The sequence below is a fragment of the Poecilia formosa genome, unplaced genomic scaffold (assembly GCF_000485575.1).
Source record: "Poecilia formosa unplaced genomic scaffold, Poecilia_formosa-5.1.2 Scaffold10, whole genome shotgun sequence".
Classification (NCBI taxonomy): domain Eukaryota; kingdom Metazoa; phylum Chordata; class Actinopteri; order Cyprinodontiformes; family Poeciliidae; genus Poecilia; species Poecilia formosa.
In genome coordinates, this window is record NW_006799949.1 from 3528917 (window position 1) to 3601005 (window position 72089).

The window sequence follows — 72089 nt, forward strand, 5'->3', positions numbered from 1 at the left end:
TACACTGAGACATTGAGTTCTTTGATCTGATGTTAAATGTTGAAATGTAAAAAAAAAAAAATATATATATATATATATATATATATATATATATATATATATATATATATATATATATATATATATATATATATATATATATATAAATATGCTCACATTTTTACCATAAGATGTTATATCTGTGTGTGCCAGACCAACCATCGAAAAGATGAGACTCATTACGCTTGAGGAACTGTGATACAGAGAATTGGTTGGCTGGCGCAGGAAGAACCCTGATGGATCACACTAAGTACTAATTATTTCACACACTAGTAGTTCAGGGTCAGGCTAGAGCCTCCAATCGGATCCTCTGTCCTTTGCTGTGAGATGCAGATAAACTCTGTGAGGATGAGAAGCTCAGTAAAGTAGAGAGTGCCTGGAGAGAAGGTCTCTTCTTCTAGGAGTTTAGACTGAAGTGTGACTAGTTTATGAAAACTTCAAAACCACAGATCTTAGTTCTCCTATCTCTGCTTTTTCTTTTTTTTCTTTTTTTTTTTTCTAGTTTTGCAGCTTTGAAGTGGCTGCTTAAAGTTTATGGAACAAATTACTTTCCCATTTCAGAACTGATCAGAGCTGAGAGACTTTAATGAAGCCTTTGAAAATAATTTATATCCCTTGAACTTTTTTACATCTTGTGAAAACCACAACGTTCAATTTCTTTTACATGGTTTACCAGAAAGAAGTAGCACAAAGTTATGAATTGGGAGGAAAATTAGACATGGATTTAAAAATGCGTAACAAACACAAATCAGAAAACTGTAACATGTTCTTTACAGCCTGCTTTTCTCTGACTGACACTTAGAAAAAATCCATCCCTGTAAGCATCACCAGGCATCTTTTTCATCTAATTAGTTAACCACCTTTGTGTTTTTTTTTTGTTTTTTTTTTTGTTATCTGTATTAATAAAGCCATTCTGTAAAGACTTAAAAGTTTTTATAGAGAAAATTAAGCTGCCTATCAATTGTCAAGTTTCACTCTGACAGGTTAAGGTCCGGTTCAATACTACCCCAGTTGTGAGCTTCTGCATTACAGTTTGTTCCTCACTACTAAAAGAGTAAATAAGAGCATTAAAGTGAATTAAAGTGAAATCAATTATGTAACTTGTATCAACCTGTAACAATCTGAACAACACAAATTAGATTTCCACAGATGTGATCCAGGCCACTTGAATATGAGAACCTAGATCCGATATAAGTGTCTGAACTTTTCAGATGTGACCTGTGTGTGTGTGTGTGTGTGTGTGGGGGTGTGTGTGTGTGGGTGTGTGTGTGTGTGTGTGTGTGTGCGCTTGTTTTCCTTCTCAAAACGAGTGTGTGTGAAAAGCGTCAGCTGCAACAGAGAACAACACACATGATATCCTGGTCTGACCTCACTGATAAAGACTTCCCGAACAAAAATGTGGCGTCATCTGGGCCCCACTGCAGTCAACATCAATGACAACATGGCACACTCGTTGAAAATTTCACACTGTCCAACTTTCCAGAACTTTCTTTAGACGTGAACCATGTATCCACAGCAGACTTGCACTGTAGTTACAGTTGCTACTGTCAGAAAACTGTTTGCGTTGTTGGAGAAAATAAACACCAGAAAACACAATAAATATTCTGATGGCTGCATAAGAGGAGCTTCTGACATATTTTTATTGTTGCACTTCATTATCTGTTCAGCTACCCATCCAGCATCACCAGCTGGGATAATAAGCTCAACTGATTCTGAAGTTCTTTGAATCATTGAACTTTTTTTTAACCCCATTCACCTGAAAGTGTGTTTCAATCATGATTTATGTAGGTTAACAACAGATACTTGTGAGAGTTTAAAACAGTAAAGGCCCTAGTTACTAACTTGGGAAGAGAGGAGGTATAAATATCCCAGTATGCATGATTTTGTTAAAGAACTGTAACAGACAGGGTAAGGGAAACATTTTTTAATCAATTTTTTAGTATTATTTGTGAATTAAATTTCACTCATCACTGAACTAATATTATGTCTGCTTTAGACTGTGCAGACATATTTTTGAGAAGGCTTCTAACATCATCCTAAATTGACCTAAAGCAAGAAATAAAAAAATTATATATATGAATATATGAATTATCCTAAGTTCCTATGATAAATATTGTGGAAATGTTTTGGAAGAAGATCCATTTGACCCAAGTCACACAGTTTTAAAGGCAGTTTTACCAATTAGTGAAGAAATGCTTGTAAACCTTTGAATTCAAACAAAGGTTTTAAAAAGAAATCCCATGTCTTCTCTGTCTTTATTATGGTTTAGCATAAAGAAGTCAGATTTAATTAACTCAATATAAGACAGTGAGGAACTTTAACTGCATATTACAATTCTCAACAATCAAAAAGCCTTTTCTATCCAGGTCTCCTGGATATGATTTTTTTTTTTTTTTGGTTCAAGTGTTTCAGTGTAAATAACATTAAATTATTTTAATCCTGGTAAACACTACAGTTGCCTATGCAGATGATCCCACAGCAGGTATTAATCTCAAGGCTCTCTAAACTTTAAATAAGATTACAAAACACCAGAAATGGCATGTTGAACCGAACCACCTGACTGTGGAGGCTTGTGTTAGGTTTGCATCAAAGCACAAACCTTTTAATTCAGCTAAAATCTGCAGCGTCAACAAACCAAAGGACCTTTGGAGAAAAATGTCACGGTCGGACAAGATGAAGATTAAAACGTAAGGGCACATTGATAACTTATCACATTGGAAGGCTTCAGACCTAAAAGCTGTCCAGCGTTATATATATATAAAAACTAGATGGAATATTAAACATGGAGAAATACCTCCAAATCCTTCAACTTCATATTCAATCAACTGCTAGATGGTAGAATGGGTCAATGTGGAAAAATCCTGACCTCAACCCTTTCCAGTGCTGCTTTTATTCCCCTTTAAACAAATGGTTGGGCTAAGCACCATCACCACTGAATGGAGCAGATTCATCACGCCTAGCTGGAGGTTACCCTTCCCTGCCAACTGCTTATTTTAGTCTAAACTTTATTTCCCCTCTGTTTATTACTGTGAGAGCCATTTAATTTAGTCCTGTGTTCATTCAGACTCATTAGATTTCCAACAATAGGCTGCTGAGACAATAATTAGAAATGGAAGCTGCCCTGTGTTAATCAGGTCCCCATAGAAATCTTACTAAATTATGCCGGGTCCAATGAATTACTGAGCAGCGGTAACCCACCGCCCCTTCCCCAATGTCTTTGAACAATAGAGACGAAACCCACTTCCTCCTACAGCTCCTCTCTGACTTACAAAGGACTCTGCTGGAGCGTCACAGAGGGCCGGCTTTCTAACAAACCTCACTCAATCACTTTAAATCTCCCTATAGACACAGACAATAGCAGGAATCTGCTAAATCTGGCACATAACTCTGCAGACATATTTCTGGCCCACATGCATAATATATACAGAAGACCCCTAGTCACTCATATGCATTTGTCCTCTAGGACTTTTTTTCAGGTAAGAATTTTGCTTCCTATGTTTAAAGTTTCTGCAGATTTAGCATGTCTGTTATGGATAAAACGATCAGTGTTAGCATCTTGCCCTCATCTACTCAGATTACTTTTAGGGTTGCGATGACTCAGGGCAACATCCTGAAAGAGCTCAAGAGGGTGAGAGCCAAAAATAGAACACAAGTAGCGACTACTTTCTCTTACATAAGTTTCAGGTCGATTTTGTTTTCAGAAAATAACCTTGTTCTACCTGAGTGGTTTCAGCTAGTGGTTCTTGGAAGATCCGTAACTTCTACAGAATGAAAAAATGTTTGGCTATTCCTAGAAGTTATAGAAACACTTAAGCATGAAAATCAAAAGGTGACCTTTTCTGTTCAGGGCAAGGAAAGCAGTTCATGATGCTTGATGAATAAAGTCTGCAAGGTCAGATACCAACAATTCAGCTTACTGTTAAAGAGCCTTTAAATTCAAGTGCCTTTGAATTTTTGACTGATATGGTATTTTGACACTGATTAATCATACCATAATGAGGACTTGTTTGTTTTTTTTAATTCAATTCAATGTATGCACATAATGGCAATTCACAAAAAATGACGTTCTGAAGAACTGCAAAGGAAAGCAATTAGTTGATTAGAGTCTGATTAATTTCTTTATTCAGATTAGGAAATATGTAGAATGGCATCAAAGAAATTAAATAATAGAAAGCACTTGTAATGTACTGTATATTCTGACATTTATTAACCTTTCTGGCAATATGAGTCACAGTAAATTAAAGGCTCAGTTTTCTTCTTTGGGCATTTGCTTCCTAATGCATCTCTTCCAGGAATGGCAATAAAGACAATAATGGTATTTACTTCACCTGTTGGTTGTCATAATGCGATGCTTAACTGATGCAAATTGTGTTGGAGAATCATGAATTTCCTAAGAAGCAGCTAAGTTTTTAAAGTGATTTGTCATGGGTGAACGTTGGTTAATTGTTTAGGTTTCAATGGAAGATATTTCTTTCACTAGGCACAGAGAGCCCACTCATTTTCTGATTTAACACAGGAGAAATATGTTGTTTCATTTGGGTTTTCTTAATCCTTCTGCCCCCTTCTGCCCAATGAAGACATCCGTCTCATACTCTGATGTAAAGTTTGACCAACAGCTTTCAGTAATTACATTAGTTAAGTGCCGATAAAAGCAACCCATGTGCAAGCTTTAACATGTGCATATACGTATAAACATATGTTCATCAGCACTCTGTCAAAAGTGTGTTAATGTAGGCTTTCCTCAGAGCTGAGGGGCTTTGCATATTAGATGGCAGATGTTGTGTTGATTGATTTAAGTACCTATTGGTGTATATTCCTCAGGATAAGCGATGGACCGTCAGAGTGTTAAATCCCTCTCAATGGGTTCCTTGTATTATGATGTAACTAACACCAGGGGCGAACATTCCTGAGAATCAGTCCTGTGCACAGAAAGACTTTTTTGAACAGGTTTTTTCAGTGAACAGAGCTAACACTTAGAGGAGTGATGGAATTATGCATAAATTTGTTCAGTGATGCATAAAACAGGACGAATGCAGGGCAAGTCATGTTCAACAAAATGGGTCAATTAAGTTTTGCCTATGCTATATGTAGGACCTCCATAATGCTTTACTTTCTTTGGTGCGACACAAAACTCAAAGTAAAGAATGTTATTTGCAGGATTGAGCAAATCCAACATGACGAAAAGATGGGCAGCAAGATTTACCCATGTGCAAACCAGTCCATGCCTCTCCTACTTACAGGAAATGTGACAATTTACAATTAGAAGAGCCTGAAAGTGTCATATGGCCAAGAGACAGAAAATATCTTTTCCTAAGTTTGTGACTTTTTTTAATTAAAAAAAGTAATGAAAATGTTACAACAGGTGTTTTTTAATTAATAGCCAACAGGGCTGCAGGGGACGAGCAACAGGTTCTCTGGCTGTATTAGTTAAGACTTCTGCTCAAGTGATTATCAAACCAGTCAGAAAAAAATTCAATGTGTGCAGCTCAGGAAATGTTACTAATCACCACATGAAGACACCAACAAAAAACACACAAGATGCCAGCTGGAGCAGAATGTCAGCTATATTTTTGAAAACTATACTAATGCATTTGTGATGATTCATGGGTTTATTAGTTTTGTTCCTGACTAAAATTTTGTATTTTGACTATTTTGTGTGGTCATAATTTTTGTTTACCTCAGTTCTATTATAGTTTTTTTATATATTACCTGATGAAGTAAACTGATTTAAGTATTTTCCATGTATTAGATTCTAAGTAATGTTGAAAATTTTGTTTTGTTTTACTTTGCTAGTGTTATATAAAACAGCAATCCTCTAGAAAGCTATTTATACAATGATAAAGAAGAACATCATTACAGTGCTGAGTGGAGTGGTTAATGATTTGACATATCAGTTTTTGACCAGTAAAAGATCAGCAAACGTTAAGAAAACAAATACACTCCTTTAAGAAACATAACACTCTGCAGAGACAGAGAAGAATGTCAAAGTTCTTAGAAAAGAAAAGAAGCATAATCTTAGTAGAAAAAAAGCACTTTTGATTTCTCCCCTTTAGTCCTCAGATGGGATAAAGCAGACAAGGGTACCGGGGCTGAACGCTGACCCTGGACCTGCTGCTCCTGACTGATACGAGCTCTCCAAGGATTACGTCTGCCCAGAACCTCCAGTTCCCCAGAGATCAGGCCAGCTGTGAATTAGCTCTGATAACGTTACAGTTGGACCTCACGAACTCTCTCAAGAGGCCACCAGAAAAGATATCAACAAGGTTTTGCAGCCACTTATCTGTTACATCACATCAAAAACCAAAACAACTCGAGGGCACGGCCCTGGCTGATTTTGGGAGTTGCGTAACTCCAATTGGATTTGGCTGGCTGATGTTTTTGATGCGTGCCCAACCTTTCTGCTCTGTGAAAGCCTGGCACAGCCAAGCTCCCTTCATTATTAATGACCCTATTAGGAATGAGGTCCACATAATGCAGTTTGCTGGATGGGTGCTGGATTCTTGTGTCTGTGTGCTTGCTTGACTGTCCTTGAAAATAAGCTGGAGACTCAAAAGCCTTCAGTACATCTTATAGAGAGATTTGCCTTTGAATAGTTTACTGTTTTTTTTTCGTCCCTTATTTAAATGATTTTTTTATTTTTTTAAGGATTTCAATGTAAGCAAGCATGCAGCAAGATTTTAATGTTACATTTTCTATCAATGGATATAAAATCAAGCAAACATTTACACAACTTTATATTCTTACAGAACAGCTTCCTCCCTTTCAATAATCTTAACCCTTGTGTGTCCGAGGACTTAGGCAAATAATGCAAGTTGTATGTGTGTGGGGTCGGTTGGACCTCATTTGTAAACAGGTTGGCTCTTAAGATAATGGTAAAAGATATTCCTGCAGTGTGCTTAGAGTGATCTTGTCAGATCATAAGGATGTCAGAGCCACTTGAACCTCGAATCAGAAATATTCATCATGTTGTATTGTCTGGGCTCGATATCGCAGCATGTGTCTTGTTCCGACAAGGACGAACGGCAACGCAGCCTGCTGAATGTGATGTGTAGCCAATCAGAAAGAGAAGAGACGGAAACACAGCGGGGAATTCTAAATAAGGAAGACAAAACAACTTCCTGGCGCACCAAAAAGTCCAGTGGACATCAAAGACGACTTTTTCTATTGTTTTGGGGGGAGGGGTTTGTTAAACACACTCCACAAACTATCACAAACTTCTCCCCAGTCGGACATGTTTGTTTACTCTTAACTCACTTTTGGTCTCAAGAGTTTTTGCAAGTTCCATTCATGAACCTCTGGATGATCATGAGTGGAATCTGTGGTGCTTTGTATTTGCTGTGTTTCTGTACACCACACAAAGTAATGGTCCAACCATTACTTTTATCTTTTTTTTTTTTATCATCATCATTATCATGTGTAGGGTTTGTTCAGTTTTGGAAATTGTCCATTAATTACAATTGCGGTAGTCTGAAGAGAGCAAAATTTATCTTTGTCCAACATGCAAAGTTTTATGTGGAGAAAAACTAGCACATAAATATGAACAATTGTAAATAAACCTATGATGTAGATGTGACAAGGCCAGCGGAAAAATTAGAAAGTTGGACATAAAATCACTGAGAAATACATTTGTTACATTTGTTCCTGAACTTTACTAATATAACTTTAAATTAGCAATTTTCTCAGATTACCTAGATTAAAATTAAACCAGCCTTAACCTGTTAGCTGGTGGTGGAAAGACCTCTTGTTGAGCAATGAGCATCTATTTCACTGTGTGACATAATATAAGAGAGTATCAGTTCTTGTATCCGGTGGCACTGAGCAGACAACAGATTGTCTGCCACTTGCAGCAGAGCAAGAAACTGAAAGTTAAGAGGCAAAGGATGCTGTCAAACATTCATGAACAACTAAATATAGCCATGCACAGCTACCCTTGTTCATTTGTATATATATGTATATATAAGTGTGGACTGCAGGCGCAGTGAAAACGACAGCCTGTTTTCTGGGGCTTATATTGAACACTTTAATGAGTTCCTTCATGAGTTCAAGAGCTGATGTGTTTCACACTTTTGAGGTCGGGCTTTACAGACGTGCACACAGAGTTTTGCTAAAGGTGACTGTTCGTTTGGAAGACCTGCTTGTGTCCAAGCATTGCCTTCCTGGCTGATGTTTTGACATGTTCTTTCCTTGTCATGCCGATTTTATTTTCTTTCAGTGTACCAGTCCCGAAATACGTACACAACATGATGACACCTCTGTCTTTGCTTTTGGGATGGTGTTTGTCGTGATGTGTGGTGGTGAGGTAGATGTGGTGGACCCAGGTATGGAGAGTAGATGATGATTTAATGAAGAAATACACATAATAACCCAGGCAGCGCAGGAGCGCAACGGCAAAGACTCACTCTGGCTGCAACTAACAGGAAACCCAATTAATGAGGACCCGACAAGGAAACAAGCAACACAGGTGGATTTAAATACACAGGGGAGTAATCAAGGAAACAAGACACAGCTGGGATCAATCAAGAGGTAGCCGATGGGACAACAAGGAGACTCAACTGACACAGAAACCTAAATAAACACACAGAAAAACCAAATCCTCACAGTGTTCTCAGGTTTGCAATCTTTCCATTTTCTTGTCTGAAAGTAAGAAAGGTCATAGTGGTTTTCACAGACAACAGGACATGTAGTCTCCAAAATTAAGGCTTTTGTCCTTAAATGGATTAGCAATCTGTAATCTGACTTTTTATAATATTTTAGTATTCTTCGCTGAGCAGACTTTCAGCCCATGTTTGTTAACTTTTGTGGCTCTGATCTGATTCAGGCAGTATCTTCCCAAGGTGTCTTGCTGTTGTTCTGGTCTTTATTTTGACATTGTGCCACATGTTCATCTCTTGCACTCAGAACCAGTCAGTTTCCTTCCTGACCAGCATGACGGACAGACATCTCCTGATATATAAATTTACATTTAATTATTTGGGGAGACAAACATGCCTCCTTCAGACATTTGGAAACTGTGGCTAACATCTAACTCTGAAGAAAGAAAGAAATAAAAAAAAACCCTACTATAACATTTTCTCTCTCATTCTGGCATTTATTAAATAAAAATTAATAGAAGTAGTTTTGACTGGTTTTGTCAGATTTATAGTCGGTGAGAGCAAGCTGTTTTCTTTTTACAGAGTATGAAAATATTTTTACAGATCAATTTAAAAAGGCTATTTCAAATGCTTTTTCATGGGTGACATTGCATTTGTTTTTATTTGAGAGTTCTTGTCACCCATTCAATGTTAGAAGCCATTTCAGGGAATTTACTTTTCTTTTTCCGGTAGCATCATCAGACCAATAGAGGTTTGATCAAATGGGACAAGATTTTCCTTCCTGTTACGCACCCTCCTCTTGTTTTTGTTTGTTTGTGTGGGGGATTATTTTTAGATACAGTTAAATTTAGCTCTGCACCTTCTAATCTCATTTCTTAAAAACAGGCCAAAGGGTGCAAGCACCTCTGCTTCCCTTTGGGTCCACTCAGCACAAAGAGCTCAATAAAACCAAGATAATTAATGTTCACTGACCATGAGCTATTTTTAGCAGCCCGAAGGCTCGGCTTGTTATTTTAAAGTTTGTGTAAACCTCCCTTCTGCTGCATTCATGCAGTATTTTAACCATTTGGTCTGTCTTTTTGGAGGGATTCATTTACCCAAAAATCGACTCCCAGAAAAAAAAGGCAACAGAGGCAGAGTTTAGTTGCACAGGGAAACATTGTGGATTCATACTTCACAAAAAGAGGCCAAATGGTTTGAATGATGAGTTAATTTGTGCTGCGTAATCTGTGTGTTTTATATTTGCATTGTGATGTGTTGGTTTTTTATGTGATACTAAAATTTTACTCTTTTAATGTAATTCTCAACTCAGTAATGCAATTCTGTTTCTTTATCTCCAAGTGAAGACCTTTGAATTGCCTATAGTTTCATGCAAATAAACTTAACTTAATAAACACAGTTGCACAAATGTGATTTTTTTAGGAGCTAGATAACCATGACAGGAATAATTCTACCTCATTAAAAGTTTCTCATAATCTTGATAAAGATAAAACATTCATTCTGTAAAGACACAGAAGCGTTAGCTTGCTTTTATATATGAGATCTGTCTGATCTGTTACAGTTTTAAATAACGTTGGCACAAAGCTTGCTGTGTGTGAGGGTCTGTTCTTGTAATATCCCAGATCAAAGTTCACCAGATCGCTGTGAAACATGAAGATGCTGTGAGACACCATTGCTGCCAGGTAAATAGTGGCCTCATTGAGGATATTGCTGACGTGAACAAGCCAAGGCGCATACAGGTTAGAGTTTCTCCAGCCTCATAAAGCAGGGAAAAGAGAAAAAAAAGATATCGTTTAACAGCAACAATTACTGTCTCTTTCCTCCTTTTTAATAACTTCACCTAGCGTAAATCTAAACGAGGCATTAAAATAAATTATTTGCTCAAACAGGAAATGTAAATTACATATAGACAGCTAAAAGTGTAGACAACTTGAACGACAATTTAAAAAGAACAGCAGAAAACCAAGTTAATTCACCCCTTCTAGGCCTCAACATAGCGTCTATTTAAAATATTAATTAAAAAATTTGATGGAGGTGGATACAAAGAGCATTTAAAACGATTCAATGAAATTTTTAGTGTTTATTCTAAGGGAAGGGTTCATATTCCACATGAAGGATGTGGGACGTGTCCAGCAGTGCCATGCATGCCTAAGTTCAAACGAAGTTCATAGATGGACATCTTCATATCTTTAATCTTTACCAAACACTAGAACTTAAAGTTGGACTGTGTGAAAAGATTGCTGAACCGCGGCGTCACTCCATACCTGGTAACACTCTCCATCACTGCCTGGCAAAATAAAAACACGAAGTTCTGACTGACACCAAACACCCTCAGTCTGACGTCGCTCCTTCCATCAGTTATCAGATGATGACCTTTTCGCTTAATTAGAGTGAACACAATTGTTATTAAAATAAGAAACCCAGTGAGGACATCGCCAAACCTATGCACTGCAGCTGTAATTGTGCCACATATATATAAAATACTCACTCAGTTGGTGATTATTTCTTTACAGACTAAATCTGTCCTCTTCTCTGCCTAAGAAGTCAAATAAAGTGCAGAGAAGAAACAACACTTTCAGAAAAAGTGATATCACAACCATTTTATAACACTACACAGACCAATCTACCTTCTTCAGAACTCAATAGAGCATAATTCATGTGTTCATGTAAACTTACCTTACATAACAAGGACTTTCAGGGTTACTGTCCTAAAGCATCCGGCAGCTTTTCTCTGTTCTTGGAATCCAGCTAGAAGCTACTTTATGACTCAAAGACATCAAAGGGGCAAACAGGGTCAATGGGCATAATTTTATTAAAGCAGCTCTGGATCACATAATATCAAGTTAAGCATCTTAAAATAAGAGAGCTGGAAGGAACGGGTAATTTAACCCGTGGCGCCTCATTCAGCACTTGGGAGGAAAAGGAGTCGAGGCTCAATAAAGCAGCAGAAGAGATCAGTGATCTTTTATAGTGCTTCGATTTAATGAGAAAGCTGATTTAAAATGAACTTCTCTTCACTCAGATTGAGGTCCCCCAAAGTCTGACCTCATAAAAATGATGAGTACTGGCATAACTTGTGCACAACTGCTCATAATTTTCAGTTTGGGTAGTAAAGACTATTGATCTTGTGTTGTAAATGCAGTAAAGTTGTTCGTGTTCTGGTTATTGATGATGTGGGTTTACACTAACGGACTCGCTCACTCATTCGTTTTGGACCGAAGGTCCCTGGAGGTCTGTGAGACAGTGAGAGGCAGGACACTGGGTCAGTGGAAGACACAAATGTTGCACACCCAAATTAAAACCTCCGAATGTTTTAGGAGTGCTGAAGAAAACTACCCACTGTGATGGCAGAGAAAGGCCTGGAGTTAAACACCACAATGCAGTTCGAAAAGTGAATTGCTCAGTGTTTAATGCAAAGCCTGATCATCTACATACTAAATTGCGGTTTTTTTTTTTAGATAAGACTTCACATCAGTCATGGCTGGGGTCATAATTTTAATCATACAAACATAGCTCTGCAGGTGCCTGTCCCTGATTGGCTCCCGTAAGACGGCAGAGACGTCCAATTGGTGACCTGCCGGAAATATAAGCTGCTGATGCGGATTCCTGGCCCCCCCCTCGATGGGTCATAACAACATCTTTCTACTTTCATTCATGATCTTTAAAAGAGCAGAAAAAAGAGTGGCATTGATTGCATCTAATATTGCTAAGCTGATATAAATTAATAAAATAGTCAAAGTTTTAAAATAGAGGTACAGTGGCTTAGCAGCGTGATGTCACGAGCACCTGCGATATGTTTAGTTTCTCTCTGGTTTGTGCAAGCAGACTGTTAGTAGAAGTAGAGAATCTGAGACGTAAATGTAAACAGTTGAAATGCTAATATCTGTGTTGTAGTCAGGATCACCTAACCCATCATTAAGGCACGACCAAGACCAAGTCCAATGTGATTAAACATGTTTTTGATCTATCGGGCAACATGAAGTAGGGTTACATCATGGTGGGACTGAAAGAAACTCAAGGTCAGGAAACAATTTCATAGACGTCAGTCTAGACGGGGGTTGTGAAGCCATTTCAGAGGCTGTTGGAGAACAGCAAATAGCAAAACAAAAAATGAGAGTCATTATCCACAAATGGATGAAACACTCAGCAGTTGTGGTATTTCCTGGTCCACCCAAATTACTTTTAAAATATTAAAATATGAGTTTTACTCAATGGATCTTTTCTCTTTAATTTGCTCTTGGTTGAAGTAACTGTAAACAGTATATACAGTATATAACTAGTAGTAAGTTACACCTCTTGATAGCAGACTTCCAGAACAGGAGTTTATTTTTTGTTTTGTTTTTTTTCCACACGTGCAGAAGCATCAATCAATTAGCATAGACACGAGATAAAAGTCACATGTAATGGTCCATTTTAACACTTCAATTTCCTGTGTGTTGCTTCTCTTAATTTGGTTCTTTGCCTTGGAAAACAAACTGCAGCAAGCATAACTAACTGACTTCTTTATATAGCCTGAGAAGCATGTTTTAGCTTCGTGCTAATTTCCCTCCTTCCTCCGTTTCCCTCCTTTGTTTTTATTCCAGCAGTCACGTTTTCAAAGAGGAGATGCAGAGCTAAATAGGAAACTTAATATAGCATTTTTTTTTGCCTACTGCAAAAAGCTTGATACAGTAATCAGATAAGCTTGAATTCAGCCTTACAGTTCTCAATTGATTTCTCATTAAGCTTTTACCAACAGTGTGTGTGTGTGTGTGTGTGTGTGTGCGTGGATGTGTGTTTGAATGTATATGTTGGTGTTTATCTACACAATATCAGGATCTTCGCATTCAGCAATATGCATTCAGATATCAACATTTAAGGTGTAATTTTTAATAGCTTCTCTATAGACTCTCTCCCTGAGTCACCTTACAGTCTCACTTTATTCTGCCATCCCCAATTTCAGATATTTCCCCATAAAATATCTGAAAAAAATCTATGACTCACAAATAGCATAGCCAGCCTTGAGTAAGTGTAATACTCAGAAAGGCTCCAACAGAATTGATCGATACGAAGCAAGTAGTGGAAAGAAAGAGATCATCATAGGATCCAGACAGGGTCTCTGTCACTGTCCAAATGACAAGAGGTAGAGAAACTAGACGTGTAACTTTACCCCACCAGCAAAAATGAAGACGTCATGCAGCCAGTTATTAAAGTATCAATAACAGCACAATCAGATGGGTAGGAATGTGCACATAAAAATTATATTTATTTATATATAAATGTTTTTGTTTTGCATTTCTTATTTTTAGGAAGAAAATAATTTCTATGAGTATCTTAAGAGTCTTTGCTTAGGCTGATTATATCCATGCATGAAAAAGCACAACTTCCTTCCTCAATGAGTGTGAGATTTAAAGCAGGGTTTGGCCCTGCAGCTTCACCCAGCTATCATCTTCTGCAATATCATCAAACATGAAGCTGTTGTGGGCCTGCAGATCACACTCACAATCCATAATACATCATGGGAGATTATTTTTAACACAAAGGCCATTAGTCACACAAATTTTAAGAATTCCTCTTGTGTTAGATTTTCAAAGAAAATCTTGCCATGGTCACACTTTTGTAAAGCTTATTTGCCTTAGGAAAATTATTTCCTAAGGCAAATTATATATATATATATATACACACACACACACACATATAAAGTTACACAAATCCATCAGAGACATTTCAGTATAGCTGATAATGTGGATTTACTTTGCATTTTATATTTTCTGCCTGTGGCACTTTTCAATACCGTTGCTGAAAGCTCAGCTGAATAGGAGTGTGGACAAAATACCAGGGCTGTTATAAAAAATAAATAAATAAAAAAAGCTGTTACACAACTGGTAAACCCATATAACATCAGGAAATCCTTCAGGAATGCAGGAGACTGTTGTCGCTGAGCCCCTGAGCTGTCCATCCAGCTTTTGTTGGAGAAAGCACAGGGAGAAAGAAATGGAAAGACAGAAGGCTAATGCTGAGATATAATGAGAGAGCTGAGTGGGATTTAAAGTAACAGAATGCCCACTAATTGCTGCAGCGCACTGCACTGCTAAGGTCTTTAGTCGACACATGTTTGTGCATGTGTTGGTTTACACAGCAGCGCAGTTAAATGAATTCACATAAACCTGCAGCAATGAGACTAATGAGCCGACTCTCTCTCTCCGGTGCGCCGCTCAGAGTCTCCAGTTTGAGATATTATTGTCTGCAAGAAAACCCGTCGTGGGAATTTGACTAACAAATTCTGAAGAGAAAAAGATATGAGAATAAAATGACACATTCAGGTCAGATCTTGTGTCTCTGGTTCATTTGAAGCCCCTGCAGTAGTTGCTCTTTAAGCGTAGAAAACAGCCTTAAATTGGATGAAAAAGCAATTGTCTCCCAGGCTGAGAAACTTAGCTGAACAGTTTCCCAAATAGCAGAATATAAAGTAGTAATAATAATATTTTTCGATTATGATTGTTTGATTACTTAAATCTTCTGCTAGTGCCTTTGCTAACAAGAGATGATTCTGAAGCCCTATAAAACACTGACAAATTTTTAGAGATTGACTGAAATTTATTTCCTAGAAATTCCTTTTAATTTCCATGGCAAATTACCATTTTTTTTAAATGATCTTTGGCTTTGGCAACCCTTCTCATAATGGTAAGATGAATTTAAGAACGTTGTTTATGTGCACTTTCACTTTTTAAAATTTACTTTTGATAATATTTTAACTCCATTCCTTCCTGGAAACAATCAGGGGGGTTGCAGTGGGAAGGGCATCCAGTGAAAAACATGTGCCAAGTCTGTGTGCATGCAGCTGTACAGCGTTGAGGCTGGACTGCTGTGGTGCTGAAAGGACAACAACAGCTTTCAGTAATTACTATTTTCAGACACTCAGACGTAGCAGAATTATTTAGGAAAATGTTTATTTTACTCCATACTTTGCTCAGTACTTTAAGACGAATGTACTTATCTTGCTATTATTTTCATGGATATAAACTGAGTAAATTTCCTCCACATTTCCTCCCACGGAAATGTGTAAGTAAGTTATCCCAGAGATAATCTAAAATACAGATAGATTTGTTTTTTTGAAATACCAGTTTCTATCTTAAATCCAGTACATTGTAATTTGACACACGTTACAACCAACACTATGTCGTTCGCTGTCCGTTTTTTTTGTTGTTTGCTGCACGTAACTGAAAAATGAGAACATGGTGTTTCTTTGTCCCTGTCAGATGAATCTGCGAGATGAGGGCAGACATGCTCTTTCTTTTTTTCTTTTTCTTGCATTCTCTCTCTATCTTGCCTAACATCCCCAACTCTCACTCTATTCATCCCATTTAAGGACTGAAATGAGATCTTTGCAGTAATCCTGGATTCCTAGATGCTCACATTTAGACCAAGATCACTCAGATTACTGTCTTCTTCCAGCCCGTCTCTCTGTACTTCCATCAGATTCCCTCTGCTTAGTGTTTCTTTGTGAGTCAAACTGACAGTAAGTGCACTTTCTCATTGCGGTTCATGTAATATTTGTGTCATTAATGGGAATATAGGTTATATAATTTGACTTATATTTAAATATGCAAAAATAAAAGTTTAGCAACTTACTGTAATTTCAGTCATTAAATGTTTTTTTTGTTTCGTTTTGTTTTGTTTTTTTTAATGATTAATAACAGGGCAGCAAGATAAAGTATCTTAATAAATTTTTTTTACATAGATTAACTGACTTTATTAGTTCATAAAGTCAGTCCACAGTTTACTTTCTATACATATGTTTCAAGGTTTAGCCATTAAGAGAGTTGTTACTGTGGCAGAGAGGTTTTGAAATATACATTTCTATCTGATGTGATTCTTCTACATATTTTAAGTCATGCAAATTCGTCTCCAGACTCATTTTAGGAGTGGAAAATCTTCCATTGCACACATGAAAAAGGACTGGAATCTCATTGCGTGTGTGTGCATGTGTTTTCAGACCTCAAGTAGAAGTTCAGTTCTGGTGACAAATAAGATTTCAAAAATGTATTCTAATTAAAGGGAAAACTAGGTATTTTCTTATTAATTCAAACAAGAATAATTGTAAAAGCCATGTCTTAAAGGGATAGTTCAGAAATTTTTAAGCGAGGTTCTGTATTTTATAGCTGCAGCAGGTGTCTCTCTTTGTCTCATCATGTAGTATAAATACAGATTAATTGGACCCAGAGGATGCAGCTAAAGGCAGCCCACCATGTTTGTGTTTTTGTTCATATTTGTGTTGGTATTTTAGGCATTTTATAAATGTTTATTAGTTTTCTTGCCACATTCAATTTCCTAGTTTGTTCTTGTCTTTTGTTGAATTTTTTTCTCTTAGATTATAATCAGGTTTTCCTCTTTGTTTGCAGATGCCTTTATTCTTTCTCTATAATTTCTATATGCTGAAATATATTTTAATTGCTAATATGACAAACTTTTGGAGCAAAATATGCATGTGTAGCATTAAAACTGGTACAGTTGCTAAACAACATTAAATATTTAAGCAGCATTAATATTAATCTGTTTTACTAAGTACTCCACTGTCATGTAATTAGTTAGTAGGTGCATTGGAGCTAAATAAAGGATTGTGGCTGGGGCTTTCATCTGCTGCTTTGATTGTGACTTTAGCTTGTTTGTTGAGGCCTATTTTTAGCCACCAGCTCAGACAGCAGAAGTGCTTAATATTGTCTCACCGCCGTGAGAAAAACGGAAAAAAAATGTTGCAAAATTCAACACAGCCAATACATAAAAGTGAAACTGTAATTTATTTTTCATAAAGCAGGAAGTGGAAAACTCTTAAAAATGGTTTTTGAGGTGGAGAATGATTGCCAATAATGGAACAAAGGGGTTTCTACTTGATGTGAGACAATTTATTCTAAAGCTAAGTCATGTGTTAATAAATGGAAAATCACCTGATGAAGGGTGATTGATTCAAGACAACATAAAGGATTAAAACATGCAACAGACTGGAAAACATGACTTAAAGCCTGCATCACACCCACCAGCGATCTGCTAAAGTGTTATCATCAAAAAGCAATTCAGACTGTTGCTTTTGAGGCCACATGAAGGAAAGAAAAATCAGCATCACATTAACTGAACAATGCTAAAAAATCGGCACACTGAACTTTTAAATCTATGTGGGCTGTTTTGTAAAAGTGTGTGGGCTGAAACACAGAGGACGATGCCTGTGGGAAATAAAACTTATCATGTTGCATTTAAACAACCTTGTGAGAGTTTAGCTCTCACAAGAACTGTGGCTAATTCTTTATCTGGCAAAAATGTGTCAGGAACTTTTCCATGTTTAAATAAATACTTCGGTCCCAGAAGATCCTCTAGACCATAAAAGTTTGTAAAACAAAAGTAAAAAGTGCAATATGAAGAGTAAATACAGCTCCTCGCAAAGGTTTTTAAACTCCTGTTTCTTTTATAGGAATTTTTCACATAACAATCCTTTAAATGTATTTTAATTTTCTGATACTCGGGCAACTCCCTTCTAAAGACAACAGATTAGTAAATAGTATATGAATAATTTATTCCTAGAATAAGGCCTCAAAGGTTTGTTAATGAACATTTGTAAGCCCACACCAAGAAGAGGCAGAGGAAGACATGAATGAAAGTATGGAGAATTTAAAAAACATTTAAATTTCTCCATACTCACAGAGCTCTGAGAGAACTGGCAAACATTTTAAGACGCTAGATGTGCAAATTTGGAGACATACTCCCAAAATGCAATCATGAGCTCCTCAGTCAATCACATAATTCCAACAAAATACATAAACGTTGCTGGTTGTGAAGGTAGAAAACATGGAAAAGTTCATGGGGTAATAATGCTTTTTTCAAGGTACTGGATGAAAGTGCATACAGAGGGGTGTCACAGTGGGAAAGATGTGAGCACGTGGCCGCTGTGGCACCCTGTCGCCTTGCGGGAGGGAAAAAACAAGTGCTGATAGAGCACCTGCTGCTCAGAGAGGGATCAGTCAGGCAGGCAGGCGGCAGCCCACGAAGAAATGTAGTGATTGAAGGAAGCAGAAATAGCTGGAGAACAAGGATGTGGGGATTATCACGGATGCAGAGAAATTCAAAGCATAACAGGACAGAGCAAATGAGAAGGAAAAATACAGTATATGGTGGAGATACATGTTGAAAAAGAGGCATGAAAACGAAAGCAGAAAATGACTGAAAGAAAAACTCAGATGGTGGATGGATGATAATAAGTTGCAGCTGGGGGAATACACAGGTGGAGGACTGAATTGGTATTTACCCCCCCACCCCCCATGTTTGCTTTCATCAAATTCAGTGCATGCATCAAGCTCGTGTGATGACAAAGAGGCTTCTCCTCTGCTGACTGCAGCGCATCACGTTTGCAGTTTACCAGCAGCAGCCAATCCAGAGAGTCACAAATTACCGATGATGAAAGGAAAAAGTGTGACAAACTAAAGCAGAGTCAGGTTTCATTGAGGATTCCTCATTCTTAAAATCCAACATGCGTTTAATAAATCTGCACATGTCTGAAACCGGTATTGTCGTTGACGGTTGTTTGTTTTGTGTCACAAAACATTTTCGTCATAAACCCAAAAGACCTCTAAGCCGCTTCTTGGGAACCATAAATCACAAATGAGGTTGGAGGAATCTCTCACAGCTGTGTGTGAGATACAACATCAGTCAAGAGTCTCTCCATACTCCAGATTCTTTCCTAAACAATAATCATGACGAACTCAGTTAAGCGATCCTGTTAATTTCGGTTATAAATCTCAGCCTCTTATTCTTCTCGTTGGAAATGATTTATGTTTTTCTGCCTGCAGACTACTACTACTCTCTCGACCTGCTATGCTTGTCAGCTGGTAAGTGAGGGCCATGGCAGAGCCAGCCAGGCTTCAAAGCCCCTCACCCATCGATCCTTTCAGAAAACACATGGAGAAAGAAAGACGACTTTATAAAAGTGTTTTTAAAATGAGCAAGTCTGTATTGCTCTGAAGTGGACTGCACGCCCATCCGGGGCGTTACACCTTTTGGCCAAAGACTGTTTGTGCTGGGAGGTGCTGGAGCATCTCCATATTTACACTAATCATAACAGCACTTACATAACACCTCATTATCTACTCTCTTTTCCTCCCTAGAGTTAATCTCCTTCAGAGTAAGTCTAAAAAAGACAGTACTTAGGAACATTACAGAAGACATCAGTGATGGAGCTCCTCATAGTTTTATCAAATTAGTACACATTTCTTAAATGTGTGAAATAAGGCACAAATAAGGCACAAGCACTAGAAAGATTAAATACTTATACCGGGACTGATAGAAGATCAAACTTTATTTTAATCTCCTTCAGCACTCAGTAGATATTAAGGCATTAAATTCGGTCATGAATACCAGGAAACCAGCATGTGACTGGAAAAGAGGATGACGGCAGGTGATGGAGAGAGAAAAAGGGGAAAAGAGGGTGGGGTGAGTAATGAGCACAGATTTGCTAATGTAGGTCAGCAATTCAGAAATGTGTGTCAGTGTGTTAAAAGCAGGAGACAGAACTTCAGACAGCTGCGTGCAAGACACGGAAAAAAGGCATTTAATCAAAGATAAACGGATTAATGGATAATTAATTTGAGGGAGCGTTAGGAAAGAGCACGAGGAAGTAAAATTAGAGGATTTAGAGGAAAAAAAATCAATGTGAAGTGTGGATTGCTTTGGGTGCAGTAGTTATATGAGCTGGTGAAATAAGGACAGATTGTGTCTCAGACTGAAGTATTCAAGGTTTGAAAAAAATCTAATATTATCAAAGGAAAGAAAATGTCTAGTTTGTTTTTTGTGAGTGTATGTAGTGAGACCTAACAGATGATAACTCTTACATGACTTCATCACTGTGCACAAAGCTGTTCCACTGTTGGTAAAACTATTGCTCACATCCATTATGAATGCAACATAAAATGTTTAGGTTTTTAGGACTGAGTTGAGCCCATGCTATGACTGAATAATGGGAATACTGGAGTTATAAAAACAAAGAATGGGATCCAGACCTTTGTTGCCATCCCCAATAGCTAAAACACGTGGATTTCATAGAGTCTTTCCTAACTGATGTGAAGAGAAGAATTTATATGCAAATGGTCCAAAAAACAGCACATCAGAGTACAGCAGCACCTCCTTTAGGCAGCCCAGGGGAACTTTGAAGTGAGTTTAATCAGATGTATAAATGAAAATAAAGTGTACAGCTGAGAAGGTTGAATTCCTGTTTTACACCCATGGGCCTCAGTTGAGTGAAAACCTCTTTATATAATGACTCACTAACTTAGATTTCTGAGAGTTATTATTATTATTATTATTATTATTATTATTATTATTATTATTATTTCAGCTCAAGTCCTTTTAAGTTCTTTTTTTTGTCTTCATTTAATAAACTAATGCCACAATTCATTCAACTTTTTTTTTCTCATTTAATTTGGGCAATAATGACTTTAATTCTTCTGGACCCAAAGCAATGTCACCCAAAGGCCAAATCAGCCAAAGTACAGATTTCTCATTCTGTGTTTGGAGCACAAAATACTGTGTGTTCCAGGAAAACAGTCTTTCAGTCTGACTAGAGCACAATGATCTGATGCACTTTGTGTTCAGACTGAAGTTAACACGAAAGAACAGACAGGAGACAGCCTTTTAGTCCCGGCAGCCTGTAACCCAAACAACAGTGCCGCCACGAACAGGAATGAGGGCAGCAGCAATCAAACTGGCATCGATAAATCAAACTTCCCCTGTGGTAAAAGCTGCAAATAATGAGTCGAGACCAAAGTCCTGCCGGCAGCACAGCAGCACTGTCTACTGAGGCAAATAACAGCATCAATGAGAGCCTCTCACTAACTGCTGTTTAAATGTGCAGGGGACACTTTCTCAATCTTGTTCATGGCAAATATCCTTATTTGTTTGTTTCTCTCTTACCTTTACAATTTTGCCTGGCAAAAGTATTCCCACCCATGGAGATTTATATATATATTTTTTTTACATTTTTGTCACATTCAAAAAACAAAATACATTATTCTCTACATTTGTGACAAATAAAAAAACTGAAAGGTACAATATGCATTTGCATTAAATCCTCTTACATGATGCAGAATGTTATTTTTGGTAAAAAAAAAATAACATGGCATAGCTCCTAATTATGCCACCTCAGTGAAACATGATGGTGGCAGGGCAGATTCATGCTGTGCAGATTTACTTCAGCAGGGACAGATTAGTGGTTAGTGTTGATGAGAAGGACAGAGTTATACACAACACAATCCTAGGGAACAAAAAAAAAAAAAAAAAAAAAACCTACCGGAGGCTGGCAGAGAGCTGAGACTGAGCTGGAAGTGTTTCCATTCCAGCAGGACAACAACCCTAAACAAAGAGCTACAATGAAGCAGTTTAGATAAAATGGTCCCACTGAAGTTCATGGATGATGCTATGTGGTCAACTCGACAGGGCGAGTGTTATTTTTGCAAAGTAGAATGAGAGTTTCAAGGTTTGTAAAGCTAGTATATGCTCTTTGCAAGATTTATTACATTTGGCATGTTTGGAAAAAAAAAAAAAGGCACAGAAGTTACAACTGAGTGGCGGATCTGGACATTTTGCCAGGGGAAAACTGGCATCCTCTCGGGGGCAGACGGAGGAAGTCACAGTGCCATGTGGGGAGGGAAGGGCAGTTGGAGTGTAATGATATTGCTGCAAGAAATAGCATTAATATTGGGATGAATAAAGTAAGAACACAAAAGAATATATGAACAACATCTTGCACGTTTTTTTGAGGCAGAAAAATGTTTCGGGAAGAAGCTGGGCTCTATCAAAAGGCCGATGGTGTAGATGTTTGAAATGCAGCGTAAAGCTGAAGAAGTAAAAGTCAAATGCCTTTGTAAGCATGTGTGCATACCAAACACTGTGATGCCTTGCTAAGCAGCAGATCAGCTGCTGTTTCCTGAGGCACAATCTCATATGACTCATTAACTGAGTCATCATAATATTCACATTTGTCGTGAGTATTACATTTTTTCAGCAGACTAGCAGTTGTTGATGGATGGATTGCTGGAACATGAGCAGAAATTTAGGGTGCACACTAGTGAAGAAACGTGCAACGTCATAAGTGTCAGTTTATAGTCATATGAGGCAGTCGTCTAGCCAATAAAACAACAGACAGTAGCTAAAACACAAAGACACACACTGGCACCCAGTGTCTTTATTAAAATGCAAGCAGAATATGAACTTAATCCATCCAATAATTGCACATTTCTAGCAGTGACTGTTTTGTTGGGCACCTTGCTGTTTTCCTAAATCACCTTCTAATGGAGAGGAATAATGTTTAGTCACTCTTCTCATTGTGCAGTAAAATCATGCACTTGAAGAGAAATCAACTCCGAGACAGAAGAAAGAGACGGAGCAGGAAGAACACCTGCGTCTTATTTGAAGGCAAAATGTGGGTCAAGCTGACAAACACTGACGCTCTAAACCAGCAGCGTCAACAATTCACCCTCTGTCTGCCAGGTTGAACTAAATAACGTTGCGGCAATTTTCATGTGTCTGCCTCTGCGTGCAACAGTGCATTCTGCACACGGTCGATTTGTTTTGCATCACTGGTTTCATTTCATTAAGCTAGAGGAAAAGCGTTATCGGTCAGCTGCTCCTCCTATCCCATTCTTCCCACTTTGCGTCATTCACCCCTTTTCATGACGTTTCTCTAGCATTGCTGATGATCACACTATTAAAAAAAAAAAACATTCTGCGAACTAAGGTTGTTATAATGCTGCAAATAAAGCCCAAGTGCACAAGGTTTAGTCAAACTTTCAGCCATCAATTTTCTTTCAAATGAATAATTTCAATGGTTAATCTATTCGTGACCTAAAACATATTTTTACAGTTGACTTTGTATCAGTCACAGCATTTGCTGCCTGTATCACTGCAAAGCATGCAGCTAATTAAAGGCTGATTCGATACTTTAAAACCTGTCAAGTCTGAACTGACCCACCCGAACTGCCTTTGCTGATGCGCTGAACCAATGAGGCATGTGTGATTGAGATGCATCCGTGCCAGTAATGTTAGTCCTCTGAAACAGCCTGTATCAGCTCAGAAAGCTGTGGCCATTTGACTTGATGAATACCAGTGAGTCCATGCCACCACTGCTTTATCAGAGACAGATGGTGTGAATGCTGGCCATCTGGGCAAAGGAATGGGGGCAGAGTTGCATGCCAAGCAGCATAAGGCCATTTGGTAGGACTAACAATGATCCCTTCAGCAACTGTCGCTGCTTGTTGAGAAGTTACAAATGTGTTTAATGCAAGGAAGCCTTGTGAAAAGTATTTATACTCTGATTTATACTCACATAAATCCACAAATTTCAAAGTATTATATTGGGATTATATGTGATAGACCAGCACAAGGTAAGACAAAACGGTACAGTAGAAGGAGACTGGTCACTGATTTCAACTGTTCTTCTCATATCCCTAAATAAAATATAATTAAAGATATTTTATTTATGCAAGACCACTCATAATAGGTAGATACCTGTATTGTGTCAATACTGAACAAAACAATTTGTTAACAATCACTTTGAAGAGAGACATGATACATCTTACAAGAACAGGGTGTTCAAGCTGTTTGGTTGGTAAGAAATTAATTTGGGTCAAGAAAACCGTATACTCACAAAAGACAGTCCTAACAACACGAACATCCTTTACTTGTGATGAATGAGGAAAAGCATTTATCAAAAAATAAATAAATAAAATAAAAATCTGAACACACAAGAAAATCCACATAGGAGAGAAACCACTCTGTTGTGATCTCTGTGGATTCAGCTTTAGTCAAAAGTCAAGTTTAAATGTAAATGTGGAATTGAGAATCTGGCATTTTGTAGGGAAACTATCCCTACCTCAAAAAACATGGTGGTTAAAGCATCATGTGCTTTTCTTAAGCAGAATACTCTTACAAGGCACTGTTGTCTGCATTAGTAATAGATCAGCGCAGGTAGCAGGACTGAACTCTGGTTCTGATCCAGACATCATCTCCTAAGCTATTTTATAGCTTCCTTCAAAACTGAATAGAGTGAGTTTCTGAAATGAGTGAATATTTTAATCACATTAACCAAGCTGAAGAGCTCTAAATGGTTTTGCCCTAAGACAGTATTGTGTCAGGAAAACATTCTGTTCCATGTTAAAATGTCTAATTTACTTAAAAACTTGCAGAGTCTAGTTAATCTCCCCTGCAGCTTCAACACTGCTTGCTTGCTGGATGCAGCGTAGCATACTGACCTACATATGCAGTCCTCCGCCTTATATCTTGTCTGAAAACCACAAATTGGAAAAATGCACACATATCTGGGCCACTTTATGGCAACCACTATTTTTTTTTTTTTGCTTCATGCATTTGCATGACTGTGCGTGTGACTGTGTAAGTCTTACAGCTCAGTTAAATATGTCATAGCAGAGAAAGGGTGAAAACAATTGGATTAAATCAGCACAGGGACATCATGGTTGTTTTGTAAGCGTTGCTGTCCTTTAGCATTACATAGAAACAACCTGAAATCTCCTTCCTTCCATGAACTCCAACAAATGCCCTTCCTAGGATCCTGCCAGGAGCAATCTGAGTGACCTCAATCAGCAAAAGACGTCATATCACCAACAAATACCACACATGGGGTCAAAGGTTTTTAACTCTTTAGGAAAAGCACAAATCGGCTTGTCATTTCAGATCCCTCACTGCAGGGTTTGACTCATTGCACAAGAAAAATCCAACGCAGGTTTTTAAAGGGAACTAGATGTTCTGTTTGCTTTTGTGATCACATCAACTTCCAGTTAGGCTTTATCATCTTAGGCTTTAGGTCCCTTGTCGCATTTATGAAAATCAAATTGTGCAATATTAAGCAACTTAGTCTGGGTTCGGTGTTTTAATAAGCATTAGACTTTATTGTTGTCAAAAAATAGTCTTAGGCATAAAGAAGCTAATGTTTTAATAAGAGAAAGAATTAGTCTGGGTTGATCCAAAAAAAAGGTCCATGATAACTGGAGGAGCTGCAGAGACCCAGAGCTCAGGTGTACCCCATAAAGCTGGCCATAATGAAAGAATGGCACAAAGATCAGAGCTCGAATGCATGCTAATTGTATTATTATTCAGTATTTACTGCTGTCCAGACTGTTTCTGAGACTGATATTGTGATATATTGTGCAGCCATAATCAAAGCATAATTCATTTTCAAAGAGCTCAGTCAAGATTGAGTTCTTAAACTCTAAATCTATGAAAAAACAGTAGAGAAGTGTCACAAGCTAAATACGCCATCACTAACTAAGTGGATGGAGAGCTAAGTCTCTCTATCAACTCTGACTTAGCTGCATCAGTTTCAAGATGTTCAAATACACACTGCAGCTGAATGGTACTTAGGTTCACAATTCCTCACACATGTTAAGGAGACCGGGTTAACGCCACCCAGAGAGACTGTATTTGTCATGGTAGCATGTGGTGATGGTGGACCCAAATACAGTAGGGCAGAGACATCAAGTTAATGTTCATTTAATGATAAAATAAGAACAATAAAAAAAATAAAAAATCAAGGGACCACAGGGAGCCAGAGGAGATTAAAAACTGAAATCCAGAGAAAACTACAGCAGGTCACTGATGGGGAAGAAACAGAAAAACAATGGAAGGAACCAGCAAGGAGTGAGAGCAGGAGATGTATTTCAATACTGTGAGAGCAAATGGTGGAACAACAGACCAGGGCTGAGCTAACAGGTTGCAGGTGTGAAGGGGAGAGGGAGTGGCAGCAGGAGGCGAGGGAAAGCAAACAAGGAAACTAAATTAAGAGTAACAAAGAACAACTACAAGGACGAAATAACTTAAACTAGAATCACTAGGAAGGACCGACCTAATGTAAAACAGAAACCAGGCTGATCTAATCAAAATAAGAAACTAAGGAACACAGAACAATAATCAAAACCCCCAAACAGCTCAAACAGCCCAGAACCTGACAGTATGTTAGCTGATGTTTCAGTGATATCTATGGACATAAAGCATCCACTGAATGCATTTTTTGAATTAGAGCACACGTAAAAAGTCCTCCTTGTCAAATAAAATGTGCTGTAAAGTACTATCGACACTAAAACAAACCAAAGGATTTTCCTTGTGAAGAAGTCAAAATTTTCTATTTGCTTAATTTGAATTATTTTAATGTTTGATTCAATCTAAATATTTAAAAGCTGGATGAGGTGGACAAAAACAGAGTTTCAGGTAAGAGCCACCTGTTGTCCACCCTTCGCCACAAAAGACAAGCTTGGACATTTATTGAGACATTTCTGCTTGTAGACGTTAAAGTGGGGCAACACAGAGACCTAATTTCTACCTGACAGTGCTGTCCATTATATGGGTCAGCCTCCCAGCCAATGTGCCAGGACGTTATCTTCCTAGACAGTGTCACAGATCACAGCATCACAGTTTCTGAATATAAGATTATAATATGTGACTCTTGAGACAGTCAGATCAAACATATCCCTGTCTGCCTATTGCGGGACGACGGGGTTTACAATGCATCACCTAAATTAATCCGATGTTACCACCAAACTTCAAACACAGCTGTACTCTTGTATCTAGATAAGCTTATTATGGAGACTGTGGTTCTTGCAGCATCAGGATTTCAGTATAACATTTTGAAAAAATAAATATTTTCAACAGTGATTGCAATGGTTTCCTTTTAATGTGCTGTCAGAGCACCCAACTGAAGCCTCGCCTCACCATTCTCCTGGGACTACTGTGGATCACTTCGGTTTTCTTGGAAACACAAGCCTGAGATGGTCCTCATATGAAGATACTGTCCAGAAGAAGACCCAGCAGATATCGTGCTTCCTGCAGCAACTATATAGAAGTACAACCAAACGCAGGAACTGCTGGTTTTATTCTGCACTGCCTTTAAACATCACACCTCTGCAGATCCATCAGTGTTTGGTTTGGTTCTGCCACAAAGCACGACAGGGCCAGAGTGCAATGAAAAATCACGTCTGCAGCGAGGATGATCAGAGCAGACCTTCCCTTCATGTGGAACCTGTACAGGGGTCTGCAGACATCTAGGTCTCTGCAGACTACACCTATTCTGGACACACAATATTTAGATTTTTACCTCCAGGCCAACTTACCATCACACTATTTAACAAAAGGCGATAAGTCATGGCCACAGCCTGATTTATGTTTAAAAAATGTATGTGAAAACCACATAACACAACATTTGTATCACAACCAAAACTTCTGGCTGTGACTGTACAAGCTTCAGATAAGATTATGACCTTGTTAAAGATGAAGTTTCATCAACGTTTTTTTAAAAAAAAAAAAAAAAAAACTTATTATTAGTCGGTTGCATTCCTGTCTGGACAGAGATGTTTTATTTCAGAAGGAAAAAATATATTTGTTTCAATTAATTTCCAGAGTTGTGTTGTTGAGGTGGAGGAGGGATGGAGGGAGCAGATACCGAGAAACACACTGTTGTTTTAACTCATTTTAAGATAGTATTTTTCAGCAATGTCAAATCTGACCAAACATGTAAAATGTAATGGCCCAGCACGATTAATAAAGTGCATTTTTACCAGATTAGACCACAGAGTGGTTTTCATGTTTGAAGCACAATCTTGTTGGACAAAAAGCTTTCAGGTCTGAGATCTGGTCCTGTTGGCCTGCTCATATAATTCTTTGTTTCTCAGTCTATTCCTCAACACTACGTAACTCAATACGGGCAGGATGAATAGTGCCAGAAGTATGACCTTGTACTCGAAGCAATTTCACTTAAGATTACTGATCACTGCCTGCATTGATTTATGAACACTGGCATCAGCAGTGGTTATAGCGTAAACAATATCAGTCAAACTCTAATCTAAATAGCTCCCGTTTTTTCACAGCTGCTAAATCCAACCTACCTAACAAGACTGCCTCTGTGCTGTTTACACTTATAGTAAAGATTTATTCTATTAAGCAATACTGCACCTCTGAATACAAACTGTTCAAACACATGGGAATGCAGAATTACGACCGTGTTTAGTTTGTGGAAAGTAATCAACGTTTGCAGCTGTCGAAGAAATTTGCACAGGCACAAACTCCACTCAGGCTAAGCTATAAAGGACTAAACGTGATGTGACGTTCTTTGTTTTCTGGATGAAGCAACGTGAGCCACCGTCACGTGAAGGCTTTTCAAACGGAGAGCAACATCTTTTCGTGTTTTTGATTTAGTGCTGACGTTTGGCGTGACACTGACAGTTCTTGGGGCATTGTCAAATCGCCAGAAAATAAGTTGTTCAGCAGCTTTTGTGGCAGTTCTCTGAATGAAAAAACCTTAATGTCTGTCAATAATAGTGGGTCAGAGATATTGGTCAAAGAAGGTGAGAGCTGGCGCACAGCAGGGAACCGGACCACAGATGGACCAGGAGAATAAATGATTGAAAGACAGGATCGGCAGACAGAACATTTTCTTGCAAATATCAGTCTTCTTTCCACTCCTGTGACATCTGTATATAGAGAAAAACCCAGCCTTTATAGAAGAGCAGCAAGACAACAAAAAAAAAAACATTGTTGAAAGAAAGCAATGAGACATGGGAGTCGGTAAACATGGAAAGAGACTCAAATGAGACTGAAATGTATTATATTTACCTAAATGTTAAACCCTGTATGTTACCAAAGACTAACACCAAAACACCCTTTGAGACAAGCTGTGACTATTTCAGCAGGATTATCATTATGGGGTCAACTGGCTTCGAGTAAAGTGCACGTTTCATTAGTCAGCCATGACAGGCAGGAACCACAGTGACAGCTTTTAGTGCATATTTGTTTTTATCTTCCTGAATCTGCTGCTGAGAAATGCTCCAGACTGAGTCACTGATTCATTTATTTAGAGGCAGATTTGATTGTGGAGGCATCAGATCTGAAGCAGCTATGAGGTTTCTGCTAATTACACGAACCCAAATATCTCTTCAGTTTTTATTGCTGACGGGGGAAGGAAAATGATTTAGAAATCCCGACACAGCAGTTGATTAAATAGGATTTTTAGAAGCAAGTCCAGGCACTAAGACTACAGACACGTGCATGTGACTGATTGTTTTTCTACTTTATATAAATTTGCAAAATTTATTTTGAGAAAAGTGATTAATTTAATCCAAATTTAAAATATTGAATAATGTTCATTATCGTAGGGAAACAGATAGTTTACCCTATGGGAAATGTTTTACCTGAACTGGATTGGAGAGAAATTGAGCAAAGGTGTTTTCACAAAGCTCTTGACATCTCCTTTACATTAAAAACAAAAAAATAGTAGAAGATAAAACTAAAAAACCAGCTTTTGGTATTTTTGTTTTATAAAAACAGTATATGGTTAAATATTATTGAATTTGATAGAATCTTAAAAAGATTCTTATGAAATTCAACTGAGGCCTGCATGAGTAATTATTTCAAAATATTTCTCCCATATTTACAAAATTTTATATAGTGCTTTTATGTGTAAAAACTTCAGTTCTAAGCATTGCAATGCGATTTAATTTTTTTTTACACTTTGCATGAGAACAAAACTATTTACAAAACAAGGGTGGATGCATAAAGGAGAATATGAAATACATGTTTCAATGCAAGTGTAGTTTGGATGCTATAAAATAAAGTGAATAGCAATGAGCTTTTAATCCATTCCTACTGTGCTGAAAGAAATTTTCCCTGTGCGTTTCTTTGTTAAAAGTGTGAGTCAAGTCAGGCAGTGACAGCTACGGAGCATTGATGTTTCTTAGAATCTGAACACCAGCACAGCCAGAAAACTGAAAATGGGTCAGTGTCTGCAGTCACGCTTCTGGCTCTGATGCCGTCTTTCATGTGTGCTGGCTGATAGAGGACTGTGTTCAGCGGCAGCTGAAGTTCAAATCAGGAGAGCAATGATCAGTGCCGCTGCTGTTAACACTAATTGGTCAACCTTTTTTTAGTTTGGAGCCCAGCTCACCTGCATGTTAATTCCTACAAGAAGGTCCACCTGAAATTAAGGATGTTTTCCTTCCACAGGGCTCTGAAGTCCGTTAGCCTCAAACACAGAACTGAAGTGGCACATAAAAACAACAAAATGAGCTCTCAGGTTGTTGGAAAAGAAAATACAGGAGAAACTTGGAGAAACTGAATTAAAGTTTGGCCCGAATGAAGCAAAAATAAAAAATGAGTCTTCATAATCTGAATAGAAAATGTATTAATGTAAACGCTCCAAAATCAATATATGTTAAGTTATTGATAATTCTTATGGCTTTCAACACACAACATTCATTTAAATTACACAACTGACAAAAAGACAGATCAGTAATGTATCATTTGTCAGGTTGCATCCGTGAATCTGTTCATTTGAATGAGGACAGAACTTTTGCCGTTATTTAAAGACCACCAGTGTTCAAAAACAAAATTGGGAAAATATCACGGAAAGCAGCTCCGTGCAGCACAGTGACTCACCTATAGTCTGTGACATTGTAAAACAAAAAAATCTGAACAAATCTACACGTGACTTTTCAATAAGTACCGAGGCTCTGTGCTTTTGGGTTTTATTTCTTAAATTAGTTAAATAAAACATAACCTCTACAGCATTTCGACTGCGTGTTGTCCTCCAGCAGCCCAGAGCCCAGTATCTGCTGAAAGCTCTTCTTTCTTCTGGTTCGGGTCCACATTGATCAGACTTCCAACACTTTTTTCTTTGCAAAGTGTCTCTTCTTCAAACTTAACTTTGTCGTATTGCAGTTTTTATAACATTTTGGCCATATAAGTACAAAATATTAACACTGAACCTGCTAAAATCGAAGTCAGGTCTTAACTTCTGGAGGTTAAACAAATAATGAAACAATACAATGAAAAAATATATATATAAATAACTAAACTAAATGGGTAAATCTTAGGTTTGTCAATATGGGGATGAGATATCCTGGATTAAATACACAGAGAACAATTTTAAGTCTTTAAACATGTAAGTCCATGAGGACACCAGTGTCCTCATGAAGGCTGGGGTGGTTTTAATGTATCATCTAGTCAGCCGAATTCCTGTTAAATTATCCATCCATCTATATTTCAGGCTATATTTATCCTCACAGGGTGAACTGGTGTGTGCCTTCAGGGTCAGTGTGCACCATCAACAGGTTGCCAGTCCACCAGAGGATAATAATGAGAAACAGAGGACAGATAGATATACATGAACAATGATGAAGCTAAAGGCTAATTAATGTGTTATGCGTGTTTTTGCACTGTGGCAGAAAGCTGGACGACCTTCTTTCTGCAAAGCCTCAGTGGAAATAAATACATCCATTGAGAATGGAGACGGAAACAGCCGCATGAAGAACATCAGCTTATTGATGCTTGCTTTCTTTCAAACTGTTGAAACATTTTGATGCTTTGGCGTCATCAGTGCTGTCCTGCATGCCCAGTAGCCATTTGGGGTAAAATTCAGGATGTTGGGAATGTAATGTATTATCATGGCATTAGGCGCTGCATGAGCCAATCCCATCAATGCAAAAGCATGCTTCCTCTGCACTGCTGTTGTCAAAGACAGAAGCTTTAGACTTCAGGCTGAACATAAAATAAAGCCATAAAATCAGTCATTTGGTTGGCAGCCTTTCATATCCTCTTGGCCAGCAGAGGCAGGCTCCATGACTGGTAAGGAAAGCCATTGTCTCTGGAAAACAAGTCCTACATCCCACATTAGCAGGAAAAATATTTCCCTCTGCTACACAATGAATGTCTTTTTCAGCTCAATCATCTGGAATAGGGGAATTACAGTTCCCATGATAGATATAAACGGGCCCATCACAACCGTAATACAACTGGAACACATCTCCGTAGCCGTGGTCCCTCCACCAGGTGCACAGCTGTCGGTTCCAGCCGCAGGCCAGAGAGTAAAAGAGTTCAGGATGCTCCATGCCGATCATTGAGAAGAAGTCCTGGTCCCCCAGGTGGCCCTTAAAGCGATACTGGTCTGCTAGCTTGGCCACGTTGCTGGGTTTCAGCAGCTGGTTGTAGAGAGTCGAAGCCCTCATGGCGCTCAGGTCCAACAGCATCACACCACTGTTGAAGCCCGGAAGGCCCTCAGGAGGAGGTTCTCCTACCCTGGTATTGGGGTTCTCCTTACGATACAGCCAGAAGGTGTGTCTACGGAAAGAAGTGTTAGGCTGTTGATTAGTTGGCAAAACTCAATGTCGTTCTGTGCTCAATGAGGTAGTCTAATTTATGGGATCGTTTGGTAGATCTGGTTCTCTTCCTTGGCATTCTCCTGTGCCCAACCTGTTTTACAAACAGACCGCTTCTTGCACCAGCAAAACTTCAGTGCCTCCACTTAAACATAAACACACACGCGGACTCACTCATACATGCATCTATGTGCGTATGAATGACCCCACATATCATGGTAATTAATCTCTTTTAAACCAGAACCACCTTCATCGTATCGGTGACTTAAAGCTTTTGCACAAAGTCAGCTAAATATATATCTGCTTTGTGACAATTTGTTCTAACGATAACTTGATTTAAATTTAACAATCCACTGTCTCTTTTCCCCCAAACTGGTTCAGCACCAGTTTTTTTGTTACCATCACAGCAAGCTCAAGCTATGTTCCCAAAAAACTGGATCTTCCCAAACTCCAACTTAAAGAAAAGGTCAGAGGTAAAGCCACTTTCATCAGCAGCGAGAGGTGAACTCATGGAGAACAACCAACCAACCAACAAATAATAATCTGGTTAGGATTATGAAATATTCGCTAGCATCACCTGTAGTTGAACTGTCTTCATGCACAACGATCCTTATATGATTAACTGGAGAAGTCACTGATCAGGACGTAATGACGACTTGCCTTACAGATTATGGAAAAGGAATCCAGTTCTTTTACAGAACCACTTAGGAAGTGGTTCTATTATCAGTGTTGGTTAAGCACTGGAATCCTATTTGCTTTGCAGCATCATTTAATCCAACATAGTAAAAGAAAGAAAAATGGAAGGAAAAAAACATTTAGTGTGCTTTAAAAAAATGAGTCCTGTAGCTGTACAAACCATCGTCAAAGACCACAGTCACAGAAATGCTAAAAATCTCTTATTTTCTAAGCTTTAACACTGATGAGCAAAATTAAACCTTTAAAGATCGTCTAAATCTTGTTCTCTGTAACTCACACACAAATTTAACATAGCAGGGTATAAGCAGCACACAGGGTGCAGAAAGCTGTGCATCAGCAGATAGAGTAGCCTGCCTAAACTCATATTTGTGTTCAAAGTGTTTCTGAAGTTCTGGTCTTTCCCAAAAAAAGAGAAGAGGAGCTAAAAAAACAACCTATTTCTGATGGAATGTAAAAATGCTGCCTCAAATAAAGTAAACATAATAAAGTTATTATGGTTTGACTTTTTACTGTTGACATTGCAAAAATATTTCCAGACTGCAAAGAAAACATGTTGAGAATATTTTAAGAGTTTCTGTAAAACAAAAGTTTTTCTAAAATTAATCAAATCAAAAGTGCGTAGCATATACTATTTATCCTATCAATAGAAATAACACAGACCTTCATTTATTTATTTTTTTTTGACCTGATGTTATTTTCTAAATATTTTCTCTGTGTTGTGCTGGTTTATGCTTTCAGGGGGTCTGAGGGAAAAAAAAAATCAACTGCATATCTGTAATTCAACTTTTTTTTTTCTCTGTGGATGGTTCAGATTCAGAGAACAGAGAGCTCTTGTCTGCACCGTTAACAACGTTTTTCGTTGAAATGTTCCATCAATACTGAGCGATGAATGGGAAAGTAACCTTGCACGATTGCTTGTGAACATGAACACCTAATGCCAGAACATTTGGACTATTCTTAGTTCCTGCTGAGCTCTACAGTAAATAAAATATGAATGGAGCTCAAGAACATTTTACTTTTATAACAGCAGCTAGAAACACACTTAACCTTCATGCTGCCTGTTTCAGAACTATATACAGACGCAAGGATTTTTGGGAGGTTTTGGATCGTACAATGCATCCTGTCTGTGAAACGCGATCATGCAGATTCTCCAAGTCATGCTTTGATATTATTACTGACCTACATTCAGCTCCTGTTGTTTGCTCCGTTAGTTATGTGTCGTTTGTTGGTATCTGAGGCTTTGTGGTGTATGTATCATTACGAAGATGAGTCTACGTGCCCCAAAACACATACTGGGTGAGTGAGGTCAGCAAGCAACATTTACACACACCGTCCCATGAGGCTGTTTTAACCGCTGGAGTTTACTGTGTGGACCGAAGGGGAACGGCATCAGTGTCAAGACGGCTAAAATAAACAACAGACACCACAATGGTTATTAGACGAGCACAGCTAAAGGAACACAGCTTTTATGTAGCAAGCTGCACAAATGTTTTCGAGAGTTCATGTGAAACACACATAGGGGCTCCGCAGCCACAGATGACTAGACTGCAACGGTTAGGCATTGAGAATGCGAAAAATGTTCGCCTTTATTTATGTGTTAAAGTGGCAAAGTTTTACAAAATACATGACACAGAAAATTAGTGTCTTGTTCATCTTTTCTTTCTGTGTTCAACAAGTGAATCTACATACATATTTATAAAATAAATAAAAAATACAATATATTTGACACATTTCTCTTGTTGATTGTGTACATTTTTCTGCTACACAATGTCCTTCCACTCAACTTTCCATTAATATCACGCTGAAGCTTGTTTTTAAACACTTTTTCTACACTCTAACTTTATTTTACTTTTGCTTCTCCTTGTTTTCCAAAATGTGTTTCCTACAGTAGCGGTTTAATTAGAAAGAGATGGATTTTATTTATTTTTTGTTTTGGATTAGCTAATAGTGCTATCATCAGTCTGAGATAGTTTATGTGCTAAATTTGTACGTCTAAAAAGCTGCAACATATTCTTGTTTTGGTAAATCTTACTTAATTTGCTGAATTTCCGGGGTGGGAGGGTTAAATGGTTGCAGAAAAAGGGGAAATGTCAGACTGCAAAGGCTGTACATGAGTAACTTTAGCCAATGTTTTCCTCTGGGAATTGTTTTATTGGGATGTGAAGCAAAAACAACAGTCACTGTAGTCTTGTAGAACATTACACGTTTAACTGAGTGATACAGAGAGCATCTCTGCTCTCCAACGTAAGGACAGTTTTGATTTTCTGTAGTTTCTACCAGTACACCCAGTACGCCAGTAAGACTTCACACAGCTCCAGCTTAGATTGCAGTCAATTCACACTTTCGTCCTCTAGTCAGTTTTTGCTGCCAATCTTCCCAGTGAAGTTTCTCAGACTTGTGAAAGAATGGAAAGCATTAGCGGGGGACAAGGACACTCTGTGCTGCTATCTCCTCCTAATGTGTCCTTGATTCGCTCGGGACAACAAGCAGCCTGCTCTCTCTGACGGCTCTATAAAACCCACAGGCAGACATCAGGCTGCATGTTCAGCTGGTAACACTAATGGATTGCTTGGACAAGGTGCAGTGGCTGCACAATAATAAAAAAAATCCCACATATGTTGGGGGGATGTGGGGAATTAAACATTAAAGCATGAAAATATGAAATTGTAGAAGTTTTTGCATGCCTTGTAATGATGTGTAAAAAGGATGTCAACATGTACTCAGTAAGCTACAATATTATTGAAAAGTTTATTTATTTGAGTAACTCAATTCACTACAAAAAACACATTAATTATAGTCAAGACTGATGCCTTCGAGCTTTTATTTCTGTTAGTTATGAAGATTTTTCTCTTAAGGACAAAATAAATCAGCAATATAGATTGGGATATTAGATCAAATCAAATGAAATACAAAAATAAAAAAATAAAATAAAAAAATAACTAAGCAATTTGGGTGTAATGAAAATCCTCCCAAAGCTGGAAGATCTCCTTGACATCACCTTAATCTTTAGGCCCCATGAATATCTAGATTGTGTTTGTTAGAGGAACAGCATCACAGCTACTTGGCAATGTGCTTTTGTTTTACATATAGACCCATCTGAGCTACTGGTGTGCAGTATTTTTCATGCCATAAACTAAATTTTTTTGAAGATCTGACCTCCGTTATTCTCATCATTTTGTTTGATGGTTAAATTGTTTGTATTCTTGAATGTCACAGCTAAAGTTGGTTTTCAAGTTTATTAGTTTTTCTTATTATTACTGCCCTGAATGTACAGTAAATTTGGGCAAGTAGCTATATTTATTTTTGTCATATTTTGACATGGCAATCAACCCACATCTGCCTTACATGGCCTCTTCTCTCATCCTCCCCATTATTTATAACAGCTCAGAAAAAAATTAAATCTCTGTGACACATTTAGACAATTTTTTCTTACAGTTGGATTATATATATATATTTTTTGTACTGAATAAATGTGTGCAACTTTAGCTTGTTACGCAGTTTTAAGAGTCATTTATTTCAAGGCTTGTTACACACTTTGAACCAGGGGTGTATTTATTTGGGGAGGATGTTGTAAAATCTAATACACACTAGAGGTAGTGGGTGAAATGGACATGACATAATTAACCAGTTACACTTTCTTGATTTCACAAAAACATATTTCATATTGAGAACTTGACACAGTGGGCGACTCATCACAAAAAGCATAGAAAGAGCATTTCCCCTCCTGCTCAGTGAAAGCCCAGAACACTCAAAGAATTCTGCATTTTAATGGGATCTTCTTGCAGAAATAAAGAGTGTGTTTGTGTTCTTGTTCATGGGACATTCAAGGAAATGGGTCTCATCCTCTGTGTTTAAAAAAAAAAAGACTCAGCTGCAGGGAAGTGAGAGGTATTTTGTAAAAAAAAAAAAAAAAAAAAAAAAAGAACTTTTCAGTGGCAGGATGTGGTGTGAATGTGGCTGGTGGGAGGATGCGTTGTTCTGCATGATGTTCCCTCTGTTCACACAAAAACAGAGTGGGAGTTGAGAGTCCCCTCTGTCTACAAAAGAGGACACTACAATAGGAAGGAAGCAAGCTGTGCTTCACTAAAAGCCGGCTTTTAAAATTACAACATTTTAAAGCCTCCTGACTAATAATGCAAACATGCAGCAAATCCATTTAAAGTATTGGAATAGTTACTTTCATTTGTCATGGCTGTGCAAGGTGTCACCGTTTCCTGGGCAGCAATTAATATTTTTCAGAGCTTTTAGGACATAAAAGACAGATTTTTAAATTTTATCTAAAATATAAAGAAAGAATGAATTTATTGTCAGGGAACGTGCCAATAATAATAAAAATATCTCAATTTGCTCTACATTTACATGTACATCTTCCCAGTTTAAGATATCACTAAAAAGATCATGTATCTCAGCTCTTCAATTAAATTTTAAATCATAAAATATTTATTACACATTGAGATAATTTTCAAACATTAACTGATGTGATTATGGCTTAGAGCTATTGAAAACAAACATTCAGTTTTTCAGAAAATGAATATTACATAGGGTCATTAAAAAGTCAGAAATGACAAACAGATAATTGAAACAAAATTGGCAGTGGAGGAGTTCGTTTCTGTCAAAGAAATCAGAGGCGAGATGAAGTTCACATATTTTCAAGGGGAAAAATATGAGAATGAGAATACTAAGAAGATATTCTCATGTCAAAAAGTTGTAAGTGTAAATGAAAAAAATTGTTTTCTTCCGTGCTTAAAGCATACATTTCTGACATTAGAACTATGGTATTCAATGACTTGGTAAAGTAAGAAAAAAACCCTAAATTATCATAAAAATATCAAAAGTTCAAATTTGTGACAAAAAATTACCATGAATTTATCATTAAATATTTACTAATTAACATTTAAATCGCAGAATTATTATTATTACTTTTTTGTAAATATATTAAATTAATCTAAGACCGAGTCAACACAGAAATTATCTTAGGCGCAGTTGGAAATATTTTTTGCCGTTTAGGCTGTGCGTCCACATGAATCAGGCATTTTAGGAGACGAGAAACTATCATTTTCCAGAGATCAGTAAATTTCAAAACACTGAGCTCCATTGGTCTCTAACCTAAACCTTCTAGTAAAATCAATGGAGTATTGAAAAGAGGAAGATGAGCTGAAGGCCACTGTTAAGATAACCATGGGCTTCCATAGGACCTCAGCAGAGCCACAAGCTGTTCACTTTAGTGATGTAGTAATTTGTGTATGGAGTCCCACCCAATTACTCAGTGCATAAACTATATTTATACATTTCTGTTTTTAAAATTCTTACTTGAGGGGAGGTTACATCTTGAAATTTTTTGAAAAATGTAATTGTAAGCAATGACAATCAGTAGGAACAGCAGAATTCTTGAAAAAAAAAATCAATGTGAATAAACCTAGAGAAATAAAGTGACTTTTCAATCATTTATTGAGTTGTAGTTGTAGATTCGATCATTTCCGAGACCTTGTGTGGGAGCTTTGAACCAGCGGAGCGGTGTGAGCCAAGAGGCCCAGCACTTCGCTATGATGCTGGCCGACTCAAATTAAGTGTGTCCGGCCTCACAGGAACCACATTAGAGGGGCTTTCTCAGGGTTGGCAAAGCCCCCAACCAACACAGTGGCAGAGCAGAGATAGAGATCTGTTTGGAGAGGCAGGAGCCAGCTGGAGCCTGGCAGGAAAACTACAGTTCAGCTTCTGCAGCAGCCAGGAGCCAAAAAAAAAACAAAACATGCACTGCAATTACTCATGCAGGTCAATTCTAATAAAAAAAATAAATAAATAAATAAAAATCATTTAATGATGAAAGCTGCAAGTACTTTACAAGACATGAGTGAAACTGCCTACTAAATGTGGCGGCTGTGACGGTAAGCTAAATATGGATGCAATATTGTTTGAAGGACGTCAAATAAAATCAAAAACTGCTAAACGGAGACAATAAACAGCTGACAGCAGGCCAGTCCTGCCTTCTTACTCGAACCAGACATTCACAGGCTCATTCACCCATGTTCCAAAAGACCCCAGAGAAAACCACCTGCCTGTGTTTGTCCCTGTAAGCACCTGCTGCACAAAATATGCCACCTGATCCTGCATCATGTACTTTTAACCCTCCCAACACGCACACAGTGACGTCCTGTTTTGATGTTGCAACCGGGTGGAAACAGTGAGGCAGTGAAATGACCAGGAGGGTTTGATTTGCTATCTTATAGAAGGATGGAAAAAAAAAAAATCAGCTTAGGAACAAAGAGATTGAAAGTTGGTGCCCTTTGTTTATGACTGCGCGCGCACACAAAAACAAGGTTAGATTTACTGGTATATATTCATTGCGTGAACATTAGAAGCACTATTTCTTAAACTAAAAGTGTCACCCAGAAGATAATGGCTAAAAAATAATGTCCAAATATATATATTCTACGTGGGAATAAGTTTTTCTGACCATGATTTAATTTTTCGACTGATCACTTTTACTGGAGGTGAGTTTGTTTACCTGTAGACCGGCTGCATCTCTCTGGCGATTCCTATGACTGCACCTGGAGGAAATTTGTCAAATTCCTGGAAAAGGTCCCTGATGTTGGTCTTGTATTTTAAGTCGAGGTCGAGTTGCACTATTCGTGTCAGACCTAAGGGAGAACAACATAATGCTGATGACTAAAAGACCAAACGATAAAACAAACAAAACAAAAGTCTAAACATCTCCAGAAATTATTTTCTATCAGCTTGACGCGACAACCATGACAGTTTGCCTCACTTGCATCAGTTGCAGAATTATCCACGCTCAATAAAAGATGAAGATTGCTTTTTAGAGAGGAAAAAGTAACATTTTTGCGGCGTTTTAAATGACTCAAAAAAAAAAAAAAGCATATCAGAAACACACCAGATATTTTGTTCCAGGAATGAAATCACAGTAAAGCCGTGAGCCCGGAGCAGAAGACAGGCCTAGAAATGTATTTTGCTGCTTAAAGAACAACATCCTACCAACTGTAACCAGGATATTCAGACCATCATCTGTTCATTGTTTCTGCTTCCTATATTTTGCTGGTAGCTATGGTGATGAAAGCAGAGGAAATAGTCATGACTGGTGCACAGTGGGCACAACAAGAACCTGGAGACACTGTCAGAAATGAGAAATGATGGCTTGGAGTTTGAGGCTAAAAATATGGATGTGCTGGTTTAAAAGCTGGGCGTCTTACAGCAGCTGCAACTAACCCAACTAATCAGTGATGCCAACTACAAAAAAAAATCTGTCAGCACCTGCTGGCCAACAGATGACTTTTTAAAACAAATTCTTTTTTTTTTTTTTTTTTTTTTAAACCAGTTGCTGCTGTTTTCCTCCAAATTCTTATGTGAGATAAAGCCACTGGTTGCAACCTTTGCAACATCAGGTATCTTTCAAACAATTCTTTCTCCCTGCAGAATGAAAACCTCCACACAGAATGATGCTGCCACCACCATGTTCCCCTATGAGAATGGTGTGGTCAGGCTGATGTGCATTGCTAGCATTCCCAAAACAGAGTCTTGCATAAAGGCCTGTTCATGGCAGTTGTTTTTGTTCTGCATTTTTCTTGAAAAATATATATATATATTTTTTTTTGTATCAGTAATAGTGAAATGCCACTAAAAAAAAAAAAAAAAAAACTATATATATTTTTGTATCAGTAATAGTGAAATGCCACTAAACTTTTACTCAGCCAAACCTGAACAAATATATCTAGCATTTCTGTTCGTCTCAAGCAGGGTTGGACAAGTGTCTGATTTATATTTGTTTTCTGCATCTGTTCAAATAGAAACATCAAATATTTAATTTGTTAGCAATTAAAATGAACAAAGACAGATGGAAAAAACAACTCTAAAACACAAAACAAAACATTCCCATGTAACTGTACGTAAATCAAGTTTAGACTGGTTTCTGAGGGGAAAATGACGACTCAGCGATGTGACAGCGGCCTGTTTTTATGTGCTCTCCAAACGAGGAGGCTGCTAACGACAATGCCTTGATTCACTGTGGAAACATGGGAGCGTAATCTCTGCGTGGTCAGTGCTGTTTGTTTGCACTAACGGGGCTTAACTGCTGGAAGTTTAACAGGAAGGGGGCCTTCGGTTGTTACAACACTGGGATATGGAGGGTTTTATGTCGGACCAATGACTCGACACAAAGTGATGTCAAGGTCAGAATCGGGATGGATGATTGGGATTGGATAGCAAGAGGTGATTAACAGGATCTTCTTCTTTATTTTTTACATTATTTGAACTGGGTGAAGCGAAAACTATACCATTTACAGACAAATGGTAAATGGACTCAACTTATGAAGGTTATTTAATCTTAATTGCAAACTGTACATGTTTTCTTTTAACATAATTAACTTAATTACTGCCTTGACTGTGTTTTTCTATCAGAAAATGGCCGTTTTGAGTCTGAATACTCCAGTTTCGATTACTAAATTAGTTGACGATTATTTCGCTGATCGTCAATGTTCCATCCTGTACCTCCTAAATCGAGCTCATTCACACATGGCCAAGGGAAATGGCGTGGTCAGTATTCTGCTTCTGGACTGTGCCTTTAACACAGTCGAGCCCTGTCTGCTCCAAGACAAACTGACCAGGATGCGAGTGGACCGCAGCCTGGTTGCTTGGATCTCCAATTACCTAACAAACAGATCACAGTATGTTAAGCTGAAGGACATCACATGTGACGCTGACCACAGGAAACCGTGCCGTCCCATTTCCTCTTCCACCTGCACACCTCAGACTTCTGGCATGACTCTGAATCATGTCACGTTCAGAAGTTTGTTCGCTATGGGGTGAATTGGGGTCGATCAGGAGGAGGAGATGAGGACTCTGGTATCACAACATGATTAACGATGTAATAGACCACATGCTGTGCAATGATTTTCAAACTATTTATCAATCACTAATGTTACATTTAACATTTTGTGAAGGTCTCAAAGCTTTGTTAGGGAACATTATTGAACGAATAAAATCACGGAGACCAAAGAACACAGCAGACTGGCTAAGAAAGTGGTGGAGAAGTTTAAAACAAAACAATATCTCAAACATTGTCAATGTCATGAAACACTGTTCAATCTATCACCTGATAATAGAAGGTGCATGGCACAATTTCAAATCAATAAAAGTTTTATATCTAGGCTGAGGCAAGAAAAACACTCATCAAATAAAAAGCCAAGATGCTGTGGTTACACTGGAGGAGCTGCAGAGATTCAACAACTCAGTTTGGACAAGCAGCTAGCGGGACTACACCACAAAAACAAGAAAAAAGTTTTAAAGGAACATGAATATTTTTTCAAAGCATTCTAAAATATCACCAATAGTTAGTGGATCAGACATTTAAATTATATATAATCACACTGATCATAAAACAAACGGAAGTTTTAGTTGAAGACCATTAAAGACATGGTCTGAAATGAGGCCTGGGTGAAATGAGAACTGAAGACCACTTTGCAAAAAATACAAACTACTGGTATGAAGAAAGCCTTACGCAGACCCTAAGGGAGGAATAAAGCTTTCAGATCCCTCACTTCTGTTTCATTAAACTTCGACTCAGACCAGGGCTTTACAACAGCAGCGACAGTGTTATCTAACAGCACATTTTTCAGAAAGTAGGTCACCCTTATTAAGCCCTTAAACTGTTCTTGATGTGAGCACTTACGGTCAATTTGGGAGGCACATTGTTCTCTGCCGTCACCGGCACTGAAAAACAGCTTGTTTATTGTTTATTTTCAGCTTCATTAAGCTCAAGTGCATCCAATTGTAGGTGTGTTTCCCGTTTCAAAACTGCTCGGTGTAAACACCAAGATTCACAAGCATATGTCACAGCATGAACACTTTGAAATCTGCACTTAGTGTATTTGCTATCCAAACCATAGGTTCAAAATCCTTTTGCAAAAAGTCCAAATGCTTTGTTTCTCCTTCACTAACTGCAAAAACACATTGAAAAGTGATCCTTGGTTTGATTAGATTGGTTTCATTAGAAAACGTGTTGAGGTAAAATATAAAAACCCTTTGGAGCTTTTTTTTTGGGTGATGGTTTACACTAAAATAATAATAATAAAAAAACTGTTTAAATGTCACATGTCGGACTTAGAGTAGAGTAACTGTTGTTGATGTTAAAGCACTTTTATGTGAGATGTACAAGACAGAAGCATTTACTCTCAAATATAAATAGCGAATAGGAATTATGTTTTTGGACAGAATGCAGGACATTTTTGGCATAAACCAAACAACATTTCTGGAAAACAACCTTAAAACATGGAGGTGGAGGTGTCATGGTTTGGAGATGATTTGCTGCAGATGATTAGCATATTGACAGAGATGTTTATTATTGATGTTGCAACTATTGTGTCCCCTGTTGGTTCCGTGAGCGCATCAGTAAATGCGCAGCAGCAGTACAGCTGCACCGCTGAAGGTGTCTGTCGTAGTGGAGAACTTTTTTGCACCATGAGCAAGTTTTATTTTCTGAGCAGAATCTGTTTTTGTGATGTTTTGCATTCATGCAGTTTTAGTCGCTCCTTTTCTCTTCATTACCATAAATACCACACTATGAAATATTTAAATATATATCCCACATCCCTCACAGCTGTTTTCTTTTAGCCATTTTCTGACTTTTGAAGTTAAGAGCAAATCTGCCCCACTTGAGGCAATGCAAGACAAATTTAATTGTGCAGCTAGATTTCTAATAGAGGTGAGTTAGTAGTCACACATTAATAGACTGGAAAATATAGTCTCCTGCTGCAGGAGGACCTCAAGTCCCTGCATGTTAAGCACTCTATAGGGGATACAATTAAATACAACAAATTTCCACTAATACAAACAGTTTTCTCTTGGAAAAGGAAGGATAAATAAATAAATGACAAATAAATGACTTATAATTATCAAGAAACCTTCTTGATAATTATAACTGTTTTTCATTGTGGAATTAACACCATGTTCTCCAGGGGCAGACGGTGTAAAAACAGCATCACAACCCCTATTTACCTCTATATATCTGGTTTCACTTCTTCACTTAAAGTCAATCCTCATTTCCCTCTGAAAACTTGGAGCATTTGTGTGCCTGCTTATTAAACACTAAATATGTTTTTTTTGTACAAAAACAATTCATCAATTCCAATAAAACAGGCTGTGCAGTAAAAACAAGACAAAGCTCAGCTAAATTTGAGCCTGCAAATGTCTTCTTCAATAAATGACATCTTTCTCTCCTGGAGACGGAGAGAGAAATAAGAATTTGAGCCTCCGCTAACAGCTGTAATCTGTGCACATCACTTTTGTTTGCACTCTGTCATTAATCGCAAACAATGTTCCACGTTTGCTGCGTGACTCACCAAATGACAAGACATTATAAAAAAAAAAACAAAAACAAAAAAAAAACAAGTCAAAGAAAGGCTGCGGAGAAAATAACACAGAACATTTGTGCGTGACACACCCCCACCCACCTGTTCCTCCTGAGACACACAACACATTATGCCCTTTCTGGTAAAAGCATTCTTTAAATAGAAATGTGGAAAACACACAGACACACACACACACACACACACATACACAGCAGAAGCACACTGGTGGAGCATGTGGATGATCAATAATCATTTCAGGGCAAAACGTGAGGGACCAATCACACAACACCACTCAAACTCTTTGTCACATGCAGCAGTGAATCCTCCTTAAAGATGGTGTCAAAGGACAGCCTGAACCACTCTGAGCTCCACAGCCTACAGCTCTGCTCCTTCACAACTTCACAATACAGATAAGAAGAGCTCATAATGGTGAGATGGGAGAAAAATTAAGGAAGCCCCAATGCAGAGCCAGGAGACTGTCAGTGATTTAAACACTGACAGAAGAAGCTTTATTGTTTTTTGGGGGTGGGAGGAAAAGTAATTTGAAGTCTAATTTAACAAAGCTTCAACGCCTGCTCCAGAGCGAAAAGACATTTAGCTGTACTAACGGAAAAAAAAGATTAAGCATTAGATATTTTTTGTCGAGAAACTTTCACGTATTTTTGTTTTTTGATAATTGCACTTCTTCCGCAAGAATGTCTCTCTAATGAAAATAATGAACACCTTAATGCCAGAGTAGTCGGATACTCTTTAGTGAAACAAGATAAGCATATTTACACTCTTTTAAATTGACTTTCAAAATAATAAATAAAAAATTTTCCTCTGAATTTTGTGTATTTACACTTACTCTCAATGTTTCTCATTGAGAGTAACCTGGAGTAAGGTTAAGACTCCAGATTGCTGGAGTCTTAACCTTATCCAATCTTTAACTAATGTTAAAGATTGCAGTTATCTTTAGCAGCAATCTTAAAATTACCTGTTCAGCTATTTTGTTTGTTTGTTTGTTTGTTTTTTTTGCATTTCTTGCAGGCTTCTACTTGAAGGTATAAATATTGTCGTTTGGTTTGCGTTTGCTGTGCCCCCTGAGTTGGGATGGTGTTTTTCTACCCGACAGCTTTCACATGTGTGCCTCTGAATGCTATCGACTAAAACCTCAAAGCCTAATAGTCTGGTTCATCTTTGCAGTGATGCCCCATGCTGCACGCCTACTGAAGTGAGCCAAAACAGTGCACAACAGAGGACAGATCACTGCCGGCGCCAGCCCAGGGGGCTCTAAAGTGGGCAGCAGCGACAAAGCACATCCTTCCTTCCTCACTCTCCAGGGCCTCTGCAGCTCGCCACGTGTCTCTTAGATACCTGCCCATGCTGCTTTATCCAGCTGTGCACCGCCTAAGTTAGATAAATAAGCATGTGACTCAATGCAAAGCACTCTGGGAGAGAATTACTGCACTACGTAGCGGGATGGAATTGTTCCGTTCTAAATTTCACTGATACAAAAGTGATGACGATATTGTTCTTCTTACTCTCAGGCATGATGTGATGCATGGCTACAGACAGGAAGAAGATGGATTCGCTGTAGTACGCTCCAGATCCTGCACTGAAATGCTTCTGCATGGCCTCCACGATGGGGAAGAGCTTCTGTGTGAGTTCCACCACATCATGGAAGATGATCTGGGGCAGAAATATGAAAATATCAATAACGATTTACTGTAGGAAGATAAGATACACGAGTAGACAAACGGCATTTTTTCCTGTCCCCATCCCTTTAAATTAAATCAGGAAGTAGGTTAAATGATCCACTGAGAAATGGGACAGTTGTACTAAAACAAATAAGTTAATGACATGATTCCATTTTATTATTTCATTATGTTTTGTCATGACTGGCTGGAGAGTCTTTTTAATTGTGTATTTCAAAAGTATGAACTATTTAAGGAGAAAACAGAAACACCACTATGTGTGCAAGACATAAATATTTGTGTTGCTGGATGGTACCAACAATTAGGCTTTACCTTAAATACACTTCTTTAAGTATTCTTTACATTTGCTAAATATGCAGAATAATTTTAACCAAAGCAGACTTCGGGTAAATGTTTTCCATAAGAACCCTCATTCATCTATTAACTTCAATGTCTTATGATATGTAGTCCCAATAATACATTTAAGGCATGTAAATGGATCCATATTGCAATAAACACCAACTGTGACTCTGTGACACCAAATATTCAACAAAAACTAAATCAAACCCTTGCAGCCTTTATAAAAGGTCAGAACCGATTTAAGAAAAGTTTTCTCTTCTCAGTTGTCACCTTTATTCTTTGTGGTGCTTTTTGAAGGGATGCTTGGGTAAGTTCTGGTCTGAGCAGCACCGCATTTCTTTAAAATGTGATTGCCAAACAAATTTTCTGAACAGCAGAGTTGCGGTCAGCAGGGTTTTCAGTCCACAAGATTTCGTGTAAAATGGGAATCCATTATTTCTTTTCCATGTTTCACAAACATTTGCTTGTTGTTCTGAATTTGATTAATCAAATGACCCGTTCAGCTGTTTTTTGTACTTCTTGCAGCCTGAATCTTGTCGTCTTTTCTTTCAAATCAGCAAATTTTCATACAGACATAAATTTTTAAACTAGGCATAGACTCTGCTTCGTTACTACTCCATCATTAGCAATAAATAACAGGTTGCAAAAAGCTCCAGGATGTTCTATGAAGGACATGCAGCAGTAATGAGCACAGTTGCAGGCCTGTGTGACTCTGCAGGCTGTTTGCTGCAAATGTCAAGTAGCTCCCTGAATATTTGGCTGTTGGGAAGTAATGGGGCTGAAGATATATTATCTAGCCAGTGTGCTATCTTTGTACTTCTGAATGCTAAATAATAAAAAGGAGTTAAACTCAAGATGAGCCGACAGGGATGCTCGGATAACCACTCTCTGGGGACTCCTTGTCTCATTTTTAACCCTAGCAGAGCTGAGTGAAAAGGCTGTGTCAGTGCTTTATGTCAAAATAGTTGAAGTGATGTTTCAAGACCTTAAAAGAACCATGTTTAAAAAGTCTGGGATGATACCAGAACACCGGCAGAGGCAGCCTGGAGGTCGAGTCCAGGCGTCATCCATGTGTGTGTCTGTCTGACTGTGTGTGTTTGGGTGGAAAACAAACAGCTATAAATGAGTCTTTTAAATTATAAAAGACTGACTCTGTCATAAACAGCTTTTAGCTCCTCCATAAGAATAAGAAAAGCTTGTGCAAGCATCAAAACCCAAAGAACAAAGAGTATTATCTACTCAGCCGTAGGCACACTTCTGGAGCTAATTTTCTGCTGAGCGCTTTAGCATTTTGCTAACTTTGAAAATGTTTAGCACAGTTAGCTTCACTAAAATTCATGTCCAAAGTCAGACTCTAGAGGTTGGTGTCCTGAGTGTTTTAGTTCTTTCTGGTGGTTGTCACCACGTCCTCAGCATGTCAGAGTTCTGCAGAGGCCTGCTAACACGCCATCATGTGATCCAAGTGCGTTGAACCAGGGAGAAAAAAAAGAAAGAAAAAATAAATCCTGGTTATCAATCTTTGAGGACTCAAAGATTTTTTACATTCCTGCTTTTATTTTGAAGTGAGTGTTTACAAGGCAGTTCCATATTCCCTCCTCACATTCTCTCTTTTTTTCCACCATTAACCTTATTTCAAACAAGACACATACATGAACTAAAAAAAAAAAACACAAAAAAAAACAGACAATAACGAACAATAAACAGAATAACTAAGGGTGTTGTTGAAAATGTGTCAAAATTAAATTTGTGTTTGACGTTTACAATTTTTCAAAGTATAACTATAATATGATATGATATGAAGTTAAAGCTTAGAATTAACTTCCACTTAATACTGTTGGTGTAGGACTTTAGCATTAGTGCAACAAAAGTTAAGGATTAGTGCTTTTTGATTAGCACAACTAACCTTTTAGTTACCTGCTGATCTGGAATAGATCCCACAAAAAATATAGAGGGTGTTAGTTTAAAAATTGTACGGACATGATATCCTACAATTTATGATGTTTCCTTATGTTTTACAACTCATGCATTCAAAATTTTACATACTTCAATTTTCGATTGATGGATGAATGGTTGGACAAACAGGACCAGTACCTGGACAACAGATACTGTATGCATCATGTCATCACACTTTTAGCAAATAGGACAGAAACTAAAAAGTCTGGAAAAATATTTTTCCTGCACTTATCCACACATGGAAAAAAACTTGAATCAAATTCCAAACTTTTCCAGACTTGGTTGGAGCTCTGTTTAATATCCTCTAGATAGCCAGAGCATGTGTAGGTGTGAGGGCAACAGCTGTTGCTGCAGATACACCCACAGCTGTGGACTGCTGCTCTGTAGTTTCCATTTCAGTTTATCATCAGGACAGTTTGATAGGAACCTCAGCAGAGGTAGGACTGTAAAAAGTAGCATTGAAGAGCTTCCACCTACAGTGGGAAAAGCATTTTACATTCCATCTTTGCACATGCTACAAAACAGTCAAGAAGACAAAATATCACTCCGGCCTTAAACTGCCAAGATGTTCAGGTTCCCGGAACCTGAACCATCCCAGGAAGTGACTGAGTCATCTTCAGGTAATGCCTGGAAATGCACGTTTAACCTGACGAGATGTTTCTTGTAATAAAAAAAAACAACAGACACAAGCTCTTATGGGAGAAACTTAATCGGTTTAAGATGGCGAGCTGTGAAAAGCAGACACAGAAGGACAAACTGGTCAGGACATTTTACAAAACAAGCTAGAAACATAATCCTCCTCTTTGGCAAGAAGAACAGTACAAACAATCTACATCCCATTCACTGGTGGTGGGCTATTTAAGCTGGCAAACAGTGCCCCCAAGTGTCCCAAATTTAAGCTGCACCTCCAGCTGAAGGAGTCTTGGGGATTTGAGCGTCATATCAAGTCATATTTTCCAGCGTTATCTAAACTGTACCATTTTCGGGGCCTTGTATGATAAGTAGCCGACTCAATCTATTCAGTGATAATATCGCTACGACCTTCTCAAGTCATCTGACCAAGTGAATTCAGTGATTTTATGTGGTAGAAAAATACAAACTTGTTGAAACTGTGAAGTGGAAGGGCCATCATACTTTTTTTTTTTGCCTGGACAAAATCATGTTAGCTGCAGCAACAGACTTGAGGCAGGGAAAGAGACTCATCTTCCAGCAGGACAACAGCTTTAAACATACAACTAAAATTAAAGCATAATCAATATGACCTAAATGTAATTGAGACGATATGACTTGGGAATTGAAAATGGATAATTACCATTCAATCTTGAACATTTATCAACAGAACATTGGGTAGAAATAGTTGAGTGTAGGTGGAAAAGCTAACAGAGTCATATCTCCAAAGATCTACAGCTGTAGTTACAGAAAATAATCATTCTACAATCTGGAAACAGAGGGACTAAACAGAAATGCACACCAGATCTGATTGTTGTTTTGTTGTTTGTTTGTTTTGTTTTAAAGGTTTTAAAAAAAATCAGATACCAATTTGTTTCATTTCACAATTTGGCCCTTTGTGTAGGTCTCTGCTGCAATCCCCCCAAAAAACATGTATGAGTATTTTTGAAAGCTTCAAAGCTTAGCATTTGAACAAAGAGCGCCTAATTCAGGTAACTTGATTTTACATCAAAAGGAATTTTGTCTGAAATTAGAACATTTATTATAAAATAAAACTTCCCATTTTCCCCAAAGGTGACTACAGGTAACACTCACCTCATATTTAAATGGTGCATCCTGCAGAAACTCCTGAAGCATCCTCTGGCCCAGCTCTTGGCTCACCTGATCACTGACAAAATGAAGCACCAACACTTCTCCTTCCAGGAAATGCGCAAGCTTCACCATGGACAACATGGCCACCCTGAATTTGTGTTGCAGGCTTATGCTCCTGTCCACCTTAGTGAACATCATGAGAGCATGGTAGCGCTGGCCGCCAGCTTCGGAGCTCCCTTTTCTGGACCTAGAAATGTCACTTTCCTCTCCTACATTTAGCTCTTCCCCTCTTTGCTGGTCTGATGCAGGAAGGTGTGAAATCCTGGTGTCCACAGTTAGGTCAGCATCATTTCTGTTGGTGTTGGCCTGGGTCTGTCTTATCCTCTTTGTGGTGCTGGAGAAGCTGTGCCTCTCAGAGCCAAAGTAGTAAAAAGCAATAACGGCAAATGTTGCAGCCAGTAGAAGTAGAAACTGATAGGATCTGAATGTGCTGATCCTTCCCATGATTCTTACTACCAGCACTAGGAAGCCCATATTCACATGTTAGTCATGTGAAGTGAGGTTCAGGTGAGAAGGGAGTCGCCATTTTGCGCCTGATGGTCATCACAAATTTCCAAGTGCGTCCTGGAAAAAAAAAAAAAAAAAATCTAGTTTTAGATAAAAGTATATAAGCTTATAGATTGTAAAGTATATCATTAGAAGCGTTGGATGTTTTCTACCTTTTTCAAAAAAAAAAAATCTTCAATTTTTTATGAAATTCACCAGGTAGATAAAAGAAAAACACTTAACATTCCATCAGACCACCAGGATACAATATGTCCTCAAAAATATCTTTAACAAAATAACGAAATAAATATATACCACAACAATAAAATTGCACCAAATGCATTTCTGAAAGGGATGATGCTTTGATTTTGCATGTTTATTTTTTCAATATTTAATTATCATTTGCATAAACACCTTGGATATTATCTAATAGGAGGTTACACGGATGTCCTCTTTACTTTTTTTGTTGCATTTCTCAGCATTCTGTTATTTCTACCATTGACAGTTTCGTTTTCATAAAGCAAACAAAATATAAAACTCAGAAGCAAAAAAAAAATACACTTCACCCAAGGCAGCAGCACCAAAGTTTCACTGTGACAAACACAACTATCACCATTCAAACTTATCATGCAAAAAGGATAAATTAAATTCGTACATGCAGTTACAGAAAGTACATGGCTGTTTAATGCCGTTGTCTTCACTTCAACAGTTTGTTATAGCATAGCACGGTTATTATTCCCATCACTGGACAGAAATGTCTCTATTACTAACTGATATGCAATCAAATGTAATACATTAATGTACACAAGAGTAACTTGTTGACAAGTAATAAGGGTGCTGCTACGTTAGCAAGCGAGAGGACTTGCTCCAAGGTGTATGTCGCTAAGGTTTATTTTGGATATTTTGGTAGAAAGTTTCACTTGTTGAAACTAATTTAAATCCTTTCATACCTCTGTCGCTCTCAACACATCACGATATTTTCATAGGTCGCTCGTTTTTGGTATTTTAAGCTAAGCACATGTCTAAATGTCTGCAGCAGAAGCCGCCTGCTAACAACCTTACCAGATCCTGTGACACAGGTTTAGCCACGCCCACTTCAGTTGTGCTTCCTTCAGGTACGATCCGAATTATGAGACCGATTCCTCTAAAATCGTGTAAACCGGTAGGCAAGACTGCACTAACCCCTTCAGTCTTCGATAGTTTTAAGCACACTAATTATGAGGAAAATACTTTTTATCTAGGTTAAAAGATACTTTGAATATTTTTCACCCTCAACACCAGAAGAAGAAGAAGAAGAAGAAGAAGAAGTAATGCAAGTAGTGTAAACATGCACTACAGGTTTTATGTCAAGTTTCTTTCCAAAATCCATCCATCCATCCATCCATCCATCCATCCATCCATCCATCCATCTAGTTTCATATGTATTACGTTTATGCATACTGGGATCGTGACAAACTCTCCCTGAAAGCAGCACCAGGGCATCGCAAGTCTGGTCAGCAGCACAGTTGCTCTGTCCGCTGAAAGCATCCACATTTTTATACCTACAGAAGACATGCTCCGGTTTCATAGAGGCCTGCTGCTTTTTAAACTCTAAAGCTTTAGTATTTGCTTAATTTTAACTTTAGTGCACTAGCATAGGGCTGGCTAGCTTAATTAGCGCGTGTGAAAATGAGCTCCAGCACTCACGTCATCCAGGTGACAAACGTCTCCCCGAGCACAACGTCCGAGCAAATGAGGATTCTGTTTGGGTTTCTCGGAACCATAGAGGAGCTCAAGCTGTTTCCACCTGAGTGAGTATTCAGAAATAAAGCCCTGCTTAGTCTGCGTTAGCTTGTCTCTGGCAGCTGAGGCCTTTGGCATCACCAGAGGCCTAGCTGTATGCTAATGCTAATATTTTACCGCCTCCCCGTCAGTTCATCCATGGAAATCCTCAGTGGTTTTGTTGTTGTTGTTTTTTTCCCCAAGAACATTGTTTGAATTTCAGATTCTCTTCAGACCGTAATTATGAGGCCAACTAAACAAATAACTGTCTTTGCTTTTACTGCTGTAGTAATACATTATTATAGAATGTAGTGGTTTTTTTACCCAACTATTTGTAATAATTAAATAAAACCTTCCGAGAGGTTTTCAGGGGTTTTATTGATTTGTAAAAGTAAAGCAACTGGTGCTTTTCCTGTTATGAAAAGTTTCAGAATAAAATTGGTAGAGTTGTAATAAGTAAGAAGGAAATAATAAACAACTTAAAATATGTGCTGCATCTTGTTGTTTTTCTTATTGGGTCCAGTGTAAATGCATCTGGTGCCTGCAGAAGATTAGGTGTTGTATTTTGTCTTTGGGTATAAAGTAATAAGATTGTAATCTGCAATTTTTCTTTTCTTTACATTAGACTAACCTATACCTCATATAGATTTCACTATGATTATTTCGTCTGGCTGGGCTCATAATGGGTTTCTTGTGTGGACCACACTGAAGTTGATTAAAAATAACTTTTGCGTTTTGAAAATGTTGCAAAAACATTACAAACGTATACAAACATACAAACGTATAGACGAATGTTGTTGCAAATGGCAGTAAAGACATAAAGTGGTTGGAAGGAAAACGCTCTATACTTTTGCTTTTTAAAAATAAACAATGAAGAAAAAATAAATTTGTGTTGACTAAAAATCTAGACATTTATGCATTACAGTAGTTAATGTTCTTAGCTATGACAGCAACTTGCAGCAGCTCTACATACAAAAGTGTATAGATTCCCTTAGGAGAGGTGAACAAATAAAATGCATTAGTGATTAAACGGATATTCTTTTCTAAAAGTCACAGTTGGATAAATGTAATGGAAATAGTAAAACTGGATTACTTTGGACGCTGTTGCAGAAATCCGTTATGATCCAATTTTCCTGGCAGCAAGGTGGAAAAGGGCTTGTTGATTCTCTGATTTTTGTATTCTTTGCACAACACGTCTGTATTTTCTTCCAGTGACTCTCCCTTGCCTGTGACTTCCCGTGTCTGTTTTGTAAAATTCAATGAGCCTGAGTCTGTCGGAGTGTCCCAGCATCTGACGAACACCGTCTTCGTGGACAGGGCCTTGATTGTGGTTCCTTTTGCTGAAGGTGGGTGTCCAGTCTGTCCCTTTGCCGTTCACATTTCTGTCTCTGACTGTATATCACAGGTTAAAGGTATACTGGGTAGAATTAGCTGAACCTGAACCATTATCTAGCTTTTTTAAAATATATTTTTCAAAGTTTTTTTTAAGGGAAATGTACATTTGTGTCTCTGTCTTACAACCAGCTGTAAACTTCTCTCTCTGTTATTTGTGTTGTGGTTTTCATAGTGGACAAGTCATTTGCAGAGAGCCCCATCCATGCAGACTGAAAGTGGTCCTCTGCTGCCGTCAGGCGGTTAGAAAAAAAAAATAATGGTACCAGATTCACAAGCCCCTCCGGTTTCTTGCCCTGCAGTAAAATATTAACTTGACTTTTTTTTTTCTTTCTGTTCAAGGCATCCTTTCTTAAAAGATAGCTGTGCAGAGTTATTCCTCAAGTGAATGTCCTTGTTTTGCAGATAACGAGCTATGTTGATAAGTAGGCATGCAGAAGTGAGGGATAAACCAGGTAGAATAAAATATCCGTCACCGTCAAGAAAATGCAGCATCCTTGAGTCACAATAGACGATGATCATTAACACTGTGGACGACGTCATACTGATAAATCTAGAGATCAAATATGATGCAGCTCAAACAAAATTATTTAACTGACAGGTAGATTTATCTATGTTTTATGCGGATATTTTCAAAGTATTCACATTAGAAAAAAAATAAGATTTATTAAATTTGACATATTTCGAGATTTAATTTTTACAATTTTAACATAAACTTTCAGGTTAGACACTTAAGGTGAAGGAAATACGGCTATGACTTAAAAGGCTAAAAGCACACACACACAAAAAAACAAAACATTTAATTGGGTCCAACAACTCAAAAAGGACCTAATTGGTCTCAGGAAATTAGATAGATATACAAATTGTTGTTGGATGAACTTTCACAATTTATTTTACTTTAGCCTAAATTACTCTGCAAAACAACATTTATAGAAAATGATAAACACTGGTTCTAGATCTGTTGCTTCGAGGTTTTAAATCAGTCACATTTAGAGAAAAGATATATGGGACATCAAGATCAAATGATAAGTGGACCAGTCAGGTGTGCATGCTGGCGGCTAAAGTAACTATGGTATTCATATTTATTATACGCATATGTGCTGCATTTGGTAATAAAATGGTGTTCTTAGTCCTAAAGCTTTGCTTGATGTAGCTGTTAAAATGCCTTTTGGAAACTGTCCCTCTCCATACATACAGCTCTGATGGAGTTGAGTCACTCTAACGTTTAACAGTGGTGTTTCTTTTGTTGTTGTGTTTTACAGTTGTTTTTCCTGGTTCAGCCAACCCTATATTCCAGGCCCTGCTGAAAATGCCACCAACAGTTTTGTCCTCCGCAGCCTTACCCCGTTTCTCAAGAGTCTGTCTGTGTGAATGAGTGTGTGTGAAATCAGATGTCTCTCCCTGCCTCCCTCCCTTTTTCTCTCCCTTTCTCTCTCTCTCTTTTTTTTTTTTTTTTAAAAAGGAAATATTTTATGATTAAAATTAGCCTGTTTCCAGATTACACAGCCATGGATGATCATCTGATAAGATTTTTTTCTTTGATTTTACTGTTTGGTTCTCTTCAGCTTTGGACTTAATCTTTCATGTCATTTTCTCATTATTGCTGGCTTTAAACCTTGACTGTTTAGCACATATTATGTTTGTGTAGCATTTTGCGCAACATACTTAAATGTAGCATTACAGAAATGTGGTTGCCACGTTTGTTTTTCTTTTAATGCTAATGTAAGGAAGAGGCGGGTAAAGGTACAACTGAGTATTTTTAATAGAAGTTATGGTAAGTGATGTTGAAATGTATCTTTGTCTCCACATCTAAATCATGAACTTTGTTTTTTTTTTTTTTGTTTTTTTGTTTTGTATCTCAATGTTTTTGTGTGCTTTATAGCGAAGCAGCCGGCGCGAGTCGCTTGTTCATAATGAAATTTGAGAGCACATCCCGCGGGACAACTGGCTGTGCTTGCTAACGTTTGGTTCATGACTTAAAAAACAAGTACAGGTGATAAAATCTTGGCAGTGTTGATCACAGTGTGTATTGTGATTATTATTTTTTTTAATCTCATAGCTACTAATCCCACAATTACACTTTCACAAAAAACAAAACAAACAAAAAAAAAAGTCAGGTATCAAGATTTACAGACAAGACAAAAAGCGGATTTTTATTTTTCATGTTTTTAACTTCACTGTAGTTAAACCGAGGTGGCTTGTCTGAAAGTCTTGTCTTAGTGTTGCTGACGTTTTTTTTCCCCTCCCCGAACATGGAACTGAGATCCTTTCATTTTTTTCTTCAGGAGTCATTCCTGATGAATCTAAAGCGATGTCGCTTCTGGCTCCAGCCAACGCTGTAGCAGGAATGATGCCAGGAGGAGGTCTTCTTCCAACACCCAACCCTCTGGCCTCGGTCAGTCTTCACGTCACCTTTGCATTATGATTATTATTGTTATTAAGACTGCTGTTTGTTAAGTGTGCGAATGTTCGACACTGCAGATAGGAGCAACCCCGTTCGGAGGTCTTGGGGCTCCCAGCATGGACCAAATAGCTGCTATGGGAATTGTGGGGCCCAACATGAGTCCCCAAGTAAGAATCTGCTACAGTTACAGTCCCAACATGGAAAGTTTAAATTCTTTTACTTGCGTATCATCTCTCTCATTTCTTTCTCAGGCTTTTTCTGCGGACTTCCTCAAGCTTATGCAGTCTATTGATCCAAAGTAAGAAACTACTATTTTCGAAATTTGCAGTGTCACTGTTGTCATATATATATATTTTTTAAATGTAAAGAATGTTTTTTGCAGACTGAACCCACTGGCAGCCGGATTAAACCTGGCCCCGGGTCTGAAGCCAGATTCCTCTAACAAGGAGATTGAAGAGGCGATGAAGAGAGTCCGAGAGGCCCAGTCTCTGATTTCTGCTGCCATCGAACCTGGAAGTGAGTTCAGCTTTTAGTGCTCTAAACCTTTAAACCACATTGTAACACTTTAGAAATTCATTCAAAAGAAGGAAACTCACATAGATTCATTACAGACACTGAGAATACTTGAGGGGTTTATTTTGTTCTTTTAGTGATTATGGTTAATACCTAATGGGGGAAAAAAATTCAGTTGATTTTTAGGTTCTAGATTGGCACTGCTCAATTTATTTTGTCTCCTCAATGCCTGCAGGTAAGAAAGATGACAAGCGCAAACATTCCCGATCTCCTTCAAGGTCGCGCCGCAAACGCTCGAGGTCTCGGTCAAAACACAGGTAAAGAAAACAATCAGGTAAAATTAGCTTTTCACTAACAACAGTTTCAAATTACTTAAAATACATACCCATATATATTTTACACAGACGTTCAAACAGCAGATCTAGGCGAAGTTCCCATTCAAGGAGCCGGAGGCGATCCAAGAGCCCGAGGAGGAAGAGGACTCGCTCTCGGGACAGAAGCCGTCGCAGCAGATCCAGGTCCACAGCTCTCTGAAGTCTTACTGGGTTATTGCTGTTGTCATGACAAAACCCATGTCTGCTAGCACCGAGGCACTTTTAGATGTTTTATTTCTTTAACAGGGACAGGAGAAAAGAAGAAAAGTCCAAGAAAAAATCCAAGACGCCTCCTAAAAGCTACAGCAGTAGCAGGAGGTCTTGCAGCATCAGTCGGTGAGTTGCTGTGTGTTGCTAAAAGGAACGACAGGCGTCATCTTGCGTGATTCATCTATAGTCCAACCCTGCTTGGCTTTTAGGAGGCGCAGGCGAAGTCGCACTGCTTCCCGGTCCCCAAGGAAACGGCCTTCCACGTCTCCGTCCTCCGGCCGGTGAGTTTTCATGTCTTTCCTGTATAACTAATCGAAACGAGCCGACTGACAGGCTGGATGTGTTACTTTAACAGCCACAAGAAGGAAAAGAAGAAGGACAAGGACCGCGATAAGAACCGCGATAGGGACAGGAGGGAAGAGCGGAACCACACCAGAGATGAACGAGAACGCTCCAACAGCAAGAAAAAGAAGAACAAAGACAAGGAACGAGAGCGAGACCGCAAATCCGACAGCGAGAAAGGAGACGTAAAAGTATGTGACCAGAAACAAATTCTCACATGTAGCCCTGATCTTAAAATACCCCAGACTGAAAGCTGTGCTGTAGATGTTGGAGCTACTTAGCTTCATCTGTGCTTTCATATGCAAACAAAACCTCCCATGTTTGTTGAGTGATAGGATACTCTGGTGTTTCAGGTTACACGGGACTACGATGAAGAGGAGCAAGGCTACGACAGCGATAAAGCAGGAGAGGAGGAAGATGAGAGGAGGAGCGAATCGGATTCTGTGTCATCTCCCAAAGATCAGGAGGAGGTGGAGCGAGACGAGCGTCAAACGTCCAAAAGGTCCAAACTAAACGGAGACGATCGCCATCAGGAGGACATGGAGATGAGCGACTAAGAACTTTCTGTGCCACCATCTACTGAATTCTGTTCATATTCCTAATCTGGGCCTCATCATGTCTGTGCCTCATCACTGTTAGCAGGTTTTTATCTTAACAGCAAAGTCCTTGTGGACAGAGGGCCTAGATCTGATCATTTTTGTAAAGATAATAAGAGATCAGGAGATCAGGATACAAATGACATGAAATATGGTTTTTAAACTATGATTTGTGCCATTTGTTTAGAGATCATGTTTTTAATGCTGTGTAGTTTTCCTGAAAACTGAACATTGAACATTTTCAGTATTTTTTTTTCCCCCACCTCACTTGTCTTGATTTAAAAATCTTTTCCTTGTTGTCATTTATCAACCAGCACCATGTTTCTATAGACTGTGGGAAAGTTAAGGTTAACTTTAATGCACTGTAATGAAGCTGTTAACCAGAAATATAGATGTGTGTAAACTGGCTCCAATACATTGTTTAACAATTACAAAACAAAGTGGCTTCAACTCTACTTGAGGCAGAGCAGTAATAATTGATTTAATAATATATAAACATTTTGAGTCTATTATGTTATTTCTGGAAGTGTACTTTTGATTTACTGCAGCTGACTAACACAATTTAGCTGTTGCTGCAGCATAATGTCCACTGTTTCTACTTTTTAGTAGAAACAGTGGACATTATGGGACATATGGACTATGTTGGGATTTTTGCTGTAGAGTTGATATAAATTCTCACAGAAAAAAATTTGGGATTGGAGCAGCTGAAGTCGGGATGAAATGTCTGTTAAATGTACATGTTGAATCAGGTCAAGAGGCACAAACACACTAGCAAAACTTTACTGTACAAAGGAATGTCATGGAACAATGAAAACTTGGGTTTTAAATAAAAGCACTGTCTAAATAATTGTGTTGCTGAATTACTGACCCATGCAGACGTCTGTTATTACAAGAGGACTCAGGTGTGCTCAGCTTTAATCCAACCTGCCATCAGAAAACTACTGTACTTAATATTGCTTGGTCATTTTTTGTGTTCTGCACCAAATCAAGTTGCTTTACCCTTACTTAGCCGATCATGATACAAAATTAATTACCGGTACATTATAATACTTTGATATTTGAGATCATCAAACCAGAGTTGAAACAAAAAGCCATTTTCCAAATAATTAATGAAGAAAGGGGAAAACTATCTGAATCTACTAACTTATCTGTGACAACCCGAAATATTTTGGACAGTAATGGCTGACTAGACCTTTGCAAAACCTGCTGACGATACAAGGAAACAATTTAGCATAATGATTCAGGATATACTTCCAAAAAAGTTCCACTTTCGTCTCACCGGACAGTATAATTCTAAAGATCTTCAGAATCATAAAGATGTTCATCTGTTAATTGTTCTACCTTAAATAGAAATAAGGAATACAAACAATGTAGCTCAGAGAAAGCAGCATTCAGGCTCGATGCTTCTTTACTCTGGAACAAACTCCTAGAAAACTGCTACTGAAACACTTGAGTTGCTTTAAATCAAGGCTAAACCCGTTTATTTACAATTGCCTTTGTTTAATTTATTTGCTATGCTGCCAGTCTTGTTTTTCTTTTGTTTGTTCACTTTGTTGAAATGTGCTATAAGGCCAGGTTAATAAACATTTTTCACATAATAAATAATCCTCAGAATACTGTTTTTTGGATTACCACAAGGCATTTTTGTTATCAAAAATGCATTTGATGATCTGAAGGATCAACATGTGCAAAGAAACAAGGATTCAAATACACTTCAGGTAAAATCTAAAACTTAAATATATTCTTTATAGGAAATATGCACATCTATAGTACATATTTTCCAAGGAAACAAGAAAAACTCTTACCTCTAGCAATAAAACCAGATTATTAAAAATGACATAATTAAAAATATTTTTACTGACTTCTGCAGTTTCCTGAAGTTTGTAATAAGAGAACAGCAGCATGTATGTTTTGCCATTGATAAAGTGGAGAGGCATGATGTCCAGACAGATATGAGGAATTTTTATTTTTTTAGTACATTTTATATGAAAATAGTGTTGCTGACTTATACAACAGTTTTTAGCTGTACAACTGACATGTAGTTTAATGGAGAAATGCCTACAGAAAACATTTAAATTGGAGGCAGGAAATTAACAAATAAAACATGGAAACGGAAGAAGAGACACACCTCTACTAGCTGAACCTAAAGTAGCTTGGAATGTCATGAAACAAAGAAAACTGGAACTAAATAAAAGCAACATTTGCTGAATGACTGATCCACCTGTACAACAGGAATATCCTGCAGTCGCCAATTTTTATGAACAAGAGCAGCTCAGTTTCTTTGTTTCATCTTTTCAGATGGAATCTTTGCAGGTGTTTTGTGCTTGTTTTTTTGTTGGTTTTTTTTTAAACACAACCTCAAATAAGTTATTCCAAACATATCAGAGAGATGCATTATTGAAGAAAAAGATGATCAAACAATTCAGATATTACTGCTCATTTAAACAAATGTACGTAGAAAATTGTACCACAACTTACAAACCAATAAGAGCTTGAGATAACCCCAGATGCTACATTAAAAAAAATTAAATTACTCTCTTGTCAGTTCAGAGAATTAAAAAAACAAAAACAAACAAAAAAAAAAAACACCCAAAACCCAACAAATATACTGCACAGAGGAAAAGCCCTGGTTCTATGTGTTAACTCTGTATGTATACTGTAATCATTAAAACCATAAGATCTGGGTTGTCTATATTGAGCCTGCTTTAACAGATTTGCTACACAGATTAAAATGTGAAATAAAAAACAAAAGGTTTAATTATAACAACTTAAGACTCACTGTTGCTTAATGAGACTGATGTACCATGAAGATCCGCGGCTGCAACTTTGATCTTTCAGAAGCTCAATTGAAAGTTTGACATCACAAAACAAGTGACTAAACTGAAGAGTTGTCCTAGAGAGTCTAAATAGTGACCAGGTGTAGAGTGATACGACTCCATGCTTGTGAAAATCTTCGCTCAACACAAACAATTACACATTTTGCTATGTGGAAAGGAGGAATTATTAAAAAAAAAAAAAAGAAAAAGAAAAAAAAAAGCTGATTATGACCCAAGAAAAAGAACTTATTTTCCCAAATGTACAATTGTCATTACATGTCTTTTGATCCAGTAAATATGTTATCATTGATTGGTGGAAGTAATTCATTAAGCAATACAATAATTTTAAAGTGTAAACCAGACATTTACATACACTGTATGAAAAGCCAAAAAAAAAAAAGAGATCAATTTTAAATCAGTTAGGACAGCAAAAATATTTCTATTTGCTAAATACCAGAAGAATGAGAAAACATCTTAGCACCAAAATACATTAAATATCTGCTGTTGCTATATCAACCCTTCAGACCACTCTGGTCTTCTGGTTCTGCTCTGCATCCCCAGAACCAGAACCAAACATGGAGACTCAGCATTCAGCTTCCATGCACCACAAATCTGGAACAAAATGTCCAGAAAAGTGCAAAACACCTGAAACACTGAGTTCCTTTAAATCAAATCAACAAAACGTAATGTTGTTACTGGTTTCTCAATTAGCGATTACACTGTTTTTTTTGTGTGTGGGTTTTTATGAAACAAAACAATTTGAACCACCTTGGTGCTGAAACGTGCTATACAAATAAAAGTAATTAATTAATTTTGATTACTTTCGTCATTTACATGCTACTATTCCTTTTTAATAATTTTGGCTCACTTGTGCATGTATTATATGTCAACACCTCAAACTAACCCCATGTTGTGTGATATCACAAAAAAACCAAATGAAATTGGCAAAGATATTGGGAAGGGAATCACACACACACACACACACACACACACACACACACACACACACACACACACACACACACACACACAAGTACGTGTTTTGGTTTGAAATGTGTGTATAAATCCCAGAACAAATGGTTAATTTTCAATTCTGTCCTACAATCACTTGTGAGCAAGACACCAACATATTTAAACCATCTTAACTCAAGTCATACAGTTTAAATACAGAGGAAATATGTGGAAACTTTTTGGAAGAAAAAACAACCCAAAACTCCAGAAATAATGTTGGTAATACTAATAGATCTAAAACAGGAAGAAAGTGTCGGTGTCAAAAAAATTTGTCTTTTTGTTAATGTACAGAAATATCTGGTTTCAGCGGTATATGATTGTACTCTTTGTATTGACCGTAAATAGAATAAACTTAAAAGGTTTTTGCAATTCGAGCTGGTTTTGTCCACTGTGCTCAAATAATAAAAGAACCTAAAATGAACTTTGAGCAGACTTCCCATAAAAGCATCTCACACAGTATTATCAGTGCGTCACTACATGTCAGTTAGACACAGTCCCTTTAAAAACAACACAGACTTAAATACAAAGCGTCAACTGACCTGGTAGTTCTTTATTCTACTCTTACCTCATATAAATAAAGCCCCCTGCTCTGCTGCCATTTTTTTCACTTCAATGCCCTTTGATGAAAAATCTCGGCTACCTACACTTCCTGCTGTGCCGTGTCAGATTTGGAGGTTAGAGTAAGAATCAGCAACGCCTCAGCTTATGTTCACATCGACTGAGGTCAACTCCTCTGCGGAGTTGTTCCTGTCTCTCTTCTCATCCCGCTGCTGTACAGTCTGTGTTCAGAGTCTGAGCATGTGACAGGGGTTTCCATTCATAAAAGGTGTGTTTTGTAGGATTAAAAACCAAGGCGAGAGGTTAAAGGTCGGGGAATCGGCTTGGGTCTTCTTTGTAGTCAGTGGGAATGGTAAAAATGGATTCATCGAACTCGTCGTAGCGAAACTCCTGAAACGTGACCGTGGCTGTAATAGTAGGAAAGACGGGGATGTCTGCAAGAAACCACAAAGACACAAGTCACTGAGTGAAATGGAAATATTTCCCCAAACCGCAGCGATCTGGTCCACAGTGAGTGTCTGCTTACCGAGTTTGACAGGAAAGCCAGGAGGGAGCTTCATCTGAACAAACTCCCTGAGTTTATTAAAGTGCTTGAAGGGTGCAATCACCTCCAGGACATTCAGTAACCTGAAGGAGGGCGAAAGCAATCATCGTCACAGATTTGGCTTTATCAACAAGAACGAATAAGCAGCGCAGATTAGACCTTCACATGCACTGCAGATCAACATGAATGTCATCAAATTTTTAGGTTTTAAGTTATTCGATTGGTAGCTATGAACAAGACCCTGGCATGCCTTAGACTGAATATTTGGCTCTTAATGACAGACTGAGCTCATTTAAAGTGGTTTGCTTTTGAGAACCATAAACAACATTCAGTATACACAAGTCGAGGGCCATAAGTCATTCCAAACCCAGTTCTGATGTTTGTTTGGGATCATTGTCCTGTTTAAGCATCCAAATTTGTCTTTGCTTTAAATGGCCAGTTGAGGACATAAAGGGAAGTTGCTTAGAGGAAGATTTTATTCTTCATTGTCCCACCCACCAGTAAAAGAGACACTTAGCATGACTCTATAAACTTCTCAGCATCACTGGAGAAGTCAAATTTTCATCACAAATCTATTTAATGACTGACTAGAGGGCATCTAAAAATAAACACTCACGACTCAATGCCCAGAGGGAAGTCTTGACTCATGGCTATCGTGGCTTTGAAGTTTTTCTTGCTCTCTTTACAGACCAGCTCCCGTCCTAAATGAGGTGCTCTGTGGAGAGAGATGCAGCACACAAGACGACATCTCAAAACATGCCATCATGCACCAGTTAAAAATTCTCTATATACTGATCATGTAGACTTCTCTTTCACAAAGCAAGTTTTAGGCACTTACCTTCCATTGTCTGCAGTGATGTATTCCTCCCAGGAAATAGTGTTGGGTAAAGGGGGGGTTAAAGACTGCCTTCTCGTCGGCTAAAAGAAACAAAGGGAAGGGTGAACTTAAAAATCATCGGCATGGAAACAGCCCCCAAAAAATAATCAAGGAAGTAAAATTTTATTTAAACATATCTATTTTCCTAAAATGGAAAGGAAAGGAATAGTTATTTGCAAATATTTACAGTTAGGATGTACAATATTAAGAAGTCATGTTATGAAGATACTGTTGCATATTGCAATTATGATAAGTCCACATTAACATATCACAACACTATGTGACCTTTTAGTGTATTATCCACTTTTTTCATTGAACATATTACTGGAATGCAAGGCAAGAATTTATGATTAAGAAAAAGTATATTTAAGCAGTCCTTTGCAATATTAATATTACCACAAAGCTGTTTTTATTAGGCACTTCTAATGACATTAACATTGAGTTCAGGTTTGCACTCTGGGGGGGTCTATAATTATCAAGAATTATTTTTAACGCAAGCCTGTGATGTGGTCCAATAATTGGCTTCATAGCTTTTGTTCAGACAATGGGAAAATTGTTAATGTTATTTCATAATCATGCAGTCACGCAGGTAAAAAGATCTGGAGTTAAATACGTCACAAGATCAGTTCCTTCCTGAGGAAACAAGCCTTTGAAATCCGTATCTCAGGTTCTGAGTGTGGACTGATTATGTAACATAATTACCCAATAGGTAGGCTGTGGTTCACCTTTATACATATTGTCAGTTTACTGGTAATCTGATTGCTCCATTGAGCCTGGTTTGCGTACGGAGACCCTGCTAGGACTTTAAACCTAAAACAATGCAGTCCCCCAGGTTCATGGGGATACCTAAAAACATTTTCAACACAGTATGGTCGTCTCCAGAGATCCTCCAAAAAATGTCAACAATCGGATTTTAGTTTGTAGTTATTTAAATATTTGACTTATACGATCTGCTAAGAAGGCTTCTCTTAAATTAGTTCCCCCAATTAAAGAGAATCCTCCTAAATTGTGGGAACTTCTTGTTCACAATTAAACAACTCACAAAAGTTTTCGTCAGGGAGCCTCTGTCCTCTCTGATAATGTGTACAGAGAGACACACCCCAAATGAGCTGCAGATGTAAATGAAGTGAATGATTCTTCATCAAAGTGTTGATTCAGGACAAGCTGAACATAAATGAATATCACACTGTTCCGATTTTTATTCTAGCCCTTTAAACCAGTTAGGATTGCTCATTTGATCAAGGTGCTCTTATTATATCGCCAGGTAATTCTCTTTGTGGTGGCTCTGAACCTATGGAAGAGTCTTTCCATGAAGATGTTAACTTTTTTTTTTTAACTGGAATGTATTTAATGTTTTTGTTTGCATATGTGAATGCTTGTGAGTATTCTGTAATACTTTTACTCATGCTGCATTTCATTTTGGTTTTATCTTGAATTTTATCCAAAGCTCTTTGTGACAAATGTTTTGAAAAGTGCTAGATTATTAATGTTTTTCCATTAAATTGTAAAAATCATGCATCACTTTTCTCTCACATCACAATTATGAACTACTATGTATTGGTCGACAACATAAAATCAACAGAGAATTTATAGATGTTTGTGATTATTTGATGAACGGGATGGGGAGCAGAGTGATTACAGGCACTATAGGTGCACCATTCAACTGTAGTGAAGGGACCTTGAAAATGTGAGATGGTTTAAAACGTATTGCTGCGGCAGGTAGGTAGATCAAAGCTCTTCCTCTGATTAATTTTATCCCCCAAAAGGAAACTCTTCCTACCACCAAAGCAGCGTGAAAAGGAAGTCATAAAAAGCATGCAGGAATTTTCTTTTCAAGCTAAATCATCTTTCCCGAAGAGAGGAATCTCTGTTCAGCCTTCTCTAATAAGTGTTCTTCAGTTTCAGTTTATTTTAGGATTGGACAGCTTGTGCTGACTGTCCCTGAACCGGATCTGGGACAAGTGCCATCCCGTTAATCCTAAAATTGACATTCTCCCGGAATTAACTCCTTCTTGCCGATGTTCATGTATGAAAATGTTTCACTGTTACTCCATTTGACCCATCTCCTTCAAGCAGTGGTAAAGCAACAAGGGGAGATGACAGGTCATCTTAATGTCCCAAGAGAAAGTTGAACAACTTGCGAAAAAGAACCAAGAAAAGCAACCTCAGATTTACAGATGTGTTTTTCCCGCATGTCACTGTGTGCCAGTCCAAGCATGTTGTTGTGATGAGAACAGAGAACACAAAAGCTGGTCAGAACCGAATCTACTGGTGTGCCAGTCCCCCTGGCCTCTGACTTTTTCCCTTTGTTTTTATGTTGTTTTTAAACAGATCCCTCATGTCATCAATACTGTCACGCTTAATTTGAAGGTCTTACACAATTGCTTGAGCCCACATGTTCTCTCACGCAACTGTTAACACACCAGTTGAAGCCCTATTCGCTGAAATCAAAGGTGAACTATTCCTAAAGCGGAGCTAAGATCCACCGTCACCCTGACTTTTCGCGTTCATAGCCCTGTAAATGGACTCGATGACAACAGAGGGCAATGTGAAGAAACAAAGCCTACCACAGAACAAAAGAGAGAGTGCACAAGGACAAAAAAAAAACAAAAAAACAAAAAAGAACAAGAGATCAGTTAAAAGGCATCCAGTGGGTGTTGAGAGGCTTTGTCTTTCCCATGTGACCAGTTCACTGTTGAGTTCAGACAACAGCTTGCTAAGCAAACTGGAACATACGACAGTGAGAGGGAGGGGATGCCATGAGGGGAGGTGTAGTTTTAATTTTTTCACCACAAGGTGGCAGAAGTGAGTCTAAAATGCAGACCGGGTGGCTGACAAACAGGACATCAAAGAATCATCTGCCCCAAACGCAGGCAGGAATTTTTCAATAAGTCATGCAGAATTTCTAAACAAAGTCCATCAGGAAATCCATGCTGTTTCCACAGGCTTTATCCTCAAATGCAAATAGCAGTGAGATATTGTGACTTTTATTTAGTCTGAGAGACTCAGGTCCTACCCCAAGGGTCCAGCAGGACAATACAGTGTCAAGACTGGACTGATGGTTACGCTGCAGGTACAAGTAAACAGGATTTATATTTATGTGTAATAACGTCAGATATTCAAAGATCAATAGGCAACTTGAGGTTGAGCGCCTTGCCCAAGCAACACTGAAATGTGGCGGGGGGACGAAGTTACAACCCCGACCTTTCCATCCAATTACAGACTACTTTTTCAGTGAACCACACACTTCACGTTGCTACCAGAAACATTTCATATTCATGTAGTAGAGACAAAATGTAACAAAGATTAAGGGATAATAGATGGTTATGGTCTTTCCAATAAACAACGAAAGATCCAAACAACATGAAGTGTCACCTCAAAGTTCTGCTCAATGAGGTTTCCTCCTTTGCTCAGACTCTCCATAATAGCTTTATTCCTCAAGATGTCCTCCTCACTCAGATGCTCTCGTCTTTTTCTGGACTCCAGCACCAGGCCGTTCACAGAATAGAAATCTGCCAAGAAGTTTCCCACGCGCTCCTGGAGAGAGAAGAAACAGATCAGTCTGCCTCCTCTATCACCAATTTCCTCTCCAAACAGAAGTTAAAAGAACAAAAGATTAGGAAGACAGAATGCAATACCCCCTATCTCATTCACCGCCTCTGTTCCTCCTGCCCCATCTCTGTTGTTTTAGACCTCAAGACCATCACCTGTGGTCCTCTCTTATTTATTTACTCTATTTCATGCTGGTTTTCACAAATATAGCAGGAAAATGAGTATTTGGGTCAGAATGGCACAAAGTAATCACATTGTAAAAGCAAATAGCTTAAGGTCATGAGAAAAAAGTATGACACACTGTGAAAGCCTGTGTCTTTCTAACGTATAAGGACTTAGAATTATTGGACAAAAAGGCTGACAATACTGAGAGAGTTAAGTAGTGTGACTAAACAAATACAACTGAAGAAAAGATAATAAAATATTCATTACAATGAAGTTAAGTAATGCAATTTCTGGTGAAAAATAAATTAGGACACCCCTTTTAAAAGCGCTAACACCACATCCAATTGTATCACATCATGTGACATGATTAGAACCTCTTTATTCGGCCAGAATGAAGAAGGTTTATCCAGTTTAAACTTCAGACATTTAGACTGGTTGATGAGAGACTAAACACCATGCTGAGATAGAAAGGTCTGTCTGTGGTCTTCAGAAAGATGATGTAAACATCTCTTTAAATGTGGAGAAGGATTTAAGGAGGCCACAAAAATAAATGAAATCATTCCACTGTTAGGGGAAATAACACTAAAAACAAACTACCTACATGTCTGGCTGTCCAGATAAATAAAGATAGAAGCTAAAACAAATCCCCTAACACAGTGGTTCCCAAACTTTTTCTCTTGGGCCCCCCCAGTGGTTTCCAAACATTTTCTGGGCGCCCCCTATGGATTACAAATAGCTGTTTGCTTGAACGAAGTTTGTGGGTGGGGGGAGGATTCTTAGAGACTCCCTGTCTCCAACAGCGGAGGGGGAGGTGGGGTGAATCGACATTTTTGAGGGCAAAATGAATGTACATAGCTGGACATAGACAACAACATTGGTAGCCTACAGGCTACTTGTTAAACTTAAGGTGCTGTATTGATATTAGCTAGTTATCTTTTAGCTAACTTTACCTGCATCCAACAGCTTTACTCAACTCAGTCGGTTAGTTTGGGGCATCTTTGCGTTTTGCTGCCATGATTCTAACACACCTGCGTAGCTCTGCACAACAGCAGCAGGTCTCCTTCACTGCCGCACAGGTGTAAACCCAGCACGAGTGTCGTAGCGCTCATGTTGTGTTTAAAGGCAGCTCAGAAAAACAGGCTACCACATGTTAACAACGGATTAAACAGCTTTAACTGCTAATAAAAGTGACAGAGGACACAGATATGAGAAGTGCAGAAGCCCCTACTGTATTAAATTGACATAGGAATAACAGAGAGTTGGCCATTCTAAGGTAAAAACCCAGCACATATAGCGTTCATGTTTTTTTGTTTTTTTTTTCATCCAGACGGCTTCCCGCACCCCCCCTGCAATGGCATGACGACCCCCTAGGGGGCGCGCCCCACAGTTTGGGAACCTCTACCCTAACATATCTTTGTGGAGACCTACAGCAAGGTCTTACTATACTGTTGATGTGAAATTACATGCCTGTACAATCACATAGAGACTCCAATAGTTTGACTTTCATGGGAAATGTGCCAGGAGAAAACCTCTGAAACAGTGAAGGCAATACAAAAGTTTGCTAGAGAGACCAAAGACAAAGATCAGGCCTCTGGAACAACAGTCTTTTGTGAGATGAGTTTAAAATGGAACAATGGACACCTGAACATACGATATGTTTGGCATGAATGCAACAAAGCATTTCAAAAAATGAACCTCAAACTAATTGTGAAGCATGGAGGTGGAAGTGTCATGGTTCAGGGATATTTTGCTGCAGCTAGACCTGGTTAGCTCACCATCAAGAACTCTATTATGTATGAGATGTTGCTTAAGGAAAATGTAAGACCATTTGTAGATCTTTATGAACTTGAGAACATCCTATTAAAAGGTGAGTCTGTGTTAAAATTAAAAACCCTCATAATAACCAACACCAACCGTCTTGTCCTCTCTGAAAAGCCATCCAGTCTGCGCCCTGGAGAAAGTGATGGACTTGGTGGAAAGTGTGGCGGAGTAAACGTCACTGCTCATCAAAATGTCCACCTCCTCTTCTGTCTCCATCTCCGACTCCTATGAAGACAGAACAGAGGGACATTAATACCTACAGCTGAACCCAGGAGATTACATACAGCGAATATTGAGACAAATACAGCTGAACTCGTAGGCAACTTGTCTTGTTTTAGGTCAGATAGAATGACCAAAATGATGTATATTTGCTAAATGCCACAATAATGAGAGAAAGAATATGTCTGAGATTTATTAATGAATGTCTTCAAATCAGAAATATACATGCATAATTATTACCATTTCTTTAAACAACGAGGAAAAAGCTCAGATGATGATGTCATGAATTTGGAAACTTCTGATAGGCTAATTCAGAGATTTGAGTTAACTGGAGACACGCCTGTGGAGGAATATTAAGACCACCCCTCAAACACACTGCTTTCTGGTTTGACACAATGAGAAGGTGTCGCGTTCATCCGTTCAAACAATAAAACTCAAGCATAACAATAATAGGAATGTCCAATCATCTTACCGGTCACTGAGTTCTGCCAGTTCTGTTAGGAAGAATGGACCAGAGCTCCAGTAAACTATTGTAAGAAGCTTAAGGAAGGAACTCTTAAAGATTTGACTCAAGTCATACAGTTCAACAGCAATGCTACCAAAAATAAATCTGACCTATTCATTTTCTCTTTATTGTGGCAATAAACAGGTTATTCAGAATCCTGGTGATTCTAAATGACTTAAAATAAGAGACGTTTGTTCTGACTAGAATAACAAAGAAAAGTTAATTGATTTCAGTAATTCAATTCAAAAGATAAAATTCATACTGCATTATACCTTTTTTTTTCCAGATGTTTCTTTCTGTTAATTGTAATGATAATGGCTAACAGTTTATGAAAACACAAACTGAATATTATACAAGTCCAATAAAATACATTTAGATTTTTACTGAAAAGTATCTCCACATATTTGCACTCAGTGCTTGGTTGGTGATCCTTTTTCATGAATACTTTCAGAGTGGCACTGAGGTGATCAACCTGCAGCACTCCTGAGGTGTTCAGCAAGCCCACATCTCTTTAATAACAGCCTTCAGCTCATCTGCATTGTAAGCTCCTGTGTCTGGTTTCATCTTCCTATAGAAAATGTGTCATAGATCTTCAGAGAGGTTGAAAACCAGCCAGTTTGCTTGTAATTCAAGCATAGTGTAATTATAGGAGGTACTGATTCAGTGGAATAACACGAGAAGAAGAAATGGCTCCTGAGATCATCATAAACTGTGGAAACACTGGACCTTGAGCAACTTGAATGCTGTGCGTCTTCACACTTCCTCTAGATTTTGGGACATTAATTTCCACATAAAACACAAAATTTACTTAAATATTAAACATGACTTTTGGTCACTAAGAAAAGGTTAAATTGTTTTTCCTCCTCAGCCCAGGTATAATGCTTCTGATACTGTTTCTTATTAAGGAGATGCTTAACACAGGGGTTGTAACCTTTGTAGCCCATGTCCTTATGTGTGTGTTCAGTAGCTCTTGAAGCTCTGATTCCCATCAACCTGTCCTTCATGAATGTAACCCATTTGAGTCTTGAATATGCTTTGTTTCACAATCCTCTCACGGATATCCTTGTTTCTTGGGTACATTTTTAACCAAAATTTTTCTTCCACTGAATTTTCCAGTAATATACTTGGATACAGTTCTCTGTGAACAACAAGCGTCTTTGGCAATTGCCTTTTGAGGTTTACACTTCTCATAGAGGTGCATTTTGTGTCTTTAGTAAGTAGTAATAATCAAAATTAACAGAATTGAATGCTAGGAATGCATATGTCTATGTGTAATGAAC

The 72089-nt window shown here is 38.1% G+C and overlaps 3 protein-coding genes across 10 annotated transcripts in view; 1 reads left to right on the plus strand and 2 right to left on the minus strand.

Moving 5' to 3' along the window:
- Window positions 1–30805: 30805 nt before the first annotated feature.
- On the minus strand, window positions 30806–52289 carry xxylt1 (xyloside xylosyltransferase 1). Of its 2 annotated transcripts, none has more exons than XM_007542106.2 (5): window positions 52212–52289; window positions 50607–51227; window positions 46377–46524; window positions 39999–40131; window positions 30806–32759 (listed from the first exon to the last, which is right to left on the minus strand). In XM_007542106.2, exons 2-5 carry the CDS (start codon window positions 51135–51137, stop codon window positions 32363–32365), a joined length of 1209 nt encoding a protein of 402 aa, XP_007542168.1. In that variant the 5' UTR covers window positions 51138–51227; window positions 52212–52289; the 3' UTR covers window positions 30806–32362. The 2 variants fall into 2 exon arrangements, with proteins under 2 accessions (XP_007542168.1, XP_007542163.1); XM_007542101.1 differs by lacking the exon at window positions 52212–52289 and adding an exon at window positions 52100–52205.
- Window positions 52290–52597: 308 nt separating this feature from the next.
- LOC103130675 (serine/arginine-rich splicing factor 11) lies at window positions 52598–59588 on the plus strand. 4 transcript variants are annotated; one of them, XM_007542138.2, is made up of 12 exons: window positions 52598–52939; window positions 54123–54256; window positions 56588–56697; window positions 56784–56873; window positions 56958–57004; window positions 57089–57222; window positions 57455–57536; window positions 57624–57737; window positions 57840–57929; window positions 58013–58084; window positions 58159–58336; window positions 58499–59588. In XM_007542138.2, exons 1-12 carry the CDS (start codon window positions 52818–52820, stop codon window positions 58700–58702), a joined length of 1377 nt encoding a protein of 458 aa, XP_007542200.1. In that variant the 5' UTR covers window positions 52598–52817; the 3' UTR covers window positions 58703–59588. The 4 variants fall into 4 exon arrangements, with proteins under 4 accessions (XP_007542200.1, XP_007542208.1, XP_016521102.1 ...); XM_007542146.2 differs by lacking the exon at window positions 52598–52939 and having other exon boundaries at window positions 52946–56295; XM_016665616.1 differs by lacking the exon at window positions 52598–52939 and having other exon boundaries at window positions 52946–54256; window positions 55565–56697.
- A 3510-nt stretch (window positions 59589–63098) lies between these two features.
- LOC103130663 (ankyrin repeat domain-containing protein 13C) overlaps window positions 63099–72089 on the minus strand; it is a 30362-nt gene continuing 21371 nt past the window's right edge. For all 4 annotated transcript variants that reach the window (XM_016665637.1, XM_016665642.1, XM_007542127.2 and 1 more), the window contains 6 exons: window positions 70179–70310; window positions 67923–68084; window positions 64509–64588; window positions 64287–64385; window positions 63653–63753; window positions 63099–63560 (listed from right to left, as the gene is read on the minus strand). In XM_016665637.1, coding sequence (XP_016521123.1) covers window positions 63430–63560; window positions 63653–63753; window positions 64287–64385; window positions 64509–64588; window positions 67923–68084; window positions 70179–70310 — 705 coding nt within the window. In that variant the 3' untranslated portion in view covers window positions 63099–63429. The remainder of the gene's footprint in view (window positions 63561–63652; window positions 63754–64286; window positions 64386–64508; window positions 64589–67922; window positions 68085–70178; window positions 70311–72089) is intronic.

What these genes read in the sequence shown, in the direction of transcription:
- xxylt1 (XM_007542106.2), bottom strand. Translation starts at nt 51,137, where the DNA reads ATGGGCTTCCTAGTGCTGGTAGTAAGAATCATGGGAAGGATCAGCACA. An exon ending in ATGCACCATTTAAATATGAG is followed by an intron (nt 46,525 to 50,606) that starts GTGAGTGTTACC and finishes TTTCTGCCCCAG; the next exon opens with ATCATCTTCCATGATGTGGT. An exon ending in GAGATGCAGCCGGTCTACAG is followed by an intron (nt 32,760 to 39,998) that starts GTAAACAAACTC and finishes TTCTTTCCGTAG; the next exon opens with ACACACCTTCTGGCTGTATC.
- LOC103130675 (XM_007542138.2), top strand. Translation starts at nt 52,818, where the DNA reads ATGAGCTCCAGCACTCACGTCATCCAGGTGACAAACGTCTCCCCGAGC. An exon ending in TGCTGCCATCGAACCTGGAA is followed by an intron (nt 57,223 to 57,454) that starts GTGAGTTCAGCT and finishes CAATGCCTGCAG; the next exon opens with GTAAGAAAGATGACAAGCGC. An exon ending in AGGTCTCGGTCAAAACACAG is followed by an intron (nt 57,537 to 57,623) that starts GTAAAGAAAACA and finishes TATTTTACACAG; the next exon opens with ACGTTCAAACAGCAGATCTA.